Here is a 69,337-nt window from a genome sequence, read left to right as displayed (position 1 = left end):
TTACATTAGATTTGTTCATTTTAAAATTTAGAATTTTTTTCTATCTGGTACATGTTGCATAATTTTAATTGCTATGTCTTCTAGTTTACTAACGGTTTCTTTTGCAGTGTCTCATCTGCTGTTAATCCCATCTAATGTATTTTTCATCTCAAACATTGCATGTATATATGATTCATTAAAAGTTATTATAACTCCATAACATATGTTTAAGAAGGTAGAGGAGAGACTGACCATGGTAAGTAGAGATATGGAAGACTGTTTCTATATCTATATATAGTCTTTGTATCATATATGTAGTCTATATATATACATATAGTCTATATATAATATATATAATCATATATCTAAAGACTCTCTATAGTATATATATAGTATATATATAGTGTGTATATATAGTATACATATATATGTACATATATGTGTGTGTGTGTATATATATAGTCTTGGTCTATTATCTGTGTCACTTCTGGCCAGTTTAGCTGGGTTTAAGAACCATAATCCAGGTGCTGAGTTACTGATTGTTTCCACACTCCTTCTGTGGACAGAGCTGGGAAATATTTTTCTTGTGAAGACAAAATAAATTATTGTTTATACTGATTTTTCCAATTCAAATTTAGGATTACAGAATTTTCTTTACTTTTTTGTTTTTATATTTAAAAAATCTCTTTTATGCTAAAATTTTTAAATTTCCATCTGCCTTAACACATTTCTTTTATATATATTGACACTAACAATGAAACAACTGAAAACACTTTAAGATTTCTTGCAGTTCTCTTTGTTCACAATGTGTATCTAATTAGGATTTACCACCATATTGCCAGTTTTCTATTAATAATGTATATTCAACTAAGGATTGACCATCAAATTACTGTGCTTCAGGTCTTTTAAAAGAAATCTTATTTGTGCAGTTAAGCTACCAAATCAATACGTGGTTAATTTTGTTTGCCTAATTTTGCTTTCACATTTTAGAGATTGCTTTTTAAGTTAATTTTGTTGCATGACTTAATAAAACGTGTATATGGGTCCAGAGAAAGGATTGGCAAACTACAGTTGATGGGTCTTATCTGGCCTGTGACCTGTTTTTATATGGTCTTTGAGCTAAGAATGGTTTTTACATTTTGAACCAGCTCCAACGAACACACAGACACACACATAGACACACATAGACACACACACACACACGAGAGAGAGAGAGAGAGAGGGAATTATATATAACAGTGACTATATATGGCCTACAAAACCTAAAATATTTACTGACTGGCTCTTTACAGAAAAACTTTGTAACCCCTGTTCTAGAGTCAAATCTGCAAAACAAGGTACATTTCGAGAAATCATCCACGTTCCACCTCTAACCCTGTCTCCCCCATTCTGCTCCCCTCCCTACCTCTTAAGGCAGTCTTATTTATTTACTTATTTTAGTTTCTAGTTTGTCTTCTTATTGCTTCTTAGTGGAAGCAAACACAGACACATGTTCATATCACCTCTTCTTACTTTATACGCTTTTTTTCTCCCACTTTGGATTTTTTTTCACTGAACAATGTGTCCTGGAGATCACTCCATAGCAGGATAGGTTCCTCATTCTTTTTTACAACTGCATAGTGGTCCAGAGTATTAATGTACTAGAGTTTATCCAGCCAGTCCTTTCTCGATGAACACTGGGTTGTTTCCTGTTTTTTTATTTTTACAAATAGTGCTGCTTTCAGTGGCATCGTGCTTATATCTCTTTGGGATTTCGCCAGAGTAAGTTTAGGATTAGTTCTTAGAAGTGGGGTTGCTGGGTCATGCATATTGCCGAGTAACGATGCATATGTTATTTTGCTCAAAGTTGTCTAAATCCTTTCTGCACAGGGCTTGTACCATTTGCATTTCTGGCAGTCATATGTAGATACCTAACACCCCCAGAGCCACCTAACAACGGTGTTGCAAAACTTTGGGATTTTGTTAAATTGTTAGGCAAGTAATGGTATCTCTATGTGATTTGAATTTGCATTGCTTTTGTTATGAGCAAAGTGGAAGGACCATTTCCTTTTTTTCTGAGCTCTGTTTACTTGTCCATTTTTCTGTAGAGCTATTGGTCTTTTTCATCTATTTTTAGGGACCATCTATATATTACAGATAGTGACCTTTGCCTGTAATAGAAGTTGTAAATATTTCTCCTACTTGTCTTTTTTACTTTATTTATTTACTTGCTTGCTTTCTGCCATCCCAAAGTATTTTTTTAAATTATTATTGTTTTTATATAGTCCAGTTTATTCAACTTTTCTCTTACTGCTTCTGGGTTTGGAGTCATAGCTGGGAAAGTTTTCCCTAGTCCCAGGTTGTAGAGAAATTCAATCATGTTTTTTCTCATAGTTATGGTTTACTTTGTTTAATGTAAATGTCAATTGCTTTTGATAGCCACCATCCTATGTGATTGGTGACTTCTGCTTTTGTGAGTTTAAACCAAAGCAGTGGGCCCTGTGCTACCTTTCCACTTTGCCTTGCATCTTGGCACTGGAAGAAGACAATGCATTTATTATTGAGAGTTGCCCAAGAACTCACAGCTCCATCCTAGGGACTCTAGCTCTGGCTGGCTGGGGAGGAGAAGGTTTACAAGCATCGGGCTCATATCTGTCAGGCATTTAGCTGGGCACACCACCCTTACTTCCTCAGCTGGAGGTCCTGTTGTTACCCCTACTTTACAGGTATGGAAACTGAAGAACAGACGGAAGTTACTTGCCCAAAATTATGCAGCCAGTAATAGGCTGCCAGGCTCAGGTCCCCAGGGTGTCTGCCTAAGTGCTTGGGCCCTCCCACTTGGCATCTAACCCCTGCTCATCCAAGGACCAGGAGAGGCCCCACCCACCTCTGGGCTCTTGTGAGGCTGCAGCATGGAGCACAGTCCTGCTGTGCTCCCACCTCCCACCAAGGTCTTGGAGCAGCTTTCCTGTGTCTCCATGTCTGAGGGGCAGGGCAGGGGCTGGCTCAATCAGGGCCATGGGAAGGACCTGTGAGTGAATGTCATCTCACCCCGGGATCCTGGGAGAGCCAGTGGCAAAGGCTTTTGTGTGTTGCCTCAGCCCTGTGTGCCAGGATGTTGCTGGGAGCCAGAGGACCCTGGATTGCTACTTTAAAGTAGTCGACCTTTTGTTCATTCACGCATTCATTTATGCATTCACTCACTTATCCAGTGTCAATTTGACACACCTTACTGATGCCTGCAGGGGGCAGACCCAGTGCTAGCCAAGGGTGACCCAGAAATGTGGGCAGCAGGGCATCTGTGCCAGGAGCTCACAGTTCTGTGGCGTAGGCAGGTGGCTGAGGTGGGCAGCTAAGGGAGCACAGGGTTGTGTGTGAGCCCAGAGCAGTGTCTCCCCACCTCCTGTCCTTCAGGTCTGGGTGTAGAGGACTGGCAGCGGGGTGAGGGATAGCTGCGTGCATCCGCCGGTCCTTCTTCTTTCTGAGGACCAGGAGTACTTAGAGGCTCAGAGGTGTGGTTGGGCCCCTCGTGTTGATGACTCAAAAACTAGACCCAGGGAGGGAACGAACCTTCCCCAGGCACATAATAAATCTGTAGTGGGCCAAGATTGGAGCCCAGTGACCACCCCCAACTCTGTGCACTCTGGGAGTGGCAGGAACCCAAGGCTGCTCTGGACGAGTTGGCAGCAGCCCAGCGTCCCCCAGGTTTGCTGGCGGGCCGAGTGGTGGGCAGATTGTAGGGACATAACCCCTGCATGTGTCATGATCGATCTTCTGCTTTCCCCAAGACCATGTCCCTGCTTCTCTACCAGGGGCCCGCAGTTGCCAGAAGAGTCTGAGTGAGGCTCCCTTTTGGATCCAGCTCGTTAGGCTCGGGTAGCACTGTCCCATGCCAGCTGTTGGTGTAATTAAGGTTGCCATAAAACCCACCAGCTAGACACACAAATGGCTCCTTTGCTCTTTCCTGGGGCATGAGCAGTTGTGAAGGCGAGTAAATCATGTTCGGCGGCGATCACTTCAAAGGCCAGCCTTCCACTTGCAGCCACATTATTGGCAGGGATCACCCATAACACGGCTTGTTTCCCAGCCATTCACTTTTATGACACCCTAATGAATTGGGCCATTTCCATCCATTCTCAGAAAATGTACAGAACAACTGTTTTGGTTCTCCTCAAAAAGTTTGTCTTGGGAGGCAGGTGGTGTGTTGGCAGGGGCACGCAGGTAGTTCTTGGCTCCTGGGCAAGTTGCCTGTCTCTGAGACTTCATGCCCACCGAGAGAAGCTACCTATGGGGCTCTTGTCATGAGATAGCTTATGTGAACCCCCCAGCCAGGGGCCGGCACCTAACGGGCACTCAGCGAGTGGCAGGGAGGGCCGTCATCTTCCTCATCCTTTCCCTGGGTCAGCCTCTTGGGGATTGAAGTGTTGAGGCTGGCGGGGGCTGTGATATCAAGGCCACGTGGGAGGATAGAGCAGGCACGGGCATGCAGAATCCAGTGCGTGGAGGAAGGCAGGCAGCTGTGCCGTGAGAGGCAGCTTGTCTCCCTGTTCTGCATTCAGAAGACTGTTTTTTCCACCCCTGGATCATTCTTTAGGCTTCAGGGGGCCCACTCTGAAATCTCCCTAGTTGAGGGTTGCTTTGGAAGAGGCTCAGAGAAGAACGGTCATCTGTTGCCCACCCTCCCCCAGGAATTACAGAGACAGGAATTGGCCAGCAGGAGAATGAACTGTGGGTCCCAGGGAAGCCGCGAGGGTTGGAAGAGGCTTCACCATGCCCTGGCCATGTGACCTTGAGCCAGAGAAGAACAGTCATCTGTTGCCCACCCTCCCCCAGGAATTAAGAGGCAGGGAATTGGCCAACAGGAGGATGAACTGTGGGTCCCAGGGAAGCCACGGGGGTCAGAAGAGGCTCCACCATGCCCTGGCCATGTGACCTTGAGCAAATCCCTACCTCTTCCTGGGCCTCAGTGAACCTCATCCAGAGAATGGGTCTCAACCTCCTCCTCCTCTAACCTAAACTGAAATTATGGAGTGCCATATTTAATGTGAATTTGACGTATATATTTTAAGGAGGAAGACAGAAAATATGTTTGCAAAATTTGAAAGGTATGAACTCCAATTAAAAAGTCAAGATGGCTCATTTTGAGCTGGCGGGGGCCCAGGGACTGAACTGTTTATGCTGCAGCCACATGGTGGCGCCCCAGGAACTGGTAAATGGACCGGCCGGCCCCTGCGACCAACTTGAGACCTTGCTGCGCTTCCATGGCTGCGAGTGGGTGCCCAGCATGTTATTTCCATGTTGTAATTAAAGTCCTGTCCTCTGTGAGTTTGTTAAGTGGAGCTACTTGCTAGTCCTGGTACTGGGACCCTTCTCCATCCCCCCACCAGAGCTGGATATTTGAGAGCAGAAGCTGAATGTGATAAAATCCTCTAAGAAAGCAAAACAACTGCTTGATACTTAATAAAGTCAGTTTATGAGACAGGAGACTGTGAAGTATCGGTGATGATGCTAAAACAATACAAAGTGTCATTAAAGCTAAAATACGTCCTGTGATTCTGGCTTTATGGTCTGTCCCCAAGCACATTTGCTCCTGCATTACTGTGGCTCCTCCAGGGACAACAATCTGGGACTTCGCAAGCTGTGAATTATGTGACGTCTTCAGAAGCAAGACCCACTCAAAACATGACCCCACTGTTGATGGATGTCAATATGCTCTCAAGGTGCCCTTGGCGAGTCAAGGGCCCTTCCCTTAGCGCTTTCCCTGGGATCCTGCTGCTCTCAAGGGGTGACAGGAATGCCTCTCTGGACCCATGTGGCAATAGAGCAGGGGGGCTGAGAAGTTGACAGACACTGGACTGGGTGTGGGGCGGGAGGGTCCATGATTCCATATATGGCTTGGGGGTGCTGCTCAGCCTGTGTGTGTGTGGCCCAGCATAGACTTCACTAAACCTGCCTGTCCCCCTGGGTCCTTGGCCTTCCCTGCGTAGGCGCCTGTCCGTGCTCCCAGGCCTGCCAGCATGACCAGTGTCCACTCTTGCAGGTGATGAGAAGCTACAAGGCGACCATCCAGCAGACCTTGGACATCCTGTTCCTCCGGGACGGCTCCGAGTTCCTGAGCAGCACAGATGCTTCCACCCGGGACTCGGCTGACCGCACCATTATTGCCTGGGATTTCCGGACCTCTGCCAAAATCTCCAACCAGATTTTTCACGTAAGAAATCCCATTTAGCATTGCTGTCAGTTTCAGCCACAGAGTGTATCCATGTAGTTCAGGTCTGTCTCCATGTAGTTCAGGTCTGTCTGAGGTTCCAGGTCCCTTCTGTGGGAGGAGGCTCACTGGACTGAAATCTCCAGGATGGGGGTAGGCAGGTCTCGGCCTGCCGCACACATGGAGAGCTTGTGTGGGCTTCCAGATGCAACCTCCTTCTGCTCTTCTTGTGCCAGCACAGCCACCCCACAGGGTAAGGTTCTGGGGGGGAAGTTCAGTCCAGATCAATGGGGAACGTGGCAGTGCAACCTGAGAAACCCCACTCTCCCACTGCCACCACAACCAGCTACTCAGAAGGGGTTTCTGACCCTCAGTGGCATTGGCAGTTGATGTAGCCTAGGAGTTCAGAGCAGGGGCCCCACAGTTAGAACACCTGCATTAAGGCTCTGGATTCACTATGACCTTATAAGGTGGAGAGCCTTGGGCCTGCTATTTAGCCTCTTTGATTCTCACTTTCCTCATTAGAAAATAGTTTTGAGAATTAAGAGAGAGAGAGAGAATGCTTATAAAAGGTCAGGCACAGGGAGTGCTTCTGTGCTTTAACTGTCATTACCACCACCACCATCAACATCACTACCACCACCAGTGTCATCACTGCCACCATCATCATCACCACTAGTACCACCATCAGCATCACTGTCTCTATACCCACCACCACCACTGTTGTCACTGTCACTACCACCACTACTATCATCACCACCATCATCACCACCACTACCACCATTATCACCAGCACCAGCACCATCAGCATCACTATCTCTATACCCATCAACACCACCATTATCACCAGCACCACCACCATTGGCATCACTACCACCACCAATGTCATCACCGCCACCATCACCAGTATCACCATCAGCATCACTATCTTTATACCCACCACCTCTACTGTCATCATTGTCACTACCACCACTACTGTCATCATCACCACCACCACCACCACCAGCATCACCATCACCATCACCATCATCTCTATACTCATCATCATCATCATCATTGTCATCATCACACCAGCACCATCAGCATCACTATCTCTGTACCCACCACCACCACTGTCATCATCACCACCACCACCACCATCACCATCACCACCACCATTATCACCAGCACCACTGCCATCAGCATCACCACCACCATCCTTGTACTCATCACCATCATTGTCACCACCGCACCACCACCATCACCGCCACCACTATTATCACTAGCACTACCATCATCAGCATCAGCATCGCCATTTGTGTACTCACCACCATTACCATTATCGTCATCACCGCCACCACCGTCACCACCATCCTCTTCATCTCCAGCACCACCATCATCGTCACTGTCACCATCACCACTCTCGTCCCCACCACCATCACCATCATCACCATCATCACCACTGCCATCTCTGTCACCTTCACTGTCACCAGCATCTCTATTGCTGCACCACCATCATCACCACTCTATCACCACTACCATCTCTGTCACTACCACCAATTGTATCACCACCACCATGATCACTGCCGTCATTACACCACCCCATCTCTGTCACCACTACCATCTCTTATCAGTACCACCACCACCATCAACACTACACTATCTCTATCACCACCACTGTCACCAGCATGTCTAGCACCACCACCACCATTACCACCATCATCACCACCATCATCTCTGTCACACCACCATCACCACTGTGATTGTCACCACCACCATCTCTGTTATATCATTATCATCACCATCACAACCACCGCTACCATCATCATTGTCACCACTACCACCGCCATCATCATCATCATCATCTTTTGAGATTTCAACTAACCCAAGACTAATCTCTGAATTTAAAACTATATGTCATGTGTATATGATATATGTGGGTGTACATGAAATATCTATCCTGCGTACACCTTCTTTTCCTCCCTGCCTTTTCCTTGTTCTCAGTGGGTTCTAAGTGGCTCTGAGCAAACCTGCTTCTAGACCTCCACTGCAGGGTGTCCCAGGGCAACCCACTGGGCAGGACAGGCCCTTGGAGGGAGCTGGAGGGGCACATCTGGCCTCTGAGGGTGTCCTGCCTCCAGGAGCCCAGGGGAAGTGAGGCAGATGAAGGTGCCTTGTGCCTGAACTATAGTTACACTCCACACTGTCTATGCGGAGGGAGCAGGTGCTCAGCCTGGCACATTCACACCAGGAGCTCATTATCTGGCCATGGCAGCCTCTGTGCCTCTGATGGGCACATCAGCCTGCAGTTGTACTTCCTGCTGCTCCCCACTTTGCCCTCTGAGTTTGGGCTCACTTAGAGAGTGTGGCCTAGGGACAATAGTTAGAACAATGTAAAGCCAGCTTGAGGGGGTAGTTTTTAGGGGTGCTTCCTGTCAATGAAGCTTGAGATCTCATGCCCCCTGTGTTTTGAGGTTTGTGCATTTCTTTTCTCATTTGGCCACTTACCTCCTCACTTACTGTGCATTTTGGCTGTGTGGGTCCCTGAGCTGGGCTGGGCTGTCCCTGAGGGCTCACTGTGGAGGTGGGGAGATGGGCATGTAGATTCCTTTTCTATCCTTGTGTGATGTTACACAAACTTGGTGGGTGGAAGAACATAAACTTATTCCCTCACAGTTCTGGAGGCCTGAAGTTTGTAATCAATATTAAGTATGATTGGGCTGAAGTCAAGGTGTTGGCAGGGTGTGCCCTCTGGAGTATCAAGGGGAGAATCCTTCCTGCCCTCTTCTGGCTTTTGGTGACAGCCGGCATTCCTGACTTGTGGCTGCATCTCTCCAGCCCTCCAAGCCAGCATCTTCACACCACCTTCACTGTTTGTCACATCTCTGCACCTTCTCTTTCTCTTTCTTTTCTTTTCCTTTCTTTTCTTTTCTTTTCTTTTTTGTAGAGATGGGGTTTTGCCATGTTGCCCAGGCTGGTCTCGAACTCCTGGGCTCAAGAGATCCACCCGCCTCAGCATCCCAAAGTACTGGGATACACACGTGAGCCACCACACCCAGCCTTGGCTTTCTTTCTATAAGGCTGCACGCAACTGCATTTAGTGTGATATAGGATCATCTGCTTATCTCAGAATCCTTAGTTATGTCTGCAGAGACCCTTGGTTTTGACCCTGTAAGGTAACATTCACAGGTTTCAGGAATTAGAACATGGGTATATTTTGGGGGGCATTTTCCTGCCTGCCACAGGACACAGGCAGGTTGTAGAAGCTGGGAAACGTGGAGGAAACTGGATTCCCCTCCAGCCTCCAGAAAGAAGTGCAGCTCCACCAACATCTTGAGTTCAGCCCAGCGAGGCCTCTTTCAGACTTCTGACTCGCAGGAATGTGTGATGTGAAATGTGTGTGTCTTGAGCCACCAAACTTGTGGTGATTTGTCACAGCAGTGATAGGAAATCAATGGAGACACCCAGCCAGGGTCTGGGAGCAGGCCCCAGGCCCCAGAGCAGAGTGTCAGGTGGGGGGTGTCTTCTCCGACCCATTTGTGGCTCTACTGTTCTCAGGAGAGGTTCACCTGCCCCAGCCTCGCCTTGCACCCGAGAGAGCCCGTGTTCCTGGCACAGACCAATGGCAACTACCTGGCCCTTTTCTCTACTGTGTGGCCCTACCGGATGAGCAGACGGCGGCGCTATGAAGGGCACAAGGTACTTCTGTCCTTGTCCCCCAGGCAAATGCTGAGCCCCAGCCCCAAGCCTCCTGGTAGTCCTGGACATGGGCCCTGGGGTGCATGGAGCCTCTGTCTGGGCAGATCCTGCTTTCTGTTTCCTGGGTGAGCGCATGCCATGTGGCTCGCTGTCTCTTCAAGTCCCTGAGCCACATCTGGTCCTCACCCCAGGCCCCAGGTCCTGGGCAGGAAGCAGTAGTTGGCTCACACAGACAGGTCTCAGAAGTGGGGGGCAGGAACAGGACAGAATGGTCATGGGTGTCATTTCTGCATCCTTCCTGTTCCACGCTGAGGCCAGCCTTGCTGGGGTGGAAGGGGCTGGGGGCTCAGTGACTGTCACTGAGGCCAGACCCCTCAGCTAGGCTGGAGCTGGTCCTGCTGGATCTGCTGAACTGGCCTTGGGATGTGGGCCCACATCAGGGCTCTACAGCCTCATGGGCGGGACTTGGGCTTTGGCCTCAGGGACACAGGGTGCGAAGCCCAGCTCTGCTCCGTCAGCTCGGGGCTTCAGCCTGCTCGTTTGTAGAATGGGCGTACTCACCCTGGCTTGATGGGTGCGGCCTGCTCACCTGCTGTGTCCCTCTCTGCAGGTGGAGGGCTACTCAGTGGGCTGCGAGTGTTCCCCAGGCGGTGACTTGCTGGTGACGGGCAGCGCCGATGGCCGGGTCCTGATGTACAGCTTCCGCACAGCCAGCCGAGCATGCACGCTGCAGGGGCACACGCAGGCCTGTGTCGGCACCACCTACCACCCCGTGCTGCCCTCCGTCCTCGCCACCTGCTCCTGGGGAGGGGACATGAAGATCTGGCACTGAGCTTTTTGTCACTGAACCTTCCTAATGACAGCTGGGCTCTGTGACTCCCTCTTCCTCAAGCGTAGATGAGAGGAATGAGCACAGAGGTTGGCTGTGGATCCTGGGTACCACCCTCTGAGCCTCAGTTTCCTCATCTGTAAAGTGGGGACAAAAGTCTGTTTGCCTCAGGGGTGTGAGGACTACACTAGTGAAAGTGCCTGGCGGGCAGCCGGCGATGCCCAATAAATGTGTGTTTTGCTATTTGTTAAGTGATTTCAGCAACAAATGTGCATTAGCAGCTTCTTCTTGCCTCCCTCCTCCCAGACCTGCTGGACCTCTGGAGACTGAGAGAACTGTGCGAGCTTGAGATGGGGTCAGCCCCGCTCTGCGGGTCCCAGCAAGGGAGTCCTGAAGTGGGGGTGGTCTGGGTCTTTGGTCTGCCCTCAGGGATTCTGTTGGAGCTCAGCGCCCCACCAGCCTCACAGGCCCCAGCCGCTTGCACTCCCCAGGGCTGTGGCCAGCTGGGCCCCTGGTTGGCTCAAGCCCTGGGCCCCTTGGGCAGCCTCTTGCCCCGCCAGAAGCGTGCTGCCCGTGCAGGTGTGCCCGCCTGGTGAGGGAGCCGCATGGAGAAGTGAGGGACCCTTGAGGAGCCTGGAGGAGCTGGGCTGGGAGGAGGCCTGGCTCCTCAGGTGCCTGCACAGGCTGATTAGATGGAACCCCCTCCAGAATTGTAACTGAGGGGCTACTCCAGGAGCCCAGGGATCTGCTGACAGGTGAGGGTGGGGCCCACCAGTACCTTGGAAGGCTTCCTGGAGGAGGCAAACCTCAACTTGGTGAAGACAGTGTCCCTGGCAGGGAGTCAGTGGAGAAGGGCAGAGAACGTGAGGAGGCCGCCCATGGGCCAAAGCAGTGGGGGACACAGGAGGAGATGGGCACTTGGCTCCCCCTGCCCACTATTCTATCCCCGCTCCACTGTCGCCGTAGCTGAGGCAAGGCAAGGCACCACTCCTCTCCCAGGTTCATCTCTGCATCTGTAAAGCCGGGCATTGGAAGAGCCAGCCTGTAGGCTCACAGCTAGGGTCAGAGAAGGTCAAGTCTGTGGGGGTGTCCTGGGAGGGGGCTGGAGCTGGCCTGGGGCTGGTGGGTAAAGACCTGTGTGTCAGTGTGTCCAGGGGGTCCTTGGGATCCCTGGGCTCTGTGGGAGGGGTATCCCAGACAGAGGGAGGGGCTGTGCAAAGGCCCTGAGGTGGGGCTTCTGAGGGCTAAGCCTTCCTGCCCCACAGTCACCGCAGAGCCTGACACATGGCAGGCATCCGGTCTACAGCACCTACTGTGTGCCTGTCTGTGGGTGGGGAAGCTGGAGTTGAGCACTGAGGGTGCTGAGTGCACGGCCCCAGTGTCCCCGTACTGTGACCTGAGGACAGGGTGAGTGGGATCCCCTGGCCCATGTGGGGGCAGCATCCTCATGACCCACAGTGGGAGCACCTTCTATGTATTTCTTTTAGGCTCAAGAATGGCTGTTGGCCGGGCGCGGTGGCTCACGCTTGTAATCCCAGCACTTTGGGAGGCCGAGGTGAGCGGATTACGAGGTCAGGAGATCGAGACCACGGTGAAACCCTGTCTCTACTAAAAATACAAAAAAATTAGCCGGGCGTGGTGGCGGGCGCCTGTAGTCCCAGCTACTAGGAGAGGCTGAGGCAGGAGAATGGCGTGAACCCGGGAGGCGGAGCTTGCAGTGAGCAGAGATTGCGCCACTGTACTCCAGCCTGGGCGACAGTGTGAGACTCCGTCTCAAAAAAAAAAAAAAAAAAATGGCTGTTTTGGTGAAAAGAGTTGCACCCCGTGCCCGGCGAGCTTGGTCACTGGCAAAAGTGAAGATTGCCACTGGCCTGAGCAAGGCGGTTGGGGGTGGTGGTGCTGAGGCTGGCGAGGGAGATGGGCAGTCCCCACCCTCTGCCCCATGTGGCTGCTGGGGCCTCCCTCTTGTCATGCTTCTGGCCTTTGCCCTTCCTCCTCCTGCTCTGAGAGGGGAGCTCCTGTGACCCGTGGGGCCCACCCCATCACCCCCACCCGGCAGGCTGATGGTGCCTCAGGGCCTTTGCGCTCACCACCCCCCTCCCCCAGCCTCCTTCCCTCAGGGCTTGCTTGGATGGTATCTTCGTGGAAGCTCCTCTCACCCTCAGCCCCCTTTCCCCACAGAGCCCCCAGCCCCACCGGTGCCCCACAGCTGCATTTGTGGTGGAGCACATGCCCCAGGCTGGGGTTCCTGCTCCCTGCTGGTGCCTGGCCCCGGCACAGAGTGGGCCTTCCACAAGTGACTGCAGGCATGGCCCGGTGACAGGACGTAGGCCTGTGTCCTTCATTGCTGTGTGACTTTGGGCAAGCTGCCTAGCTCCCAGTGCCTCAGTTTCTCCTTCTGTGAAACGAGAACACAGTGCCCATCTCGTGGAGATCAGGAGGCTGGGGCTATGTGTCTCCCGGTAGGGCCTGTGTGTCACAGGTGCTCAGGAAGTGGTGCTGGGACTTAGTGTCAGGCTGACCACTTGACGCAGGAGCTGAGCCAGTTTAGGGCAGAGTGCGAATGTGGCTCCCTTCTCAGACCTCGCCTCAGTGGGCCATGGGGTGGTGGGCCTTGCTCCTACCCTTGCTGTCCCTGTCACTCTCTGGGCATTGGCCTTTCCCAGGTTCAATCTCACGGCAGAAGCCACCAGCTGGGGCTGCCGCCCTCATTCATTCCCACTGGAGAAGTCCAGGGAAGGACTCAGATTGGCTGGCTTCTGTCACACGCATGCTCCACACCCAGGCTCCTTGGGCAGGTTTGGTGGGAACTGTGATTTGTAGCAGGGAAAGTAATCTCCTCCCCAAGTGCAGGACCCTCCTACAAGTATTTTCATGAGGGTGTGTCTCCCCAGCTCCGACGTGTTTGTGGAATGAATGGATGCTGCGCGAGTGAACCCAGACACACGGGGGAGGGAAAGCTGCAGTGGTCGGGGTGGAGGGCGGCCCGGGCTTCTCAGGCCGTTTCTCATTTGCCTTTCCCATCCCCACACCTCACTGCCAGCCCCAGACCTTGGAGTCCCGTTGCTCTGCTTCCTGACCCAGTACAAACCCCAGCGGTTTTCCACCTTCCTGATGGTGATTTTGTGATGGAGAACTTCATCGCAGCATTTGCTGATTGTTCCCTACTGTGATATGTTTGTGTTACCACTGATTTAACATGTGCATCAGTCACAGATGACACCGTGTCAGGCTTCCGAGGGCTGGGATATAGCTGTTGAAAGGCTTCCTGTCTACCTGGGCTCCTGGCCCCGCACCTGTGCTGGGCACACATCACTGCCTGCCACCTGTGGGACTCGGAGCCAGGAGACCAGCTCACGTCCCAGGGCCATTTCCAGCTGGTCTGAGGCCTTTGCAGGGGTCTGGCTTCTCTGAGCCTTGTTTTCTCATCTGTAAAGTGGGCCTGTGGGGATGAGGAGAGAAGAGGCAAAGGAAAGGACTTTGAAGATTGTCACCCAACTTCACTTGGGACAAACGCCATCCACTTCTGTGCACCTGAAGTCCATTTATTTTCCAAGCTGGTGGCCTTGAACCAACCCAAAGCTCTGACCCTTCTGGGGCGGGGGCGGCGGGGCCACCCAGGGCTCCGCAGAAAACCCGCTGTGGTGGTTTCTTAGCTCCACCCTCTGTGGGTTTGATTTCTCAACACAGGCCCCTGTGGGTGCCAGCTGGCTGCCAGCCCCTTCCCTTTTTAGGTCATTTTATTGGGAAGAATGGCAGGTGTGCACCATGCTTTTATCTATTTCTTTTTCCAAACACTTTCTTCCAAAGAACATTCTTAAAGACTGACTTTGATCCTTGGCAAGGTGTCAGGGAGTTCACCGTTTGCAGTTTTAAAATAAGAAAGCTAAATTTAGAAAATGTGGAGCAGGAATGAAAAAGGAGTATGGTCTCTTCCCTCCACCCACCTTCCTGGGGCTGAGTGTTCACCTTCATCCTCTCCTAGAAAATCTGAGATGCCAGATCCGAAGCCATCGTGGAGAAAAACGGCTTCACCTCCAGATGCCGTGCAGGCTGTGTGTGCTGGCTGCACTGCCGCGTGCCGGGCGTGGCCGTGACTCTTTTCTGAGTGCAGCTGATACGTGCAGCTCCTGACAGGGTGTCCATGATCCCCACTGTCCAGCAGAGGAAACTGCTGCCCTGAGGGCAGGGAGCTGTGCCCAAGGCCTTCTGACCCCAAGCCTGTGCTCTTTTTGCACCTGGGATCCCTTCCCAAATGGCCTCCCGTGGGCACCACCTCCACCTCACTTTGGCTGTCTGTACGGTGGGAGACCCAGCTACCTAGAGGGTCCCTGGAAATTGCATTGATGAATGTCCTCAGGCTCCAGCAAGGGAAGCTGGCCAGGGGGCCTAGGTCTTGCCCAAGGTGACACTGTCAACTGGTGGCAGAGCCCAACCCTGCACTGCCCTGCTGAGAGCTGAGGAGAAACATGCATGGATGTGTGGGCAGGTGGTGGATATGCAGACAGGGCTTCCCTGAAGGCAAGGCAGGATCTCAGTGCAGGGAGAGAGCAGGGGTGGAGAGGGAACCCTGTGCCAAGGCCAGCTGCCTGGGTAGATGGGGACTGTCCGGGACTTCCCGTTCAGCTGTGGGGACAGTCCAAGTGCAGAACGTCGAAGGGCAGATCCAGAGGGAAACTGCCAGCTCCAGAGCTCAGCCCCTTGGGAGCCCCACAGGAGCACTGAACAGTTTCTGGAACTCTCCAGCTGTCACAGATCTGTGCCTTTTCATGGCTCTGTTCCATTTGCCTAAAATACCTGTTGAACGCCTATTCATCCTTCAACACCCAGTGTGATCCTCTCCTCTGACCCCTTTCATTTGTCCTCGTGGGGCAGTGAGGGCCCTCCCCTCTGAGATGCCCACAGGCCCTGTGTTCTGGAAGCCCTGAGCTGAGTGTTACACTGTCTGCCTTCCTCCCCCACCTCTGAGTTCCTTGTGGGCAGGGCCAGGTCCCTGAGGCCAGCATGAGGCTGCCAGCTGACAACAGCACCAGGGAAAGGAGGGGGGCACCGAGACCCAGCGCAAGGGATCCTGCCTATGAGAGGAGAGTCACCAGTCAGAGCCACAGGTGCTCCTGTCTCAGGGCCCTGCTGAGCCAGCTTTGAGCCATGAGAATTGGGGATAGTGAACCAAGGTCCCCCAGCCTCAGTACCACAAGGAGCAGTATCTTGACTGCCGTGCACAGCAGGCAGGCCCCCACCCCGGGAGCGTCAGCCTGACCCTGCCGCTGCGAGCCATGTGGACCCTCTCCTTCCTCTTCTCTCCTGCGCCCGAAGGCTGCCTGGCTCTGCAGCCAAAGTCACCGTCCCTACCCAGTCCTAGGCAGGGACCTAATGGTCCTGGCTGCTCTGGGAACAGGACACCTTGGAGGCCCGGCTGTGGCAGGTGTTGCAGCCCAGGCAGGAGAGCCCTGTGAGGTGTGGAGGCCATCTCGGGGGCTGCAGGCTCTGAGGTGGCAATGTGGGGCCAACACCCTGGGTCTGGTCCCCCAGATCTGGGCCAAGGCTGCCGCCCAGGGCAGGTATGCCTGATTTAGTAGCCCCCAGGAGTGAGACCTGGGCAGGGCCTTTGTCACCTAGAGGTGGGAGAGCCAGGGCGCCCCTCTTTCTGGCCTCAGCTTTTCCACGTCTGGGTGACAGAAATCTCACAGCTGACACTGGGGTGGCTGAAGCTTGGGTTCCCCTCTGGGAATGCCTCTGCCCACCGGGTGCCAGTTGTTTCTCTCTCCCACCCTCAGTGAGCTCAGTGAGGGCTGTAGCCCCTGTTCTGTCCACAGGCCCCAGAGAGGAGAACAGAATCCCAAACCTCTCCAAGCTTCCTCTGGCTCAGGGAGGCTGCTTCCTGGGGCGGCAGCTGTGGCTGGAGAAGACACAGCCTGGCTGGCTCTGGCTTCTTCTGCAGAGGAAGGGGAAGGGCAGGGATGCAGGGAGCCACGGCTGATGCCCACTCTCCTTGGAGTGGTCTGACCAGAGGCAGAGCCACGCTAGAGCTACACACAAAGCCAGGCGTGCCAGGGAACCTCCAGACACGAACCTGGGTGAGGTGCTCCCCACTGGGACATGCCCCCAGGCACCTACAGGGACAGCTATAAAGGCCCTCTTGCGGAGGGGCCTCCATCCTCAGCCTTGAACGCACACATGCACCTCTTCAAGGCCAGGGATGAGCGTGTGTCCAAGATGAGCAGGCATCCAGAGAAACAGAGCCGCCGGAGCGGGAACCACGAGGAGGCCTGCACAGACCACACGGTCCAGTCCCAGACCAGCTTGTGAAATGGTTGTGCCCACTGTGTTGATAGAAATAAGAGACGAGTTGGAAAATCTCTCCAGGGAATGGGAAGCTAAGAAAGTGGCACTGTGGATTTGTAAAACCACCAAGTAGAACCTCCAGAAATGAAAAACATGAATAACTGAAATGAAAACCTCAGTGGCTGTATGTGGCCGCTGAATAGACACAGGAGGGAATTAGTGAGTTGGAAGACAGATGATGCGCAGTGTAGCAGGGAGAGCGCAGCAACCACGGAGGGTGTGGGGAGGGGTGGCAGGGCCCGCTGCAGGCCTGGGTGGCACAGGGTGTGGGGAGGGGCGGCAGGGCCCGCTGCAGGCCTGGGTGGCACAGGGTGTGGGGAGGGGCGGCAGGGCCTGCTGCAGGCCTGTGGTGGCACAGGGTGGGGGAGGAGTGACAGTGCCCGTTGCAGGCCTGGGGTGGCACAGGGTGCGGGGAGGGGTGGTTGGGTCTGTTGCAGGCCTGAGGTGGCACAAGGCATGGTGGGGGGTGACAGGGCCACTGCAGGCCTGAGGTAGCACAGGTCTGAGAAACAAACCCGGAGGGAGAAAACAGAGAGAATGGGCAGAGAAATGTTTTAAAAAAAATAATAGTTGAGAATTTTTCAGAACTGGTGAAGTACACCAATCCACAGATGTGAGATTCCCTGAGGATCCTAAGAAGGATTCCTAAGAAGGAACTCCACACCCAGACACACCTCAGGGAAACCGCAGAAAGCCAAAGTCAAAGAGAAAATCTTAAAGAGCCAGGGAAAAGAAAGCAATTTTTTTTTTCTAACCAATGGAGCGGCTCCTGGACTGACAGCCAGTTCCCAATACCAGCAGGAAGACAGAGCAGAGCGGCAGCATCCCTTGTGCCCGGGAAAAGGCTGCCTGCCAACATTCCATCCACGGCCCCAGTACCTCTCAAGGAGCAGAAGCCAAGTCTGAGACACGAGGATTAGGGGCCAGGAAATCGGTGGGGCAGTGCACAGGAGCATGAGATGAAAGAGCTGTTGTATCCAGTGGGTTGGGAAAAGCAGGAGAATCCACACCCTAGATAGGAACTTGGATGCCAGGGTGGGGACGGGGTGTTATGGGGATGGGGTGTGAAGTGGGGTTAAGGGGCCCAACTTGGCTGCAGAGAGCAAGGCCGGGGAGGGACGGACACCAGGGATCCCAGGTTCCCGAGACCAAAAGGCAGAAGGAGGAGAAACAGTCTAACCCAGATTCTTTCCACCGGTGTCTTTTATTAATGAATGCAAAATACAGTACTAACTGACAGAGCATGCATCAGAGACAAAAGGAATGCAAGCTACAGAAACCAGGAATGGAGGGCCTCATCATGTCTGAGGTAGAGTTAAGACGGTGTCGGGGTGGACCCGGGGGCGGAGATGAGCACCGGCTGCGCTGGGGCATCATCCCGGCCCACCTGGGACTATGGGCCGTGGGAGGGCTCAGGGTGGTGTGGTGGCCACACTGCGATAAATGGATTTTTAAAACACTTCATAGCCCCGAATTTGTTTCAGCTCCCTCTTCGTGGACACAACTTCAGGGTTCCCTTGTCACTGGCTTGCGGGGGTGGTCTCCCCACTTGCAGAGTCTGGTCTCCACAGGACACCGTCCTTCCCTTCCCTTCCAAGGGGCAGGCCCCACGCACCCTCACCCAAAAAATAAAGGAGCTTTGTGTTGAAAACGCCAAGGCAGCCGTCCAGGGAGCTGGAGGCCAAGTGCGTTAAGAAAGACCCTTTTTCTCTATAAAAATAGTTTCGCTTTATAAAAGGGGGGATGCTCCTCTCACATGGGGGAAGGACGTGTGAAAAACGTTCTAAGTGGAGTTCCACGGGGCGGGGCTGGGTGGACACCGTGGTATGGGGGATCCTCCTCTCAGGCCTACAGGGTTGGGGAGGAGAGGAGGTGCGCGGAGAAACAGACTCCTCATTGTTGGCAGGGGCGGGGGAACAGCGAGGGCTGGGGAGAGGTGAGGCCGGCCCCTCTGGGGCACGTGGGCTGGCGGGGAGGGGCCCACGGCCAGGCCTGCACGCAGGCGCTCAGTTGAGCAAGGTTCCGTAGAGCTGGGCCTTGGTGAGGCTGTCCTTGCGGCTCAGCCCCGAGCCACCAGTCCGCGGAAAGGCCTGCTGGGGGCTGAGGCGGGCGGCAGGATGCATTTCCGGGGAGGCCTCCATGGAGCTTGGCTCCAAGGAGTCCCTGGAACCCTGCTCGGGCTCAGGGCTGCTGGCGGCCCCACACAGCTGCACCCCGAGCCTGTCCCCGTCCCCCCCCTCGCTGGGTGCGTAACCGGGCAGTGGGTCAGCCGAGCGGCCGGGACTGAGGCTCAGGTCGCCGCCCGCCCGCAGGAAGCAGGGCTCTGCCAGGTGGCCCTGGGAGAGGTCGTCCCCCTCGGAGAAGCTGTCGGCCTTGTAGCTGGCGTAGAGCGGGCTGGCGCGGCCGTCGGCCTTCTTGCCCGGGCTGCCCCCGGCCCCGCCGTAGTAGCGTTCAGAGAAGCTGCAGGGGGAGGCGCGGCCGGCAGCGCTCACGGGGTAGGAGTAGGCGCCGATGTCCTCCACGCTCAGGGGACGCCACTGGCCCCTCATGTCCTCCCCGGGGAGCCGGGCGGTCCCCGGCTTGGCCCGCAGGCTCCACAGGTTTGGGGGCATCAGGGCCTGCTGGGGACCCGGAGAGGCCGGGAAGCGGAAGGTCTCGGCCGGGTACGGTGACATGGTCCGCCCGAAGCCCGGGGCCACTTCGGCCTCCAGCGGGGCCGCCACCGCGGCAGTGGCCTTGGCAAAGCGAGGGCTGCCCTCGTAGGTGGCGGCAGGTGGCTTGCGGTCGAAGAGCTCGTCGCGGCTGTTCAGGTAGATGGCCTGCTGCGATGCGGTCAGCGTGCTGGCCTGCGCGTGCTCCTTCTCCTCCGAAGTGGCGCTGAAGCTGGAGTAGGAGCTGGACGTGGGCAGTGAGCCCGCGTAGCTGGGGAAGGCCTCGTGCTGGAAGCCCGCCGGGAAGGCCGCCGCCTCGGCCTCCTCCTCCTCCTCTGCCGCGCTGTCAGTGGAGTTCTGGGCCCGCAGGAAGCCCACGTCGGTCACGGGCGCGTCCACGCTAGGCCGCCGGTCTCGCCGCCGCTCCTCTGGGCAGTAGAGGGCTGTGTCACTGCAGTAGATATCTCCCTTGTAGGGGGGCCGCGGGCCTGGTTTCTCCACCCCGTCGCAGAAGGCCAGGTCACGGGCCGAGGCATCGGACAGGCGGGAGGACAGGCTGGCGGGGTCTGGCTTCTCCAGCACCTTGGCAATGACGCAGGTGGGGACACTGTCGGCGTAAGCCGGGTGGCAGAGCGGGGATGGCAGGCTGCAGCCGTGCTTCTCCATGTGCAGGCTCACGCGCTCCTGGAAGTCCGAGGGCAGCTGGAACGGGTGCGAGGAGGGGGACGGCGGGGACAGGGTCACTGTTAGCATGGCCGCCCAGCCCTGGCCCTGAAGCTGAGGACTGATGTTAGCCATGACCGACAGGCAGACAGACGAACGGGGGCCTCCTGGCTTCTCAAATCACACCAAGGGGAGCCTGGATCCAGGATGCTGTACTGAACAAGCTCCCAGGGGTGTGGGTGCTGTGACTGCCTGGGGATCCTGGGTCACCTCTCCCCACCCCACTCTGATTGGGCCCAGGAGAGCCCAGAAGCTGCAGTCGCCTGGAGAAGCCGGAATCCACGTCTGATTCAGGCCCCACTCAAGGCTCCACCCCCCACCCTCACCCCCACCCCATCCATTTTGTGCCCAGCCAGGGGTTGACTTGCTCTCCCAGGCCTGTGGGTTCTATGGGTTCTACTGGGGGCATGACCCACTCCCCAGCCCCCCAGTCATGCTGCTGGAGCGCTCCTGAAGAAGACAGACTCAGAAACAGATGCAACAAAGATTGAGGGCCAGGGCTGAGAGTGCCTGGTGCCATGTGGGGGTGTCCCGCTACTGTTTGATCTATTTTGTGAGTGTCTCAGGCATGGCCCAGGACCAGGGGAAAGGAACACAGGCCCGGCTGGGAGATTGCATGTGAGGGGAGGGTCGGGGGGCGGGGTGCGCAGGGTGCAGCGACCATAGGCGGGCAGGAGTGGGCCGCTGGCCCATCTGCCGTTGGCATCAGACAGGCCTGGTTCTGGGTCCTGGCTCTGCTACCTGCCTGCCATGTGGCCTCAGCCACGCCCTCTTTCCTGAATGTTTTCTTTCTGAAATAGGCACTGTCAGTCATCATGCCCAGCCACAGGCTCCTGTGAAGCTTCACAAAGGTCACTCTGCCGTGTCAGCGCTCAGTGGAAGCCAGGACCTGGAGCAGCCCCCCCAAAGGAAACAGAGGGCAACTGGCAGCCGGGGTGGGCCAAAGGGACTCTGGTGAGGGCCAGGGGCTGCCCGGCTGTGTGAGGTGGGGTGCCTTTGACAGCCCCTCCAATGTCATGACCCCACAGGAGCGAGGGGGACAGAGGAGGCCCTGGCTCAGCCGGCATCTTCCTCCTCAAAGATAGGAAATGGCTTTGGGGTGGCACTGGCACAAAAGGAGCCCGGTGGTCCCGGGGCAGGGCGGGCCTGGCTGCGGGGCCACGTTACCTCAGACACCTTGTGGACCCTGCCGTAGGTCTGGCTGCACTGCAGCAGCTGGGCCGCTAGATTGCAGTCCTTCCTATAGAGCTCCTAAAAGACAAGAGAAGGCGTTCGGCGCCGCTCACCCCAGCCAAGGCCCCGCCGCCCTGACCAGCGCCGAGTGGCCAGCAGGGGCAGGTGGTGTGCACAGGGCCTGCTGTGCGCTCAGCAGGACAGGGACCCACTGCTGGCTCCGCCCTCTCTGGGCTCCACACTCTTGCCTGCAAAATGAGAGCCTCGTTCTGACCTGGAGCTGCCGGAGCATGGAGGGCCCTGCCGCTGCCCTAGGTGGTGCCCTCGGGGCCCTGCCAAGATGGGAACCTCCCACAAGTTGGGGGGCAGTGGTAGAAGAAGGAGCCCCAATGGCCCTGAGCTCCCGGGGGCCCCCCAGGCTCGTAGAGCAGGCCTGGTCTCCCTGTCCCTGTCCCTCGGGCTCCCGGCGTCCTTCCAAAGATGACTGGGTGGGAGTGCCAGGCAGGAATGGGAGGCAGGATGAGCCCCCAACACCTTCCACCCCGCACTTCAGACTTGCTGCTCACAACCCCCTTCCACAGTGTGGCTTGGAAACAGTGTGGCTACAGGGCTGGGCAGGGACCGGGCAGGTGTGTGACCCCAGGCCCAGGCGGGCACTGGCTCAGCCTCCTGAGCTGAAAACAGATGCAAACAGTAGGACTCAAGGGGTGTGGCTTCGCCACTGAAAATCTCTGTTGCATGTGCCTGTGTTTGGGGCTTGCATTCCTGCCCTTCCGGGGTCCCCACTGTGAGGGATCTGACAGCTAGCCCTGGGGCGGCCCAGAGGCCCTGTGACCCACCTGAGCTGCCCTATGGCTGCTCCTGGCGAGGGCTGGCCACAGTCCCAACCCAACCAGCACCAGGCATCCTGCTGTCCAGGGAAGGCTGTCTCTGACACAGGCACCTTTCTGTCCCCGCACCACGGCCCTGGAGCCCCCCGCACTCAAGGCTGGTACCCCCAACTTGGCCTACACAGTGGAGGGAGTCGGAGTCGCCAAGCCCCTCTCCATGCCTCCCTGGGCCTCCTAGGAACAGAACAGCATGGCTGCCTGAGAGCTGAGAACTGACCCCCTGTGTGACCCCAGTCGACCGGCTGCCCCTGGCACCAGAGGGCTGCAGGCACTGCCCAGCCAGCCCAGGTCTGCCACTGAGCCCCACCAGTCACAGCCAGGAGCGGCTGCCACTGGGAAGCCGGTGCCATGCCCATAGCTCCTGGGGCACCTGGCTGTACCCAAGCCCGTGGGCTGTCCATGTCTGAGGTGGCCAGCTCTGGGACAGCTGGGAGCCTTTCCCGAGCAGCTGCAGCTGCTGGCTCGGGGAGGAAATGCTCACGGGACACTCTGGCAGAGTGAACAGGTGGAGGCAAGCACTCTGGCCGCCCAGGGCCCGGGGCTGCTGGAGTCGGAGTCTCGAGGTTGAGTTCTGGCTCTGTCTGCGGGAGACCACCTGGGTCACCTGGGAAACCACTCAAGCCGGCCACGCCTTGGTTTCGTCATGTGCAGCATCCCCGCAGAGAGGCCCCCAGGACTAGTGTCCACTATGTAAGGGGCCTGGCCTTGTCACGTTAAGAAACACCTCCTGTCCCGAGCCCATGTCCTCCTGTCCTCCTGTTAGAGCCACACTCCTTAGAAGGGTGGTCTGTGCCTGGAACCACCACTCCACTCCACCACCGACCTGCAGTTCCCCAAATCCCAGTGCCTCTCCTTGGCCCTCTGACCTGGTCTCTCAGCAGCTGGCAAGCCAGCCGGCCAGGGCATTGACTGCAGCCCCCTTCTCAAGTGGCTGTCGGGCCACCATACTCGCCTGGTGTCCCCCAGCCTACTGGCCACTCCTTCCCAGGCATGCTCGCTGGTCCCTACTCCGTCCTGGGGCCTCCCTGCTTCTCATCTGCATGCTGCCTCGGCAGTCTCTGCCGGCATGCCGGCCTTCACGCTCAACTCCAGACCCAGGCCTCCTGCTGCCCTGGTGACAGCTCCACTCCAAGGGCTCCTGTGCCTCTCCCACCCAGCTCCTGCCCCTTCCCAGCTGTCCTCAGCCAGGAAATGGCAGGCAACTCCTTTTGTTTGGGCTCTGAATCCTGTAGCTGGGTTGGACTCAGCTCTTCTTCTGACAACCCACATTCCTAAATCTTGGTTAGTCCTGTTGATTCTATTTTCAAAACACAACCAGAATCCCAGCCCTCTGCCCAGTTCCACCGTCCCCTGAGCCACCATCATCCTTTGGACTATGGCCCTGGCCTCCTCCTGATCTTCCTGCTCCTGCCGTCGTCCCTACAGCCTGTTCCCAGCACGGCAGCCATGTGAGCCCTGGGAAGCTGCACGTGCAATCACGTTGCTCCTCTGTCTAAGAATCTTCCGTGGCTCCCCACTGCACTCAGAATAAAGCCCAGGTTTCTGAGAGGGGCTTCTACAACATTGCCTCCTATGGTCTTTCTGACCTCAGACCCTGGCTCCCCCTCCCCCGGGCGCTCTTTGGCCCCTTTGGGGGTCCTCCAAGTTAACCAGGTACAGCTACACACCACGGTTGCTTCTGCCTGGAAGCAATGCTTTTCCCACGGATGTCTGCGTGGCTGGCTCCTTCGCTCCCTCAGGTCCTGGCCCAGCAGTCCCTTCCAGAAGCACCCTCTTGAAATCTGCAGGCCCTGCAGCCGGCGACTCCCTGGTACCGTTCTTCGCTTTCTGTTTCTCTACAGCATTTGACACTTCTAACATACCCCAGAGTTTGCCCCACTCAGATGTGAACTCCACGTAGGCAGAGGTGTGTTTTTTTTTTTTTTTTTTTTTGCTTTTGTTGTTCACACCATAATCTTGGAGCCTAGTGGAGTCTGGCAAGGAGTGGACGCTGACTCGGGAATGCAGAGGCAGCTGGCCGGGGTCTGTGGAGGGCAACTGGGCCCATCTCACAGGGTCCCTGAAATTAGGCCCCATGGGCAGCCACACGGCTGTGATGTGACACTGGGACTGGCCAAGGGCAGGAGTCCTGAGTGGCCATGACCCCGCCTTGAGGTCAGGAAGCCTTGCCTTGAATGGGATGATATGGCCCCACATCCCCTAGCTCAAGTCCTTACAACAGAGGGTCTGTTTAAGGACACCCTTGGCGTCTTCAGTGAGGCAGCCCCATCCTTCCCCAACTGCACCAAGTCCTTCTCAAAGCCCTGACCGGCCTGTCCATCCACCTGTACCCTGCACCAGCCCCTTGAGCCTGGGGTGGAAGCAGCTGAGCTCAGGCCCCTTCAGAGTCAGAATAGGACTCCCTGTGCATCCTGGGAAGCCCTCGCCTGGGCCCTTCCATGGGCCAAGTGTGCGCGGCACTCACGTTGTCCTCCGACAGCTTGTCGATGGTCACCTTGGCTTCTAGCAGGTGGCTGTTGAGGGCAACAATCTCGTGGCTCAGCGCACGCTTCTCCTCCTCATAGTGCTGGCCCTGGGGGTGGGACAGTGGGAGGAGGAGACCCGTGGTTGGCTCCTGGCGGGCCAACCCAGTCGCTCGATTGCACCCCGTTTTGTCTCTTGTAGCCATGAATGACAAGACACTTAGAGGGCCAAGGGTGTGGGGTTTATGAACACAGACAGACCCTGGTTCAATTCCTGGGTCCAACACTGCCAAGCCACACAGCCTTGGGGATGTCACTGCCTCTGGGCCTCAGTTTCTCATGTGCAACACAGAGGTGACAGCGTCCTGCCTCAGGAGCTGGGAGTGGGGACGGAGGACAAATGACTTGTGCCTGGCATAGAGCCCAGCCCACCTCACTGGACATATTGGGAAACTGAGGCTCAGAAAGGAAAGGGGCTGTGTCCACGGACCCAGGCAGAGCTAGGCCCAGCCCCCAGGCCTGCCACCCCCCGTCTCTGACAGCACCACAAAGGTGGGCAGGTTGTTGCTTTCAAAACCAAAATGAGCTGGTCACCAAAGTAGAAAGAAAGGAAACCTCTTCATCCTAGAGAGGGAGTGGCACCAGAAACCCACACCCTGTCCCTCTTGGACATGTCCCAGCAGTGCATTCACAGAGAAAATGGCGACCCCACTGAGGTCATCTGCAGGTGGTGTGAGGGTCCCCACAGAGGGGTCCCCATGAGAGGTGGAGCTAGGGCTCAAACCTGCCTCTGGCTCACGCAGGGCCTGAATTCGGCCCCTCTATCCTCCTTGTCCCAGGTCCTTGGACTGGCAGGCTGAGCTGGGGGGCCTGTTCCCAGTTTATGTCCTCCGTCCACAGCCCCTCTTACGCATATCCAGGCCGGAGTGCTTGCACCCTTCTGCTGCTCAGGCAGCACAGGGCAGCCCTGGACCCAAGTACTTCCTTAGCCTGAGAGCACCCACCCCGCTCCACAGGTTCCGTGGAGAAAGGGGTGGGACCAGCAAGAGCTGTGTCCCAGCTCCTGAGTGGCCCAGGGGTGTCAGGTGGGTGGCTCCCCCAGGGAAGGAGGTGTGGGGTGGGGGAGTGGGTGCTGCGTGGTGACCTCACCATGCGGTACAGCTTGTCCTCCAGCTCCTGGTTGATCCTCTGCAGTGCCATGTAGTTGCTCTGAATCCTGGCAGGAGGCAATGGGGTCACTGCCGTGCCAGGCCTGGCCCTCCCACGACCCTTATGGCCGCACAGCCTGCTGAGCAGGGTGGGGCTGAATTTGGACCTCCTGAGCTCACCCCACCAGCCTCACCCTGGTGGAATGTGTGCCCCTCTGTACACAGCAGAAAACATCCCATTAAAGCAAACTTTTGTAGAAGCCTTTCCTAGGCCAGGGCCCAGGACTGTATTTCCCCCTCCACCCCGGGACCCCCTGAAGATGAGAAGGGAAGGCTTGTTATTCACAAAAGACTCTGTCCTATCCGCACGCAGAGTCAGTTTACTCACATTCGACCCACAATTCTTACAAACCTGTTACGGGGTTGACAGTTCAAATGCAAATGAGCAGGGAAGAAACTTAACGCTAACTACGTGATGGGCCCCGGGGTGAGGCTGGAGACATCACAGTGAACAAGACTCGGTTCTGCCGGGAAGGAGGAGTGGAGCTGAGTCTCAGGTGGGAATCAGGTGCTTGGAGATTCCATTGCTGGTGGGAGGGGGCTTGGGGATGGTGTCCAGCCTCAGACAACCTATGTGTCGTGTTATGGCCCCTGTCTTGCCAATAGGGAAACTGAGGTGAAACTTTAATTACTTAAAGCAGTAACTGGCAGGGCCCAGAGCTTTTAACTGAGGTCTGACTGCATCGCCCAAGCTTGGTTTCCACATGAATGGAGGGTGACATTCAAAACACCCAGGAGGTGGGGCTGTTCCGAGAGGGACAAACCCTCTCCCTATGGCAAGTCCTCCCTGGGGGCAACACCAGCCGATTCTCTACAAATATCTAAAACAAATCAAGCCAACAGCAAAGGTTGCATGCTTCTTGCATTTTCCGTTTAAGAAGATGGGAAAGTACGTATTACATTTCAGAAAAACATCCATTTTAAATGTGCACAAGAAAACTGCTTTCAGAAAAGTTCGGTGTTTGAGGGAGTCCGGCACACCTTGATCGACACTTCATTAGCCCGCACGCGCTCAAGGGAATGGTCCCTAAACTGCTTCATCTCCGGGCTAGACACAGCTTTTCCCATCAGGACCCAGGGGACCATGGCTGGGCCCCGGGTGGACCAGTCTGGGTCTGGAGATCTGCCGGGTTCAAATCCTGGCTCAGCTGCTCCAAAGTGTGACTTTGGAGGAAGAGCTTCCCCTCCCAGAACCTCTGGACTCCCCATCTGAGTGGGGTCAACAGCCAGGGTGGGAGGGGAGCACCGCGTGCGGCTTCCTGGGCCTCGCGCCCTGCCCCGCCCCGGCCCTCGCCCCGCCCCGGCCCTCGCCCCGCCCAGCCCCGCCCTGGTCCGGCCCTCGCCCCGCCCCTCACCTGCGCAGCTTCTCCGTGACCTTCTCCAGCTCCTCCTGCGCGCGCCGCAGCTCGATCTCCAGGTAGTGGCGCGTGGAGTCGAACTCGGTCTCGAGCTTCTCGAGCTTGTGTGTGGTGTAGGACAGCCGCTTGCGCAGCTCGCCCTTCTGCTCCTGCAGCGCGCTGCAACGACATGGCGGCGGCGGGCCGGGCCGCGGCGCTGAGCGGGGGAAACTGAGGCCCGCAGGCCAGCCGGGGCGTGCCGCACTAACACGCGAGTACCGGCGCGCTCGCGCGCGCCCACACACACACACACACACACAGCCTCCCGGGCGTCACTGAAGACCACGGCGCCCCAGAGTCAGGGACTCTGACCCTGAGCCAGTCTGGCCTAGGCGGTTCTTCAGACTCCACCAGTGCGCCTCTCACAGGTAAATCCCAGGTGGTGGCTGGAGGAGTCCTTGACCCCAGAACCTGGCCAGTGTGTTGGGGGCGGTTTAAAGGACCCAGGTATAAAGAGCGCCCATCAGCACCCAGGCTGTCTATCACAGAGCTGGCCCTGGGTGGCACAGGTGACTGGGGCCCTCACTCCTGCTCCTCCACAGTGCTAGGGTGGGATCGCAGAGGCCCAGAGTCAGCAGTGCCACGCCCAAGACCAGACCTGCTTTCCCCAAAATGGCTGTGTGGCCCCGGTACTCTGGGTCACTTCTCTGGGCCAGAGAGAGGTTTGGTGGCAATGGCGCATGCCCAGGCAGTGTCCACCACCGTGGCCAGTGAGGCTGCATGCAGCACGGGAAACCTGGCGAAGTCCTGGCCTGCTCAAGTTCCCCTTCCTCCAGGAAGCCTTCCAGAAGCCCAGACAGTTCTTGAGGCTCTATCTTCTTCCCCCAGAATGGGGTCTCCTGGAGGGTAGGACCCAGGATGCAGAGCCCCACATGCTCAGGAAACAGAGACGCACCATGACCCACTCTTCTGAACCGTCTGCCCACAATTCACCTGAACTAAAGCTGTGCAAAGGCAGGAGGACTGTGTGGGGGCCTCCAACAAGGACGGCTCGGAGTTCCCTAAGGCAGGGGCTACACTTCCTGTTGGCTGGGTCAGAGCGGGGTCGCAGCCAGCAGTTCTTTCCTTGCAATGGCTGCACAGCCCAGGGGCTATCTGGGACCAACATCTTTTGGATTGTGTTGCTGTGAGATGGGGGCGGGACAGGACAGAAGTCCCGGGTGTCATGCAGGAAACTTGAGGTGTAGGAGAGGGCCTGGAACCCTGACTCTGCCCAGATGTGCTGTGGGACCTTGGGCAAGAGCCCACGTTCTTGTGACATTCCCGACCCAAACCCAAGTGAGGGGAGTAGAGGGCAGGCAGGAGGCTCCCAGTCCCCCTGGGGCCACCACTGTCCCCCAGCTCCGAGCAGAGGCATCTTCTGCCTGGGCCCCGTGAGTAAACCACATGTGGCGCCACGGGCACACACCCAGCAAGCCTCCAGGAAGCACTCCTGGATTCCTGCCCAGGGCTATATTTTTAAGAACAAATAAAAATAAAGCGTTGCTTACGTTTCTGAGAACCTTAGAGAAGGGCAGGGCGGGTCTTCCCAAGAATCAGTCCCCACAAGAGGATATAGAGTAACAAGCAAAGAGGGAAGCCCTGAGGCAAAGTGCCACAGCTGCCCACGCGGGTCTGCCTCCGGGAGTGCTCTCTGGGACAGTGCTCAGGCCTCCTTCCACCTCCTCCAGGCAGCCTTCCGTGGCCGCCCCACTTCTAGCACTCCATAGCTACAGGTCCCAGGCTGCTTCCGAGCACAGACCTGTCCTCCCCAGGGAGGTGGTGAGCTTCCCGGGGACTCCTATGCCATCCTGGGCTCCCGGGGCAGGCACAAGGGGCTGCGCAGCAGCCCCTGAAGTTGACTGTTCCCGCAGGGGCTCCTGGTGTACCCACAGCCCTCGGGAAGAGGTGAGGGCGTCGTCCCTGAGACCTGCACCCCCAGCTCACTGTGCCCCCTCACCCAGCCCTGCCCCTCCTGGGCACCCTGAGGTCCCTACCCTCGACTCTCAGAGCCAGCAAGTCTGAGACCTCACAGCCAGGAGTAAGACAAAGCCTGCCCCTGCCCCGGGAGCCTGCGGCCCAGAGGGGAGGCAGACAATGAGCTAGGCAGGGATTCTACACGGGGCAAGTGTGGGAGGGGAGGACGAAGGGGCTGTGGGGTGGGCTCGGGGCAGACATCTCACAAGTCAGGCAGCTTCATAGAGCCTCAGTTTACCCCTGGCCTTTGGATGGCCTTCCAGATACAGCAGTCGACTCCCTGTTCCACCAGCCCTTAAATACTGCTCCCCCTCCCCAAGTCCCTCACACCCAACCACCTGCTACACCCAACCAATCTTTGGGCCAGCAGTGCCCCCAGCCCCTGACTCTCGCACCCCTCTCTGCCTCAGTGTCTGCTTGCTGCTGGCACTGGGCCATGGACACGCACCCCGTCCCCAGGTATAGCTGATGCCCCGCACTTGGCCGCCCCAGGGTTCCTGCCACGTCTTTCCCCACCTCTGCTGGTCCGGCGCTCACATCACAGGCCCCTCCCGACCTCGCCCGGGCTGTTTCCTGGGGCCCCAGTTTGCACCTGCACCCCTGCCCTGCATGCTCAGGCCGAATCCACTCCAAGCCAGCTGCACAAGGACCCCTCCCAGGCTTCCATCCGACTCCAGCAGGGTGTGTGTCAGGCTCCATACCCTCACCACGTCCAGCCACCCACCTATGGCCCTCAGGCATCTCCACACCCAACCCGTCCAATGCAGCCACATCCACCACACCCTCACTGCCCTCCATGTTCCCCACCCTGGGGGTGGGCCTGGTGACCCCTCTTTACCCCTCACAGCCCTGTCACTAAGTCCTGGGGGTTCAGCTTCTCACACCTCTGAACGTGTCCCCTCTGCCCGGTCCAGGCTGTGTACCTAGGGTCTGTGGTCGCCCAGACAGTACCTCCTTCCCTGTCCAGTGTCCCCCACACCAGGCAATAACCCGAGCCCTGCCACAGCAGCCTCAGTCTCCACATCTGCAGAACGGGGTGGTGCACCCAAACACGGGGGCAGGGCTGTTGCTGGTCCACATTCTACATAGTAGCACCCTCCACACAGTGGACAGTGTCAGAGGTGGCACTGTGTGGGGTGGGGCCACCAGGCCACTGGGAATCTGGGGGAAACTTCTGGAGGCCTGTGGCTCAGAGGCCTCTGCCCCCTGCCCTGGGTGAAAAGGTGTCCTGGCAAGGGCTGAGATGGGTCAGGGAGTCCCCAGTGTGTGGAAACAGCTCCTTAGCAGACCCACAGGGAGGGGTGTGGTGCCCAGAGCAGCCAGGGCCACGCCCTCCAGGCTGGGGCCACCCTTCCAGGTCTGGGAGCCTGGGGGGGTCCTGCTGGGCTTGCTGCCTCGTGAGTTACACCAGGATCTGGGGCTAACCAGCAGTGCGTGTGTGTGTGCGTGTGTGTGTGCGCCTGCGCACGTGCTTCTTGGCTCCCTCCTTGCCTGTGGGAATTCCCTGGACTGGGGTGAGTGCCCAGCTCCCCTGGCACATGGTGGGGCCTCGAGGGATCTCCCTTCTGCCTTCCACCGAGAGCCCCTTCTGGCCACTTGCAGGGGGTCCAAGCCCAAGGAAGGAGCCCTTGGCTGGGCTGAGGGCTGAGGGCTGTTAGGCTGTGCTGCCGGCCCATGCCTTCACTTTCACCTTCTGGGCCTCTGCATCTGTCTCGGGCAGTTGGACACAGACACGGGACAGATGTCTGGGGACAGACGCAGAGACACCAGGGAGCCAGGGGAGACAACAGGTATGTTACCTGTCCCAGATCGAGGGCGAGGACCTGGCCAGCCGGCCCTGCAGTACTCGGGGCTGCCCGAGGCACAAGGGCACCCAGGGGCTGCGCAGCCTGTGGGCAAAGAGGACAGAGCTGCTCAGAACAGGTCGGGGTGGGCAGGGCTAGGGGCCATGCATGGCCTACCATCAGGGGCACAGCCACAGTCCCTTGGCTGAGACCGAGAGAGATGGGGAGTTGGTCCCCACCCCCTGCCAGGAAAACTTGTCATCTGCAAAATAGCAGGGGTTGGGGATGTGGGTACCAGAGAAGGGGGCCCAGCCTTGCACCTGCCAGCCCTCACTACTCACTCTGAAGGGTCCCAGCTCAGCAGTGGCACCGAGTCCCACCATGGCGGGGTCACTGGTCACTTGCTCGGTGCCTCTTTTGAACATCCTGTCCCATCACTGGGCGGGGGGCGCAGTAGCAGCCCCTGAAGTCAGTTGTCCCCTGCAGGGCGGCAGGTCTACCCTCAGCCCTGCCTCACAGGACACAGGTGGGGTCTGGTCCGTTGTCTCAGCCTCAGAGGGGAGTGGTGGGTGCAAGCTCCCCCTCCCTACTAGCTCTGCATCTGTCGGGTGCCTGCCTGTTGCAGGGCTGGGTTCCTGGCGTGCGGGATTGGTGGGTCAGGAGGAGGCCCTGATGGCTGATGTATGGAGTGTCCTGTAGGCTGTGGGACCTGGCAGATGTTAGGGATCCGGGGTCCACTTCACCTTGCCCTGGGGCCCCTGCTCCCCTGCTCCTGCCTGTGGCCTATGTGGGCTGGACGGATGCGTGTGAGGAAGGACACGGGCCCGCCCCAGCCCTGCTAGGGTGCTGGCCTGCTGGAGGACACAGTGCCCAGATGAGCGCCTGCTTGGTTGTCCCCCTCCTGGGTTCTCTCTGGGGATCAGCTGGAGGGCTCGCAGAGACGCCTGGGCAGCCCTGCTGACCCTGCGCCAAAGCGGGAGATCCAACCTCTGCCTAAAGGGGCTGGTTCCATCAATAAGGCTCTGATGCTGCCCCAGAAATCAGGCTTTCAAAGAGTGCTTCAAGATTCGGGCAGATGGGCACGCTCAGAAAAAGAGCTGTATAATCCCATTGAAAAAATAACTGCATACGGACAGCCACGGACAATAATGCAAGCAAAGAAATGTTAATATAGTTATACCTGGGTGGTGAAATGCTGGATAATTTAACATTTTTCTTTTATACTTTTCTGAATTTGTCATTTTCTACAGTGAGGATGAAAAATCAGAGAAAAAAATTGCTAAAGATCAAATTTTCGTACCCCACCCCAAAAGTCACCATTAGCACCCATGGGTCAGGCCGAGGGGGCAGCAGAGGTCAGGGAAAGCTCTTGGCACTGGCCACGAGCTGCACATTGATCACCGGATTCCCGAGCTGCTCTGCAGAAGTGGGCAGAGGTCTGATGCCCCAGCGCATGGTGGGGAAGGGGAAGTGGGTCGGGGCGGTGGGCTTGGCCTCTGGCTGGACTGGACTTTGGAATTCTGGTCCCAGGTCCACCCTCAGCAAATGACCCCAGTGCTGCTGAGTGAACAGAAAACAGGATGGGATGAGTGCGTTTGCTCGAGGCTGCCAGAAACAACTGCCCTCCCTCCATGGCCCGACCAAGGCCAGCGATTCCCATGAGCGTCCTCCTCCCAGCCCTTGCCAAGGAGACCCCACCCCAACAGGGCCCATCTGCAGGGGGCCTTATGGTAGGCGGGATTACTGGAGAATGAAGGCGCTCAGAGTAGAAAGGCTAGGACCCAGGGGAAACTGAGGCCCAGGGAAGGGGCGGGGCTTGCCTGCAGGTGCAGTGAGTAGGGGGCATGGTTGTGACTTGACCCGGGCTGTGACTCTGGTCTCTCACAGGACATTTACTAAGCACCACTGGTGACCCGCTCTGGTTCTGAGCCAGGTAACAACACTTGGATGGAAATTCTCATTCCCAGCCTGCGGCGTGGGGGACATCCCACCCTAGAGATGAGAAAACTGGGACCCAGAGAAGTTAAGCAACAGGCCCAAGATCACAAAGCAAGCCTCGGTGAGGACGAGGCAAGAACCAGGGCTGTTGGGCCCTGCCGGGGCTGCCGCCCTCCCCTTCCTTGGACTCCCCTTCGAAGGAAAGGTGGGCAGGGGCATGTTGCTGAGAGCCTGGCACAGGAGGGCTGCCCTGCTGAGAGGCCTGCCGAAGTGTTTTGAGAGCAGGGGAGCCATGACCTATGGGACCGCGGAAGGGGGAATGAGCCGCCTCCCACTGGTTTCCTGGCCCGGCTGTCAGCAGAGCCAGCGATGGCCCCAGCGGGAGCCAGTAGAGCACGTGGTCCCTAGGGACAACCTGTCTCAGTGTCACTTCCAGCTGGGTGCACGGAACCACGTTCCTGCTCCTACCAGCAGAAGGACCTGGTGACTGCTGGGCAGACAGATGGACTAGGGGTTGGCCTGGGCTACCGAGGCTGACCTGCCAAGAGTCCTTGCCATGGTGCTCCTCGGCAACCTTTGTGGACATGGGTGTAGTCACGTGGGGAGCAGCTGCCACCTGGGCCCTGTGTGTCTCAGGATGAGATGACCCCAGGAAGCCTGGAGCCCTACAGGAGACTGGGCAGGTTCTGTCTGCGCCTCCAGGGCACACCTCCTCTCAGGACTTGGACCCTGGGGGTGGCACTGTCAACAGACGCCTGTCTTCCTCCCCCAGGGAAGGGCTTGAAGGGGCTGCACAACCAGCTGCAGGTCCTTGACAGGTGGGGAAGGAGAACCGGACGCTCAGGATGCACCAGGCGTGGACCACAAGGTGCACCTGTGTCCCGTTCTCACTGGGAGATGCCCCTCCCGCCGCCTCTCAGCCCTGAGAGGGAGGCCACAATTGCCGCCATCCTACAGACACAGAAAAGCCTGTGGCCACCTGTGGGACCCCGTGATGGCCCCCACCCCATTCCAGGGCAGAAAGAGGAGAGGAAGACGGTGACAGCCAGGTCTGGCCACACCCCAACACCACACTCCTGGCCCCCAGGAAAAATGATGGGACATTTTGCCTCAAGCCAGCCAGGCCTGTTGCTTCTTCTCGCCCCTGCTAAGAGGGACAACTGTCCCCTACAGGCCTTCAGATTTCCCCCAAATGTGGCTGCCCCGACACCCATCCAGACCCTTATCCATGCTGTCCTCTCCCCTGGACATGTCCTCGTCTCCCTTCTGTGTGTCCCCAGGTCCTCTCCTCTCTTGTGAGGCTTTGCTCAGATGCCACCTCTTCCAGGAAGCCTCTCTGGGTTCCCCCTGCTGAAGGTCTCTCTTCCTCTCCAGGTGCCTCCCCTCACCTTGGACTGCCTGTGCTGGACAACCCTCCTGCTGGGATACTGCTTCCCTTCTATGCTGGGCTCTCTGCTGGCCCTGCCTCCAGCAAGGCCACGCCACAAGATAGCCAGAGGGCACTTCCAAACAGGTGGGATGCTCCCTGGCTCCCCACTGCCCTACAAGTCTTGGTGCAGCTGATGGAGTTCAGACAGGGTGACTTCAGTGGAGCAGGTAAGCGTCCACTTAGGGTCAGGGCTGGAGCCCCAGGGCCCTGCCTTTGTCATCCTGCTGTCCTTCCTCCATCACATGAGGCCACCGGGGCATTGCCCTTCTTGCTCCCCTGAAGCCCATGGGGCTCTGCTGGGCTGGGGGAGGACGGTCACATGAGCTCCAGGGCCCCTGGTGTCAGGAGGAAACGCTTTCTAGCTCCATGGTGTGCTGAGGACATGGGAGCCCAGAGCTCAGAGGGCGCTGAGCAGGTTCCTGGAGGCTGCGGGGGAGGCCTGGCTCCCATCCTCCCACTTGACGTCATGACAATGGGGTGGGGCTGGGCTGCGGCTGTCACTGTTGCACAGTCAACCGAGGGCCCGAGAGCCGCTCCCACCCTGTGCCCCTGGCGTGTTGTGGGATCCCGCCACGCCCTGGGCACAGCCTCTGTCTTCCCTCTTCGGTCTTGGTGCTCAGCCTGGCCCCACAGTGTCATGCTCCGGCAACACTAGATTGCTCCTCCTCCCTTCCAGGCTGTAGGCAGCCAGGCTCTCATCTCTGTGACTTTGTCCCCGTGTCCCCTCTGCCAGGATCTCACTCCTCCCTCTGGCTCCAGGTTGACTCCTCTCCACGTAGCACCCGGGGGGGCCTGAAACCCCAGCTCACCCCACCCTGCCCTGGACGAGGCCAATTGCTGCCCCTCACTCCCCACCAGCCCACTCCCCACTAGCCCTGTCCTTGAGTGTTGCAGTGCCAGGTCTCCTGTTCCCACCCTGGCCCCCTAAACTGTAGTTCCCCCCGGATGGCTCATTTCTAGACCCAGCCAGACTATGTTCTACCCTGGCTCAGAGCTCCCCCAACTCCTCTCTGTACCAAGACTAAAAGGCCAGTTCCTCACCCCAAATTCCTGTCCCCAGGGACCCGCCACAGCCCCAGCCTCGCCATTCCTGGCACCCCCCACCTTCCCGCCAGGCACGCTGGCCTTCGGGCTGTGCACATGCCCCTGAGAGCCTGCCTTTGCACCCCTCAGTGCCTAGAGCAGGACCAGGCTGAGCAGGGGGGTCACACACTCACCCTGTCAGCCTCCAGTGAGTTGATATCAGCCCTGGGAGAAGGTCTTTGTCCCCAAAGCTGCTCCGACCTCGCCTGGTCTTTCCCAGCAGAACCTCCAGTTGGCCCCTGGAGGAAGCCCACATCAGACCCTTGGGATGCCTTGGACGGGCCCGGGGCCGAGTCCTCGCAGAGCTGCTTCTGCCCCCCTCCAGGGCCATCTGGGGTCTCCCTGCAGAAGGCCTCGTGCCCCAAGCCTTCCATCAAAGGAGCAGCAACAAGCCCTGTGGGAACCCGGGCTGGGTGGGCAGAATCGCCTCGCCTGGCGGAGCCTCTCCTGTGCCGGTGGCCTGTGTTCCCTGCCCCCATGGCCACCCTCATTCCTCCAGAGCCTCTCTGTCCCCTCCAACTTGCTCCTGCTGCACTGACTGTCCTTTGTGTGGCCTGGAAGCCGACAGCAGACCACTCCCAACAGAAGGTGGGGGGTACCCCAGCCCCTGCCCACCGTGTGCACCCATTCATTTAGTCCTCAGACCCCCGAAAGGGAGGTGCGTATCCCACCCCATTTTCCAGATGAGGAAACTGAGGTTCACAGCGCTCAAGGAACAGGGCCTGTCCGAGGTCACACAGCCCAGCTGGGGTTCCATTCCAGGCCAGCCTCACACTGAGATGCCAGATTTTAATGTGAATAGTAGCGCTTTAGTCATCCTGGTGCGTGTCTCCCGCACAGCAAGACAATTATGACGAGCTGCCGTCTGCCTCCCTGTGTGGCTAGAGGGTCAACCACGGTGGCCCCGGAGTCCAATAGGACAGTCCGTCACTGCTGGCACTGCTCTGGGCTTAGCCGTGCCCGCCCAGGCCTGGGCAATCCCGTGGCTGACCTCTGCAGTGATACTGGGACCCCACCTGCACAGAGAGGACTCTGAATGTCATCACCATGGCCGCTGGCTGTTGTGCAACTGCCCCCGGGGGAAAGACACACGCATGCATGTGCGTGTGTGTGTACGCGGTGTGTAGGCCTATGTGTATGTAGTGAGGGGGGAGACTGTCACGGTGCTGAGCTAGGTCCCTCAGCCAGGAGGGGTGGCCTGGAGAGGAGTGAGCTTCGGTCATCACCAGCTCAATTGGGGCCACCCTGACGGTGTGGACTTGGGCTCAAGGCCTCCCGTCTTGCTCCCCTGCCCTCCCCTGCCCCCTCCTTCACTGGCCACACCTCTCCCTTTGGCTCCTCGACTCCGGGATGACCTGGCTGGCTGCGCCACTGCTCCCTCCTGCCTGGAGACTGGAGTCAGGATGCAGCAGGAAATGTTTCATCTCACCTCATCTTATCAGGCAGCCCGCAGCCCTGCCCCGCTGCCCCCCTCTCTCTGCAGAACCACGTGCTGGGAGCTGGTACACCATGTCCTGGGGAGCCCTCAGAGGGTGGGCAGACCCAGCGCGTGCCCAGGGCCAGGGCAAAGCAGGCCAACCCAGGCAGGGAGATGGGGCGGCTGCAGTCACCCCGGACCTTGGCACAGGCTGACCCCCTGCTCAGAGCATGCCCTCTCTGAACTTTGGTTCACTGTTTACTTCCTCCAGGAAGGGCTCCCTGACCTCCCCCCTGGGTCAGGAGCCCTCTTCTCCATCCTCACCCCAGCACTACAGTGCAAGGGCACGAGGGCTGTCTCCTCCTCATCAGGGCACGAGGGCTGTCTCCTCCTCATCAGGGCACAGGGGCTGTCTCTTCCCGGTCAGGGACCCAGTGCCTGCTGCAGGACTGGAGGTGCCTGGGGAGAGTGCAGCTAGCTCTGAGCTCCCAGCTGCGATTTCAGGAAAGGCCTGCAGGGTGAAGGCCTGGGGACTCTGTCCCCTAGTGAGGGGACAGCTGGGTGTCCAAGGAGGGTGGGTGGGGCAGAGCTGCTTGGGGCAGCAGGCTATGTCCCTGGGCATCCTTCCATGCCTCCTCTCAGCAGGTCACAGTCCACTGCTGTCCCCACTGATCTCCATCCAACCTGGATTTTAGAGGAAGAGCCCAGGCCCTGGGTAGCTGCATGGCTGAAAGCACCACACCCGAGTCAGGGCAGGCCAAAGCCAGGCCCCCAATCCCAGCGTGGGCTCTGCAGGCCTCTTCCAGCCACACCTGAGTCAGGGTGGGCCAAACCCAGGCCCCCAATCCCAGCGTGGGCTCTGCCCGACTCTTCCCAGCCACAGAACCTACAGAGAAGAGATGGTCAGGGAGTGCATTGGCCTCCGGAGCCCAGGACTGGAAGGAGGGATCGGGGCAGGGAATGTGAGACCCTGGCTCTGAGCCTAGTGGGCAGAAACACACAATACATGCTTGCTGAGAGATGACCACCATGGTGGGGGCTGCCCTGCTAGAGGCGGGAGGGGAGTCAGGCCCAGCTCCCAGACCCTCTGTGATGCCCACTGTGCTCCACCCATGGGGACCCCATGCGGTCCCACTTCTGACACCCACTCTCTTTCCAGCTCAGTCCTGAGGATGCCCCTCACTCCATCACTGCCACCAGGGGTTCTCATAGCCCCTCACCGGCCTTGCCCTCACTTGGCAGCCAATGACAGCATTATGGCCTCCTCCCCATCACTCTCCTCATTGTACTAAGGGTACAATCTCTCCATCCACTGGGCTCCTGCACCCACATGGATGGCAGGAGACAGCGGCGGGCGGATGGCCTCGCTCTCCATTCATCCACAGACCGACTCAGGGATCCTAGGCGTGCCTGTGCCATTCCCCCCGACTTTCCTGGAAAGTGACTTCACGCCTTCCCCTCCTGCCTCCCAACTCCCAACACCTCCTCCCCATCCCCACTGAGGCTGATGATCTCGCTTCCTTTTCTTCCCTTTCTGCTGAGAAGTGAAACCATCCAAAGAGAACTTCCCCAGATGTCACCTCCACGTGCCCCACCTACCAGTATCTGCCCCGACACCCAGTGCCACCCGCTGTTATTTACAGACCAGCCAGGCAGCCCTCAGCTGGGCTGGACCGTGGCCACCGGCCTCCCCCAGATGCAGGTGGGGGTCCAGCTAGTCTCCCTCGCGCCTGAACCATCCGTTTCTCCCTCGCTTCCCGGTCATTCTCTGGCAGGCAAACTCGTGGTTGCTCTTCCCATATTGAGAACAACCCTCTCTTCACCCTCCAGGTACAGTCCCTGTTCCCTGATCAATGGAAGTGTCCGACCTTGCTGCCTCTGCCTACTTACTCCTAGCCTGCTGGGATGGGACCAATGCCCACCAGGATCTTGTCCCCTCCATGTCACTGAACTGGTCCTGTCTCAGCCTTCACCTGATCTGAGCCCTCAGCAGCCAGGGACATTCCGCCTCTCCCTGCTCCCACACCTCCCACTCTCACTGGGCTCTCCGGCTGCCCCTTCTCAGGCTCCTCTGTGGGGTGCTCCTCATCTCCTGGCCTCCTGGCACCAGCACGTCCCAGGGATCTGGCCTCCAGCATCTTCTTCCCTGTGTGCACTCACCAGTGGCAACCCCAGCCAGCAAATACCATCTCTCTGCTGAGGCCCCAACATTGGCTGCTCCCCAACTCCACTGCCTCACCTTTGTCTCATGGGCAGCACAGATCTGCAGGGCGCAGCTGAGCTCCCATCGCCTCTACAAATCCACAGCCTCCCCCCACACCCTGCAGCAAGACAAGTCCTCTCCCGTGCCTCGATGCATCCTTGACTCCTCTCTTTCTCTCCCCATCCTTTCAGGGTATACCAGGAGCCTTGCCTTCTAGGACCACCCACCACACCAGGCCCACTCCTTTCACGTGACTGCCGCACAGCCCTGCGGCAGTCTCATCTGCTCTCATCTGCTCTCAGCCCGAGACCTCCTTGAAACCAACGTCAGAACCATCCGTGGGGAGGTGGGCCATTGTGTGCAGGACACACAGCTGGGAGCATGCCGGTGGGGCCAGGGCGCGTCCTGGAGATTGGTGTGGCCGGAACCTGGGGCCTGGGGGTTGGTGGGGGGTGCAGACAAAAGGTGGGCCTGGGGTCAGCTGGCAGAAGGCCATAAGCCTGTGCTGAAGTATCTGATCCTCTTCCTGGGGGCCGCAGAGATGCTCACACCAAGGAGCTCGGGAAGTTGGCTTGGGCTTGGGGCCGTCGCTCTGGTGGGAGAGCAGTGCTAGAGCAGGGAGCCTCAGGGGGCTGTCTCCGAGAGCCACGGGGAGCTGCACGGTGGGCCCAGGAGGCTCCTTGGCACCCCTGCCTGGGCTCCTCTTTCCCAGCACCAGCCTGTCACCACTGATCACTACTCCCTCCTCTCTCCCTCTGGAGAAGATGGGGTTGACCAGAGGGTGGGGCTGTGCGCACCTTGGCCCTGGAACCCCTGCCTCACCCTTCCACACAGTCAGTGTGCAGGGGCAGGACGGGCAGACAGATGGCCGTGGGCCGGCCCTGTAGCCAGGAGCGAGCTCCTCATGGGACTCTCAAATTAACCTTTCAGCACCTGCTACCCGCCCTGGTGCCCAGGAGAGAAGAGGTCGCGATTGAGCACTTCGATTACTGGCTTCATTACTGGCCACCAAGGAACCCATGCTGGCTTTGCTAATTTGACCACCCCACCAGCCTGCTCCCCACTGCACACAGACGTGGGCAAACTTATTAATTGGATCAGCAGGAGGCCTGTTTCTGGAATTCCAGGGATCACAGAGCGGCGGACACTTATCAGTAATCCTGGACTGCAGGACCTGGGCCCCCTCCACGCCCTGGGTCTCTCTGGGATGTTCTTGGTCCCTGGCTGGTCCCACTCCACGTTCACCTCTGCATAGGTGTGCACACACACACTCACACTCAAGAGGCAAGACCCAGTCTCCAAGAAAAGCCTGCAGCTACGCGGAGGGTTGTCAGCAGCAGCAAGGTTTGGAGGGAGGTGCCGGGGCCGAGGAGAGAGCTGGGGGCGCTGGTGCCATCTGCCCTCCCGAAGCCAGGCCTGGGGCTCCCTAAGCCTCCCTTTGGCGGTGTTAGGATCCCCCAATCCCTGCACCAGCCCCAGGGGGCTGAGAGGGTCATGTGGGCTATTTACCCTGCTGAATGGTGTGGGCGGGAGAGGGTGGGTGGCTGAGCAGGCCCCAACCTCAGCAGTCTCTGCTCTGCCACAGGCCACTGGGGCTACTGAGCTTGGCTCTGAAGCTCTCAGCGCCTCAGTTTCCTCAAGGAGCAATGGGGGCAGAAGCCCCAGCCAGCCCCCAGATGCTCCTGAGATCTGGGGATCATCTCGGCGGCCCCAGCACACTCTGAGCTGACACCCTCAGAGCTGCTCCAGATGAAGGGTGATTCGGGCCCAGCTCTGTGTCGTGGGTCCTCCTGTGTCCCCAGCAGCACCACCTGCCCCTGCCTCTCTTTTCCTTCTCTCTTGCTCGGCAAAGCCCTGCCCAGGGAAGCCCAGCCATGTGCCTCCTCTGGCCCTCACCGGGGATCCCCCAGACATGGCTGGGGCCTGTGGGGTGTCCAACCTCAGCAGCCTGGGGTGGTGTGCGGCCAGGGCAGCCTCCCCTCCCTGGGACGGCCATTCCAAATGCCACCACCGGCCCCTCACACTCCAGCCAGACCCCCAGGACACAGAGACCCAGCAGTGGCTACTTCCCCGGTCCGGCTAGACCCCCAGGACACAGAGACATGGCACTGGCCACTTCCTGGCGGACCCCGGACCATCACCCATGCTAATGGCCACGAGGGGCAGAGGAAGTGAGGCTGAGAAGCCCAGAAGACCTGGTCCCAGGCCCTTCTGCATTCACCTGACAAGCATCCCCTGCCCCATCTCCCGCTTCCCGTCTCATGTCCTGCAACTCCGTCCTGCTGCTGCTCAGGACAGACACCTCGGCTGCCCTCGACATGAGCCCCAGAGCCTCAGTGGGTCCATCAGGGGGTGGAGCATGAGCCCTCTCTCAGGTTGCTCTGCAGACACAGGGGGGACCTTTAAGAGACAGGCAGTCCCCATTGCAGAGCTCAGGCCCAGAGGCCTCCACCCCTCAGAAGGATTTTCGCCTGTGGTAGTTGGGGGTGGGGAGGGGGAGCCCCATGCGGGCCTGACTTGGAGCCCTGAGAAACAGGCACGTGGCATCGCCTCCTCTGAAACACCCAGCCGCTGCCCCAACCATCGACGGCCCCAGCCCCCGGGGAAAAGTGCAGACAGCCTAGGGTGCAGAAGAGCTGGCCCCGCCCCCAGCTCAGAGACCTCAGAGGGCCCCACACCGCCGGGCCCTCTCCTTCACGGGAATGATGTCACCGCCCAAGGGATGGGCAGCAAGGCCCAAGCAGGGCAGAGCCACCCGAGACGGGCAGGCCACAACAGCAAGGCCCGGTCCACAAGCCAAGTGCGTGACTCCAGCGTGCACTGAACCCCCTGAGCCGCCTTCTCAGGTAGGTCCTATTACTACCCCCATTTACAGATATTGCATTGAGAGTCAGAAAGCTTCCGAAATCTGCCCAAGGCCAGGTGTGGTGGCTCATGTCTGTAATCCTAGCACTTCGGGAGGCTAAGGCAGGAGGATCACTGGAGCCCAAGAGTTTGAGACCAGCCTGGGCGACATGGTGACACCCCGTCTCTACCAAAAATACAAAATTAGCCCTGTGTGGTGGCACATGACTGTCTGTAGTCCAGCCTATTTGGGAGGCTGAGGTGGGAGGATTGCTTGAGCCCTGGACTGCACTCCAGCCTGGCGGACAGAGCAAGACTGTCAAAAAAAAAAAAAAAAAAATTTGCCGAAGGCCACACAGCCAGTAAGTGATGACAGACTTGGGATTGAAACCTAGGTGCGTCTACCTTCTTAACCACATACCCCATCAGGGAGGCCTTGCAGAGGAGTGGGAACTCAACTGGGCTGTGGGGACAAAGGCACCCTGGCCCCACCTGTAACCCCAACCCCCCAAGTTGATACCATCAGAGCTGCTGCAGATTAGGAGTGACTCCCAGACTCATACCCCAGCTCTCAGTGTCTTGGTTCCTCACCCCCTGAGCCCCTAGCTGCAAAGGGAGAAATCAAGGTGAGGCAGTCATTCACACCTTAGTGAGAATTAGTCCATAAGACTTCCTCTAGTAGGATCAAGTTTAGAAGTGGGGTAGAGAGCCTTGAAGGATCACACTCTGGGAGGGGTGTGGCCTGCTGGGGTAGTGGGTGGGTTGGAGGAGACAAGAGATGGAGAGCAGGGGGCCTGGGGGAAAGGGACAAGGAAATTCAACAGCCATCCTGAAGGTGGGTGCCGCCAGGTGGCCAGCCCCACCCCCAGGACATCTCTTCCTGAGTTGTCGGGGCCCAGACCACAATGCAATCAGTTCCCCACCCTCAATGAGCACTTACTGCATGCCCAGAGAACCCAACCTGGATGCTGTCTAGGACAGGGGCCTGCCCAAATTAGGTGTGCAGCAGGGGTTTGCTAAATAAAAGGGGACACCTCAAGCCTGTGTGCCCCCAAACCCTCCTCCCCCACAGCTGTCCCCACCTCAGGGGAAGAAAGTCCATCCTTTCAGTTGCTTGTGCCCAATGCCCTGGAGTTGCATTTGACACCCCCTTTTCCCCCACACCCCATGTCACACCCATCAGCAGACCCCGTCGCTCGAGGGTCCAATACATCCGGAACGCAGCGCCTCTGCCCTCCTCCATGGCCGCCAGCCCTTGCTGTTTCCTGCAGGCCACCGGTACACCTGCTGCTCCCTCTGGCTGGACCTCCTGGTGCCTTGACCCAGTGGCACCCGCTCAGGGCCTTCCCTGAGCCACACTGTACAGGTCACCTGCTCCCCGCCCCCCACTCACTGCCTTCCTTTCTTTTTGTCCCCGCAGCACTTGTCATCGTGCTATTTATTTAATTTAAAAAGTTCTCTGTTCCCGTCAACTAGAAGATTCGCCTGTGCGGTCACTGCGGCGTCCTCAGTGCCAATAGCAGCCTCTGGTGCTCAGTGAATGCCTGTGGAATCCATGATCAGTGAACAATGAGAGCAGCAGGGATGGCTTGCGGGGCCCAGGCGGGAGACTCGGGTGGGAGAGGGTGCCCCCTCGGGGGAAGGCGTGGAGGGGCAGGGCGGGACAGGGCTGGGACCTTCGAGGCCACCTGCTCTCCATCTGTCTCCATTCCTGGGACATCAGCCTGGCACTTTCGCAGAGTGTCTCAGCCTGGACAAGTGTCCGACATGGACAGGACCACAAGCACCGGTCATAGGAGTGAAGGAGAGAGTGTGGCCCAGACACCTGGGTGTCCTTGTGCAAAACCAAAACCAAAAAGGAGCTCAACTTTGAGCTCTAACCACATGCAAACCCAAGTTCAAGTGGATGAAAAGCCAGTAGCCTCAATTCTTCAGGAGGGTTCCTTAAACAAGACACAAACGCTTTAATCAGAAAGTGAAAAAACCTGAGACATTCAACAAAATTAAAATTAAGAACTTTTGTTCATCGAAGGACCATGTGAACAGCGAGACGCGGCGTCCCCCAGGAGATGTGTCTGCTGCATGTGTAACTGACAATGTGAAGAGCTCCCACAAATCAATGAGAAAAACACAGACACCTTGGTAGAAAGTGTGCATGGCCTTCGCCGGTGACGAAACCCAGCGGGCAGCAACCCAGGGCAGTGTAATCTGTGCTATGCCCACCCCAACAACGCTGGAGGGACAGTGATGGGGAGAAGTGGTTTCGAGAGTCTGTTCCGATCTTCCAGAGCTGACCCTATGCTCACCCTGTGCCCCGGAGGTTCCACTGAGGGTGCACACCCAGAATCGCAGCCCACATCCCCAGACACCTGCACAGGAGTTTCCTAAGGTGGCCCAGGTTGCACACTGCCCGGCAGTCTGCCAGGGAAAAAACGGATCTCAGGGAGGCCACCAGGAAGGCCATTCACCATGACAACAGCAACTGGTAGCTCCACCTACCACCACAAGGGACCCTCACAAACAGAATAGTTTTGGTGAAAAAAAGCCACCCCCAAAACACAGGCTGAAGGAATCCAGGTATGAGGTCCCAAAGCAGGCAACATACAACTATCTCTGCTGGGGATGCCCTCTCAGGTGGCAGAACCACGAGGACAGCAAGGAAGCACTGAGCACAATGTCGGCGTCCCGGTGACCGCTCGGAGCAGGATGGGGCTGTCTGTGGGGAAGGGTCTCGGGGGATCTCAGATGGGGCTGTCTGTGGGGAAGGGTCTCGGGGGATCTCGGGGGGCTGGCCGGGAGCAGGATGGGGCTGTCTGTGGGGAAGGGTCTTAGGGGATCTCGGGGGGCTGGCCATGTTGAACTCCTTGATACAGGTGGTGGTCGCCAGGTGGTCGTTCTAAACTTAACCGCTGAACTGTGCGGATATTTATTAATGTCTCTGCAGGGCTATCACAGTTCACGACTTTGAAACAAATTCTATTTTGGGGGAAAAACGTGGACACCAAACAGGAGTAGCTCTGGGCACCCCAGGAGCCATGAGAGGCGACTGACCCACTTCTCTGTTTGACAGAGGAGAGAACCGAAGTTCAAATAGAAAAAGGAGCTGCCCAGCAGCAGGCTGCAGGAGGCAGGCAGGAGGGACCCTGTTTGGAGGGAGAGGAGGGGATTAATTTGAGGGATTAGAGGCACAGCGGCTCTGAGCACACAGAGAGCCAGCCGGGACTTGGTAATGTCTATAAATATTTGAGAGTCACAAGAATAGTTTTTCCAAGCAGTCGAAGACAAGATAGCTGAGCGTGGCTGAGCAAGGGTCAAAGGACAAGAGCCAAGGTGGCCAGGCCATCAAGTGGTGTGGCTGCATATCTACTGTGTGCCCCCCCGGCCTGTGGGAGCCCTACTGTGCACCAGCCTCTGCCAGGCACTGGGGCTGTCAGAACACCAGGGGCCAGACCCAGGCTCTATTCTCTGGGGTGCCCATCTGGGGCCCTGGGGAGGACAGAAGACACCCCAGATGTCAGTGGGAGCCCCATTGACCTCCACTCCCCACCCCTTACCTGTCTTCCCTAAACACATCTGCTCCGGGCAGCCCCCAGGCCTTTGCACCTCTTGGAGGGTGGCCTGTCTGTCGTTGGAAACTCCTACTCATCCTTCATGCCTTGGCTCAAGTGTCCCTGCTTCCCGGAAGCTCTTCCCAATACCCCAGGCCAGAGTTCACAACCTGGGACCCCAGAGCATTCTGGGCAAACCCCTTCTGTATTCTGTCCGCTGGCCTAGGAGGATCTGTTGTGCGCCTCTGTCCCCAGCACTGGAGGGCCAACCTGGGTCTTTTCACAGAGCTGATAACCAGAGGGGGCCGGAGTCCACTTGGGAGGGAGGGACAAGAGCGTCATGAAAACCCCAGGGAAAAGGCGACAGGGAAGACACAGAGTTTGTCATGTGGACAAGAAGGCGGGGAAGGGCATTCTCTACAGCAGGGACTGCGTGGGCAAAGGCAGGGGCATGAAGGTGGCAGCTTGTGGGGAACTCGGAAGCAGGGCGACAGCATGGGGGGGCAGCCCGCGGAAGGGACCAGGGAAGAGAGACCCCTCAATGTACACCTGCCCACCAAAGGGAGCCATTGAGGGTCACAGTGCCACCAGGTGACATGGTCCTTTTGCTCTTCGGCAAATATTTACAGGACTGTCCCATGAGTCAGTCCTGGCTCCAGGCCCTATGGGGTCTGGGAGAGGAGGGGGCCAGGACCAGCACTCTCAGAGCTCAATCCAGACCCACAGACCCAGCCTGTGATGTGCAGACTCCACACTCCAGGGGCCAGGAGGCAAGGCCGACCATAGGGTCATCCCTCTGGACACCCCAGGACCCCTTCACTATGACCACCGTGTGGTCTGACGTTCCCCAGAGACCCTCTACCTGGGCCAGGTCCCAGAAGAGATGCTTCCACCACAGGGGCTCATGGCACCCAACACCCCTGCAACCTGGTTGTGGTTAGGACACTCACTTTACAGATGAGAAAACTGAGGCCCAACCAGGGCCAGAACTTTGCCAGTGACTGGGTCTGTGGGACCCCAAACCCTGTGCCCTTCTGTGCAGGAAGGCATGCTGACCACCTTCCCTTCCACTCCCCTGGGCTTTTGGTTCCGAATCCCAGGCACCAAATGCAGGACAGAAACCCACTGGGGCAGCCCCGACACTGGCCAGAAGGGAAGATTCTGGAAAAGCCCTTCAGGCAACTCTGAGAACACTAATTGGGTGAGAGGGAGAGGAGGGCGGGGCCCCTCCCCAGTTCTAGGAGTCCTTGCCCGACGCCACCCCTGGCAACTCCAGAAAGAAGCCACATGGCCCAATGCAGCCCCGGAGCCCGGGGCGCTGGCCGCTGCCTCCAGCCTTTATGGCTTAGCCCAGGGAAGCCTCAGCCTGCCTGGGACAGCAACGCTGACACCATCAGCAGCTCAGGCAGCAGATCCGCCCACCTGGCACACCTGCCTACCTGTGCACCCAGAGGGCGGGGTCATGCCTCTGTCCTTAGTGCCTGGCACACAGGAGTAGGTGCCGGAGAGCCTTGGCCGGGCACAGGGAAGGAGGGAAAGAGAAAGAGAACCACCGCGGGGAACCCCCAGGCTGGCCTCAGGGCACCCCATGAATGCTAAGTTTTTCCTCAAGTCTCAGTTGAGTTAAGCAGTGTTTCCGCCCCCACAGGCGGTACAACCCAGGTGATGAAATGACAGCCGATGTGGGGCGCCAGGGAAGGGCCCCGGCCTGGGCCAGAGCCTGGGTTTGGGCCCGAGGTCATCTGTGTGACCACAGCCAGGGCTGTCGCTCTTTGGGCCTCACTGCCCCCACCTGGACCTTGGCCACGACAAGGTGGGCCTGGCTGATGAGTATCGGGTATTTGGGGTCTGAGATTGAACCACCTCAGAGACTGGACCCCTCCTCCCTGCACAAGACATGTTGGTCCTGTCCCTGTGGGACCCACGGTGGGGGCTGCACATCAGCACCATGGCCCAGGAGATGGCCCTGCTCTGAGAGTCCACCCTGGGTCTCTGTGTGAGCCCACCTGTCCCCAGGCTCCCACCTGGGTATTTCCAAGCCACTCACTCACGGCACTAAGGGTCAGCTGGCAGGGCCCAGGGCCCCTCTGCCCTAGACCTGGGCCCAGCCTGGGCTCTGCTGGGGCTCTGCTCCTTGGGGGAGGGGTGCTCCTCTACCCGGCCTCCTCCCCAGGATGCCAATTCTGGCCTGGGGAGGGAGTGGCAAGAAGACCCTGTAGGCCAGGGGAGATAGTGCTGAAACCCAGCAGCCAGAGCTGGGCCTGCCGCCCACACAACGCCTCGGCTCAGGCTCCGGAAGGAAAACATGGGAGGGGTGTTCCCAAAGTAGGGATCAGGGTGCCAGGGGAAGTCGTGGAGGAAGTGGCAGATATTCAAACGGGCTGATCCCAGGCCTGCCGCGCAGGTGGCCCCGTGAAGTCTACCAAGGCTTAAAGTTTAGCACCGGGAGGGAGGCCGCGGGGGACACTCCCCAGAAGCTGTCGCGGGATTCCCCCAAAATGGCTCCAAGACGCGGCTGCCTGGTCCAGCCGCGAGGACTCCATCCCCCACCCCCGCCCCCCAGAGGCGGACACTTAAAAGCTCAGAGCCAGGCAACTGGCAGCCCGGGGGGTAGGGGGTGGGGTGGGGGGCGAGCCAGCGCCGGGGCAGTGCGGAACGGCACGAACGGAACCCGGAGGGTCCCCGGGGACCAGCGAGAGTCCAGGGCAGGGAGCAGAGGGGCGCTGAGGACCGCACAGGATCGGGCGGCCCTGGGTAGGGGGCAGCCCGGCCCTCAGTGGCGCTAGCCCCAGCCCCCGCGGTAGCGGCCCGGGCCGGCGAAGGAGCCCCCGCGCGGGGCTCCCCAGCGCCTCGCGGCGCGCACACACGCACCACACACACGCACCTGGCCCGCAGCCCCGCCGAGGCCGCCCGCGGGCCCAGGGGGCGCGCTCGGGTACAGCCCCCTTCCCCCGCCTTCCCCAGCGCCCTCACCCGCGACCCGGCCCCCGCGAGCCGCGGCACGGGAGACGCTCCACTCACCTGAGTTTCTCCATGTCTGCGGCAGAGGCCTGCGAGAAACCAAACGAGAGGGTCAGCAGGCAGGAGGCGTGCGCTCCGCGCCCGCGCCGGGCAGAGCCGGGCACAGCGGGCACGGCCGGGCAACCCCGCGGGGCCCCGTCCGTGGGAAGCCCGGCGCCGCGCGTCCCCAGCCCCCAGTCCCGGCCGCGGCCCCCGTGACTCAATGGGCGCTCCGGGCCGCGGCCGAGTAACAGGTGAGCCCGCCCGGGCCGCCGCGCTCCCCGCACCGAGTTACGCCCCCCGGGGCGAAGAAGGGGCCGGTCCGGGATGGCCCGGCCAGGGGCGATCTCGGCCTCGCCCGGAGGAGGGGGACTCGGCCTGTCCCCGTTAACTCTCCGGCGGCCGCGGCCCCGCTGCTCCCCCCGCCCCGCCCGTTAACCCTTCCTGTCCCGCGCTCCCTCCCGGAGGAAGCCGAGCCCCGGAATCGCAGAACCTCCGAGTCGGAGAATGTTGGGGAATTCGGGGCCGTGCAGGATTGCAGAACCTGACACACACAATCCGAGGGCGATGGCATTTGGAGCCTCGACTCCTCAATCAGGGACCCGCTGCCCTCAGATTCTGGGGTTCTGGGCCTGGCTTGCCCCTCCCGGGCCCCAGGGATTAACCCGTGAGCGCCCGGCGGGGCTCCCTGCCTGGCTTGCGCAGACCCACCCGCGCGCGGCTTGGAGACCCTCTCTGCCCAGCCCCGCTCAGCCGGGCAGCCCCTCCGCGCGCCGGGCAGGGGGACCCACCCGCCGCCGTTAACCTTGTGGGCGCGGGCGAGCGACGGGGACAGCGAGCGGCCCGGGCGGGATCGCACTTCCTGCGTGGAGCTGGGGGCGCAGGGCGGGCTCTCCATCACCCGGGAGAGGCCGCTCCCCGGGGCTTTCCCCGTCTTTCTATGCCGTGACTGGCACTCAAGGGGGACGGGGGTCCGAGCTCGGGGACTACGCGACAGACCTGGGAAGACTGATGACTGCCCATCCCGGCCCCTCGCGCCGGGCGCCGCCGCCGCGTCCGCCGGGAGCGCGCTCCGCTCGGGTCCGGGCCCCACGCCGCCTCCCCCACCGCCCCGCCGGGCGAGGGCGCAGCCCGGCCGCAGCGCCAAGCTAGAAGGCCCGGCCCGGGGGCCTCGGCCAGGCTCGGCCACCAACTTCCCGGGTGCTCGGGCCGGCCTTCCGGCGCTCTCCCGGCCTCAGTTTCCTCACCTGAAAGCTGGGGGGAAGGGGGAGGCAGCTGGACGAGGCGCTCCACTGCCCTTCCGCACCCGCGGGCTGCGGAGCGGCTGGGGTGGGGAAAGGAATTTCAGGGGAGGGGATCCCTAAGGCGCCCGGATGGCGGTTCCCCTCCCCAGAAGCTCTAAAAGTTGTCCAAGACCACGAGCCTGGACCCCTCCATAAACCCTCCTCCTGCAAGACAAGGAGTTTGCCGGGAAGACTTTGCCGCCGGCCAACGCGACCCCCACACCGCTCTCTTCCCCAGGCCCACCTTTCCGGGTCCCCATGACAGCGCTTCTCATGCTAGGTCCCAGCATACAGCAGGCGCTCAATAAACACGGACAGTGCGTGCCTGGATCCCACGGCACTGGAGCCTGTCTTTCCTGGCCCTTTCCCCTCCTGGCTGTGAGCTCCCGGGCAGGAGCCCCGTGTTCTCACCAGGACACCCCCAGCACCCAGCAGGCTTGGCCTGCGCTGAGCCAGCGCAAGGTGGGAGGAGCCGTCCACTCAGAGGGTCAGACCTGAACCAGGATCAAACCAAACCCAAGAAATCCAAGTGTTCCTCCATCCACAGACACCCACTCATTCACTAGCTCAGGGGACAGCAGACAAAGCAGAGAGGGCACAGCAGAGGAAGCAAGCTCTGCTCTCCAGGGGCTAATGAGGAAAAACTCCGCTGCCCGCCTCCGGTCCTGGGAGGCCACCCTCAGCAGAATGGCCACAGTAGTCGTAATAATAACGTCCACCGCCCTTTACACATCATAGAGCTTCCCAGGGCTCCTCCCCACAGCTCTACCATGGAAGCCCCGGACCGCCTATGCGGGAGCAAAGCTCCAAGAGAGAAGAGGCTTGCTGGACATCCCGCAGCTGAAGGGGCCCAGCTGCGCCTGGACCCCACTGCTCAGGAGCCTCTCCCACCCAAAGGCTGTCTCTGGTTGCCTCAATCACTCACGGCGAATGACCTGCCAGGGAGTTTGTCTAAAATTAATAAGAACGTATTAAAATTTAATTTAAAAAATCTAGCATTAATTATTTACATTGAATGTTTCAGCCCTTCTAAAAGGCCTGGATAGGAATTCCCCCCACCCCCAGAAGGGAACTGGGGGGAAAGACGGGGGAGGTTGCTGAGCTGCCCTGGCGGAGTGGTGGGGGCTGGGCAGGGCAAGAGATAGGCAGGGAACAGGCAGCCCCTGCCCTTCAAGCCTATTCTAGAGCCTGAAGCCTGGCTTTGATGCTACTGTAGCTCAAATCCTCCTCTGACCCATTGCCTTCGGGGCAACCACTGCCCTCCCCCTTGGCGGCTGTGTCCTCCATGCGGCCCTCTGTGGGAACTCAGTGGAGTCACTGAGTTCACCCCCACACCAGATGGGACAGGACTCTGTGTCCCAGCTCTGTGTCCCTGGACCAGCCCAGCACCTGGCAGGGGCGGGGGGACTAAAAGACGGGTTGTGCCTAATGCTCTCCATGCAGGAGTGACACAGGCATCTTTATCGGTGGCTAGGGAGGAGATCGCAGGGAAGCTTCCCTGGCCGAGGTGCTGTGCCCTCGGGGACAGTCTCCCATGAGGCTCCTGCACGGGGGACCAGCACCCCGGGTGCAAGTTTTGACTCAGCCATTCATTGACCACAGGACTCGATGATTTTCCTGGAGGCCCTTGCTATGGGTGCGGAAACGGAGGCCAGCGAATGAAGTGGCTTGCTCAAGTCCCCTGAGGTTAGCCGAGGCCTGCCTGATGGGCTGGAGAACCGTGGCGCTGCCTGGGTCTTGGGCCAGTGGGTAGGGGCCATGAGGATGAGGAGTCTGTGGGGTGTCCCAGGGTTCCCACTGTGAAGTGAAGCGGCGGGATCTCCCTCAGGGAGGCTGGGAACACAGGGTGCACACTGGGCGCTCTCGGGGGACAGTCCTCAGGGCACAGTCCTTCCCCGCCCCTGGGCGCTGTCCAGCCCCACTCACATCCACTGCCTCTTCCTCCAACACACCTCTCCCCACCGTCTGCCTTAAGTCCCTACCTCTTTCTGGTGGTCCAGCCCAGCAGCCACCTTTATCTCCTGACCCCTCACAGGAGCCCTGCCTGTTGGCCACTGGCCCCTGCTGTCTCCTCACTCCCACCTGTGGCCATTTGGGTCCTCATGATGTGCCCATCCCTGCATGGGCTGAACCCTGTGGAGCTCCCAGCTGCCTCCCTCCCACCTCCTACTTCCTTTTCTTACCAGCGTCGGGAGGCCCGCCCGGGTCAGAAACATGCCCGTCCACCCTCTCCTCCACTGCTCTGTCCCCAGGGTGGCCTTGGGCCCGGTCACAGAAATCAGTTCCATTGAAGTGTCACAGCAGCTTTGCTGGGTGGGTCTCATCAGCTGTGCATTTGCAGTTTATAGGCAGGAGCCTGGGGATTTGGGGCCAGGGCCCTCGCCATCTTCCCTGTGGCATCCGGGCACAGAGACTGGCACACAGTAGGGCCTCCCCAGACAAGGTGGAGGGGGTTACTCTGTGCCACCTGTCAGGCCTCCATGAGGGGTTGGTAAATACTGACCTGGCCCTGCCTAACCATCCGACCCCCATGCCCAGCAGCCTCCCCTCACTGGGCGCACACTGGCCACACTGGCCGCCTTGCTGGCTCCAGGCTCACCTGGCCCATCCCTGTCTTAGGGCCTTTGCACTGGTTCTTTGCATGTGGAATGCTCTGCCCTGACTCTGCACGGCCAGGGCCTCCCTTCCCTGACTACCCATCTAAAGCATCGGTGACACCCCGACAGCAGAGCTCCTCCGTTCTGCCGCTGCATCTCCCTGTGTCCAGGGCCTGGCGTGGAAGCCCTGCAGTGAGCAGGTGGTGTTGGCCTGAACGAATGCCGTGCGTCTTAATCCCCAGCCAGAGGCACCTGCTCCTCAGCCCTGGGCAGCATTCTTCCTGCTCTCACGGCAGAGTCCTCGTCACTCTAACACCATCCGCGTCCCTTCTTCAAGCCTGCCCCTGTGCGGGAGGGCACGGAGCCCCTTGGTACCCGGCATCGTATCTTTGCAGAGCTCTGCCCTGGGAAACCCCTCTGCAGATGTGGGTCAGTCCTGCTGTGGCCCCCATAATGGAGCACATAAATCCTCTGCCGGGCCATCTGGCCCCATTGCACGGCTGCCCACTGCCCCCTAAATCTGGCTGATTTCTGACACCCTGAAGAGGAGAGTGAGCCCACCTCTGCAGGGGGCCTGCCAGGTGGTGAGGGCCATGCCAAGGACAGAGGCCTGGGTTCCTGTCCCAGCTCTGCCTCCCACTCAGGACAGCCCCACCCTCCCTCAGGGCATGAGGCTGGCCTCTCCGACCCCAACCCCGGTGCTTGGCCCCCCAGGACTCCTTACACCCACGCTGGGCTCTAGTTCCCTCAGTTTCCCCTGAATCTTGTTGCCCTTACCCCTCCTTGAGGGGAGGAAATGAGCCTAACATGTGGAGGGCGGAGGTGAGCCCTAGGGGGGGTGGGGCCTCCTCCGCAGCTGTGGGACCCTGGGCAGGGCTCTCAACCTCTCTGACCCTCAGTTACTCGTCTAGGAAGGAAAGATGGAAAATCCTTCACTGGGAGCGACAAGGCGGCTGTGCGTAAGGCACCGTCCTGGGGACAGCGCTGGGAAAGGGGTGTGGCTGTTTTGGAGAGCCAGCCTTCTAACTGATCACTCGGGGTGGGCAGCTTTCTAAGATGTTTTTCATGGTAGCCTGCCTGTGACATTCACTTGGCAAACGCTGACTGTGTGCAGAGCCCTGTTCTGGGGGATTCAGCGTTGCAGACTGGATGAAATTCTCTGCCCTCACTGTGCTGATATTCTCATGCGGGGAGACAGACCCCAAGAGAGGGATCAGTACACCACCCCTCCCATCCTGTATGTCCGACGGGGATACGTGTACAGAGGAGGATGGGAGGCAGGGTGGGGCAGGAAAGGGGTGCAGTGATGAACACAGAGGCCCGGATGAAGTGAGCTGAGCCCAGTAGCAGATGAATCCCAAGGGGCCACCGGAGGAGGGGCGGGTGAGTCCAGGGGGAGGGGCTTCCGGAGGAGGGGGCGGGTGAGTCCGGTGGGGAGGGGCTTCCGGAGGAGGGGCGGGTGAGTCTAGGGGGAGGGGCTTCCGGAGGAGGGGGCGGGTGAGTCCGAGGGGGCCGCCAGAAGAGGGGCGGGTGAGTCCTGGGAGGTCGCTGGAGGAGCAGCCCTGCGGCTGTGCCTGGTGAGTTTGGGAAGCATCCAGTAACCAGTGGGAAGGAGCAGCTGGGGTGAGGGGCCTCGTGCGCCCTCATCAGGACCTTGGCTTCTGCCATGAGGTGGATGGGAGCCCCTGGAGGGACGAATGGAGGCGTCTCCTTCACATCGCTGTGTGGAGAGGGGCAAGTGCAGGACCCCAGGGCATCCAGCCAGGCCCACGGGGCCTGGGGTGGAGGTGGGAGGGATTCTTAGATTCCCAGGCAGTCCAGAAGCAGACATGGAAGGAAGAGAACCCCTGAGGTGACAGAAGCGTTGTGACCCGAGCAGCTAGAGGCAGGCAGGGGAACATGGGGAATTCAGGGCTGGTGGTGCCCCTTGGCCATCCCAGGGGAGACACCGAGGGTTGGGAAATGGGCTTGGAGTTCAGGGGAGGCTCCAGGAGATGTGAACCCGGAAATGGTCAGATCAGAGGTGACACAGCTGCAGCACTGGGGAGGCCACCAGGGCAGCCGTGGTGGAAGGGGACAGGGGCTGGGACGGAGCCAGGGACTCTGCCACTGTTGGTAGTCAGGAGGTGAGCAGGACCGGCCAGGGAGACTGGGAAAGGGTGGGTGGGAGGTGGGAGGAGAATCTGCATTAAGGGTAGAGGTGGTCCTTCAGGGGCTGTCTCAAGGAGGAGTGCGGGATCATCGGTGTCACGGGCTGACCCACAGGTAGGACAAGGACGGAGAGCCGCCTGGGCCTCGTGAACCCCAGGCATCCCCAAGGGCCTCGCCGGTGCTGGGTGCATGGTGGGGGTTCCCCAGAGCCTCCGCTGCAGTCCCAAAGGAGCCGAGGGCTTTCCTGGCCTTATCTGATCAATGGGAGAAGGAAGAGTGCTTGCCCAAGGTTACCCAGCAAGTTGAGGATCTGAACCCAGGCCCTGGCTTGGGGCTGTCCCCAGATGGGGCCAAGAATGTCCTTCCCATGGGGAATCCGGGCACCTGGTCTCGGCTGCAAAGGTGACCCTGTCCCACCTGTGACCTGAGCCCTGGGTCTTGTCTAGGCTCTGTGTGACTTCATACAGGGCCTCCCTTTTCCCAGCTGTGCCCCGGTGCCACCAGGCTAGGCTGGTGACTGCGAGCTGGCCTCCCGGAGGTAAATCTGGCCCACCAGCATGTTGTATTTGGCCTGCACAAAGGGTTTTTTTTTTTTTTTTTTTAAACATTCGAGCCAACATTTAAAAATTGGGAGTTTACATTTTAAAATCCGTATTTTTGGCTTCTACTGAAAATTTTGGAAGATCTGGCAACGTCGGCCCACATTCCCACATGGCAACAGTCAGCGGGGCTGGGAAGCAGCTGCCCCCTCTGCTTGGGGGACCTTGGGGGTCCCCCATTCAGGAAGGGGACCATCCACATCTGAGCTTTCCCTATTATCGGGAGACTGAGGCCAGGAGGGCAGAGTGACTTATTCAAGGTCACTCACAGCCGGAAAGCCTCTCAGACAGGATCCAACTGCAGCCTTGGGGACTTGCATTGGGGGTGTTGTCATGACCCCACCCAGGGCCATGCCCCTGGCCCTGTGCTTCCTGCTCCTTCTTGACTTTTGTTCTCAGATAAACATTGGATCGAGTCGTTCACACTAGTATAAATGAGGCTCAGTCCCAAGTCTGTGATAACCAGAGGTCTAGAGACCTTCTACAGTAGCCTCTTGTTTGCTGACCAGTGAAGAGGAGGACCAGAGACTCACCCATGGGCACTCAGCCAGACAGGACAGCACAGGACAGGACTGAGACCCAGGGCCCTCCGGGGCAGCAGCTTCCTCCCAGAAGTGGTTCATGCTGGAGCCCCAGGCACTGTCTCTCAAGAAATGGTTTGCAGGTTGGTGACTGGAAGCCAGGGATCTGCCTTGCTTCCCCAGAGCTACCCCCTCCAGAAAGCATTCTGGGGACACAGGCTTGTCCAGGCCAGGAAGGTACGAGGCACACAGTGGGCACTCAAATCAACAGACAAGCCCCTGTGAAGGGCTGGCATCACTATCTTTATCACCACTATCATCCCGGCGGCTGAATCCCTACCTTGTGCCAGGGTCCTTCCCCAGTTATCTCTAATGTCCCCATGGAGACACTGGGGGAGTGTGCTCTGCTGGACTCAGCTTTCCGGGCCTCAGTGCCTGGTTTATAGAATGAGCCTGACCCTAGGATCACTTTCACGGGCTTGCCGTATTTGAGTTGAGGCTGGAGCTGGGGAGCTCAGAGTTGGCGCCCATCATGAGATACGATCCTGGGGGGCTGGTGGGGGAAGGTGGGGTGCAGCAGGAGTTAGGCCTGGAGACCGAGGCCTCCAAGGCCAGGTATAGTCCAGCCCCTCCTGCTGGGGCTGATGCCACCTCCCGCTTCAAGGAGTCAAGCTGGGCTCCTGGGTGGGGCCACCCTGGCCAGGCCCCAGGGTGCAGCCTCTCCTCCCGAACACACTGTTGGGCCCCAACAGGTCCTGAGGCCCCGAGAGATATGTGCAAGAAGCCCTGGGATGGAATCCTACAGGCCCTGGGTGGCACCAGGACTCCCCCGGGGCCCAGCAGTCCCCAGAGGGTGGTCTGCGTGGTAAGCAGAGCCAAGAGCAGCAGAGAAGCGGGGCTCCCAGCTCACCACCCCCGGAGGAGCAGGCGGGGACACAGTGCTTATTAGGTGCCTGTGGTCATGACTGACTTTTCACTGCTGGGGAAACTGAGGCACAATGAGGATGGGTGACCTGTCCAGAGTCACATAGAAGGCCACTGACCCTTGAGATGCGCTTCCACCCTGAGCTGCCTGGCCCCAGCTGGCCATGCAGACCTACAGGGAAAGGGCTGGCAGGGGTTCAAATCACCAGAACTTGCCGCCCACCAGCCTGTCCCTGGCCATCCCTGGACAGAGCAGGCCACCTGAGGGCCAGCAGCACACAGGTGGCAGAGGTGCAGAGGTGGAGGGCAAAGTGCCTGGGCCCAACCCGGCTCCTCCACCTCCTTCCTCCTCTGTGCACTGGGGACATAATGATGGCGCCGACCTCCTGGGGTTGCGCCCAAGCTGGTGGTCAGAAGCTGAGAACACTAGTCAATGCTCGGCGAGTATCACCCACCATGCTCACTCAGAACAGACCCCCTCCCAGCAGGAAAGCCTTCCTGGGCGGCTACAGGTTGATATCCCACAAACCCAGCCCACGGCCTCCGTCTCCATGCTGTGTTGGGAGAAGGTGGAACTGGGGCACGAACAACATCCGGGCAGCCCAGGAGGACCCTCCCTGGCCCAGGGAACACAGATGGTGCAGGGCATGGAAGGTCAGCACCAAGGTAGGGGTGCCAGCCCCTGGATGAGGTCCCATCTGCCCGACGCTCTGCACAGCTCCATCCCCAGGACAGCCAAGGAAATCTCACCACATCTTTTGCCCATCCACCTGTCCATCTGAGGCCGGAGTGAGTGTGTGGACGGGGTACGAGGAAAGAGCTCTACAGCCCAAGCCCGGACTCCCTGTGTCACCTGGGGCAAGTGGCAGCCCCTCACAACCTCAGTTTCCAACTCCATATAATGGGGGCAGCTATGAAAGCTCACCTCCCCGCCTGACAGGCCTGTGGGACAGCCTGCCTCATGTGGGGTTGTCTCAGGTTCAAAAATGTAAAAGGATAATCACAGAACAGCCCGAGGTAAACCACCCAGGCTCTGCCGCAGTGGGGAAGGGATTATTACTATTGTTACCATTACTGTTCACGCATGTGCATTCTATACAGAAATAGTCTGCCTGCCCCAAAGCCAGAAATTTCACCTTAGAGATTCATTGCTTTGGCAATTAAGGTCTTTCCCATTACAGATATTATAAAAGGGGTGTGGGGAGGGAAATCGGAGCAGGTCAGCCAGGACCTGTGGGGAAGCGGCCCATGGGAAGGGAAAGACCTCTGGGCTTGAGACTCACCCGACCTGGAGGCCTCCGAGGGGGGGCAGCCCGGCCTCCACGCTGGCCACTGCCCAAGCAAGGCCCACTAGCTCCCACGGCCTGGCCTGGCCCCACTCTGCTTGCAGCCTCAGCGGCTGCCTCCGAAGAAAGCTGGGAGCTCAGGGCTGGGTCCTTCTCCCCTGGGGCTGCAGCTCCTGCAAGGGCCTCCTGGGCTAGGCCTTGGCCTCGATCCACTGCAGAGGGCTCTGGGCTGCGGCCTCTGGGCACCCTGAAGGCCTCCAGGGTCCCAGGGTCCAGAACCCGCACAGTGACCTCATCCAGGAACCTGGAGAAGGGCAGTCTGGCCTCCCGCCGGCGGCCCAGGCGTGCGAGGGAGCCCGTGACGGCCCGGCTGCCTGTGTTCAGGGACTCTGGGGAGGATGGCCGGGCTGGCAACACCCGGGCCATCTCCTGGCTGGACCGAGCTGCCCAGCTGTGGCAAGATGCGTTGCCCTCGGGCTTCCGACCTTGGCTGGGGCTTGGCATGTGGCTTCGAAGGTCCTGTCTGTGCACTTCCGTGATGGGGGCTTCTGTCCTGGGCTCCAGGAGGGAGCCGTAGCCGTCCTGCCTGGGACAGGTAGGGTTAGAGCCCCGTGCCTGGGAGCTGGCCCCTGAGAGCATCCTCCTGAGTCAGTCCCAGGTCCGGGCTCCCCAAGGGCGCCGTCACCCACTCCTCTCCTCCCATGGGGCCGGGATCCCTGTGCCCTCTTGGGGCTGTGCCTCCCGTCCTCACAGGCCAGGGCCACAGCCAGATGGCCGCCTGCCCATTGATCCAGTGGCAGGGCCTCTCGGCCTCCCACCCCCAAATCGATTCTCACTAAATGAGAGCTGAGCTTCAGGGCTTAGAAAGTGCTAGAGAGGAGAAGGTCGTGTCCTGGGCTCTGCCTGGGGAGGCAGCCCGCCCTGAGTGAGCTCCCATGGTGCACAGGGCCCTGGGCTGGGCCTCCCCCTCTCCTGCTCTCACATCTCCTCTGCTAGGTGCGGTGCAGGGTGCAGGGGCACAGAGGACAGGCAGTGGACAGATGGCCACGATGGCCACCATGACGGCGTGAGCACTGGGCCTGAAGCAGGGCAAACTGGAACTGCAGCAAACCAGCAAATGGGAGGGGGTGGCAGAGGCTGCGGGCAGCCCACAGTCCTCCCATGCATCCTTATTACAGAGGCTTCATTTTCTTTTGGGATACAGGGTAGTCAGCCAAAAGACCACCTTTCCCGGGCGCCTATGCAGCCAGGCCAGGAGGTAGCCAATGAACTATAAACAGAAGTTGGGTGTGACTGCTGGCAGAGCTCTGCAAAAAAGATCAGCCAGCCAGCCTGTGTCCTTTTCCCATTCCCCAACCTCCCACTTCTTCTCTAGAACATGGAAGTGATGGCTGGAGCTGTGGCAGCCATTTTGCACCATGAGACAAACTTGTGGCAGAAGCCATATATAAAAGATGGAGAAGCAGAAAGACAAAAGGAATCCGGATCTCTCATGACCACTGAATCATCATCACAACAGCCCTGCATTATCTGCCTCTGGTACTTTTTTTTTTTTTTTTAAGATGGAGTTTCGCTCTTGTTGCCCAGGCTGGATCACAATGGCATGATCTCGGCTCACTGCAACTTCTGCCTCCCAGATTCAAGCAATTCTCCTGCCTCAGCTTCCAAAGTAGCTGCGACTACAGGCGCCTGCTACCATGCCCGGCTAATTTTTGTATTTTTAGTAGACACAGAGTTTCACCATGTTGGTCAGGCTAGTCTTGAACTCCTGACCTCAGGTGATCCACCTGCCTTGGCCTCCCAAAGTCCTGGGATTATAGGCGTGAGCCACTGTGCCTGGCCTGCTTCTGGTACTTCTTTAACTTGAAAGAAAAATAACCCCTTGTCTTTAAGGTATGGTTATTTCATCTCTGTTGGTAGCAGCTATGTGCAATTCTCCAATAATATACAGGATTAGGGTGAGAAAAAGCAGTTGTTAATGCTATGACCAAGAGCCTTTGGCACATGGAGGCCTGGGGTGTAGTTAGGTGGGAGTGGGGTCGGGGAGATAAACTTAGAGAAGGGTTAGAGCCACACCTGGACCCTCCATCCTTTGTGTGAAGGGAGACACGCCTGCCCATTGCACCCCCCACAGAGATCCTTCCTAGGATGCGGCTTTGGGGTGCTAGAGTGAAGGAAGGCTCTCCAGGGGTGGCAGCCCAGGCCCTTGGCCTGGCGGGCATTACCACCATCCCTGGCCTGGCCTGTGGTGTTGCTTGGAGTGAGGCCGAGGCCCTGTGTGGCATGCTCATAGCTGTACATCTGGGCTCTGTCTGGATGCCTCCATCAGGTGCTGGGGACCCCTGCTTTTCTGAGCTCAGCTGGACACCTCTCTGAATGCCCAAGGCACCCCTGACTGAGTCTGCAAAACTCAGTGCATGGCCTCACCATGGCCTCAGCCACCCAAGACAGGAACAGGGGCTGCTTCAACTCTTCTCCCCTCTTCCCTGTCCCCGCCCCTGGCTGCCAGGCCCTGGAGATTCAGCCTTTCTCGGGCCTTGTCACCTCCCTGCATCCTTACCATCACTTTGCTGGTACCAGACACCACCATGTCTCATTTGGACACTTGTGATCATCCCTTCCTGCGGCTCCTGAGTCGATGTGGATCCAGCCTGGCCCATCCCACAAACACGGCGAGTATGACCTTTTAAAATCACAGACCAGGCTGGGCGCAGTGGCTCACGCCTGTAATCCCAGCATTTTGGGAGGCCGAGCAGGCAGATCACCTGAGGTCAGGAGTTCGAGACTAGCCTAACCAACATGGTGAAACCCCATCTCTACTAAAAATACAAAAATTAGCTGGGTGTGGTGGCGCCCGCCTATAGTCCCAGCTGCTTGGGAGGCTGAAGCAGAAGAATCACTTGAACCTGGGAGGCAGAGGTTGCAGTGAGCTGAGATCACACCACTGCACTCCAGCCTGGGTGACAGGGCAAGACTCTATCTAAAAAATAAATACATAAATAAATAAAAAATAAATAAAATCACAAGCCAGGTGACTAGACAACGTCGCACCTTCATATACACTGCAAGGCCCTGACAATTGCTGGTGTCTTCTCTCTCTCTCTGCTATCCTCCTGCCCCGTGCTCCCCCCTGCCAAGGAAAGTCTCTCAGGTTCTGAATGTGCTAAGCTCTATCTGACCTCAGGGCCTTTGCACTTGCTTTCCCTCTGCCAGAAACACTCTCACTCTCTCCCTTCCCCTCCTTCCCATTATCTAATTCCCAGCTGACCTTCAGGGTCCCAGTTTCACAGCCTGTCCCCCTCTGTCCCTCAGATTAGATCAAGTACCCCTGCGGCAGCCCCTTATAGCCCTGGCCCCCAACTGTAATTAATGTTTGCAATTATTTATAATCTGTGTGTGTGTCCCCCCGTAGAATGTAAGTTCCACTGTATCCCAGCTCTTTGCATAGGGCCTGGCACATAGCAGGTGCTCAATACGTAGTTCTTGAATGACTGACTGAATGAATGGCATAGCAGGTTCAGGCTGTCAGTTCACAAACATCCCCAGCCTGGTGTGGGCCTACTCTGACTGGAAACAGGATGAGAATATAGGGGAGGAATTTCAGGATCTTGGAAGGCCACAGTGTCCTCCTCCCACCCCACGGTCCCCGACAGTCACCCCTCTACACCTGGACAGCCCTTCTCTAGCAGCAGCCGTTCAGCTCCTGCCCTATCACCAGTGGGAAAGAGACTTGGAGGCTGGCAGATCCAAGTTCAAATCCCTTCTCTAACACTCCAACAGGCCCGTGGGCAAGCCACATCCCCTCCTCATCTGTCAGGTGGGCATGGGGCAGTACTCAGCCCATGGCAGCGCTGGGAAGTGGCATGAGCAAGGGACTTCAGGACTCATTAGCACTGGGGCTCTGATGTGGCCATTTCACTAGCATGCATGCTTGCAGGAGTGTTCTGGGGGCTGTGGCCAACCAGGCCTCTGAGCTGCTTCCAGAGTTTCAGGCTGCATCAGGCAAGTTTCCGTTGTCATAACAACCTGCTGGCTCTCAGGCGCCTGGGCCTGAGGCTCTGAGGATGCTGCCGGCTGCCGCGGGCTCACGGCCTGGGCCTGCTCACCTACCAGCAGCCTGGACAACCTCTCCTGGAGGGGCTTCCGGCTCCTGGCACTGCAGCCCTTGCCTCTTGACTCATCTGATTCAGTCTTGCTTCCCAAGCCCCTCCTGCGTGCCAAGCTCCGTGCTGGGCATGCGTCATCACCCCAAATCCCCACCTGCCTCTGTGCAGCAGGACAGCCAAAGGCTCTATTTTCTGCTAAAAGAAGCAGGGTCTGAGAAAGGTGCAGTGACCCGTCGGAGGTCACATGGCTTGGGCATGGCAGGCCCAGGACAGAACCCCAACAGTCAGGCACTCACACTCGCTTCCTCTCCAGATGCCCAAGCCCCTCTCCTGCTGCCTGGCACACACTGCCCCTGTGGTTGGAAAGCTGGCCCCTGCCAGCTCTGAGAGAAGGGGCATGAGGCTGCCCACTGTCTGCTGGGACTGGAGCAGGAAGACCAGGCCACAGGATGTCGGGAGGACCCTGCCGAGTGGGCAGGCGTGCCGGGCTTCTGCTAACAGTGCCAAACATCACCTCGCTTCATTCTTACAGCAGGCCTGAAAGCTAGGAACAGCTACCCCGCTTCACGGAGGAGGAAACTGGGCTCTGAGGGGTCTTGGGTAAACCCCCATGGCGCGGGCATGCGCCGGGGCTGCAGCATAGGCCAGCAGGGGTGTGGTCACCTTCACCAACCTTCCCCTCGTCCCAGCACAGAAGTTTATTTTTTTTCCTTTCTTTCTTTTTTCTTTTTCTTTTGTTTGAGACAGGTCTCGCTCTGCTGCCAGGCTAGCGTGCAGCGGTGCGATCTCGGCTCACTGCAACCTCTGACTCCCTAGTTTAAGCGATTCTCCTGCCTCAGCCTCCCAAGTAGCTAGGATTACAGGCACGCACCACCACGGCCGGCTAATTTTTGTATTTTTAGGAGAGATGGGGTTTCTCCATGTTGGCCAGGATGGTCTTGATCTCCTGACCTCGTGATTGGCCTGCCTCAGGCTCCCAAAGTGCTGGGATTACAGGCGTGAGCCACCATGCCCGGTCAGAAGTTTCTATTATTATCCCCCTTTTGCAGTTGAGGACACTGAGGCTCTGGGAATCCGCACACTTGTGCTCCTAATCACCTGCCTCACTGTCCCTGGATTTTCCACGCTGGCCTGAGAATCTCCAAGGGCAGCCATGGTCTCGATGTCTCCGAGTCCCCAGCACCCAACACAGGTTGTGCCGTCAGCACATGAATTCTGCCCCAGTTCTCCTTCCTCAGATAGGACGTGTACACAGCTGTCCAGGTCTTCCAGGGAGACCCCTGGGCAAGGACGCCCCTGTAGGAACCCTGGCTGGCCGCTGACCTTTAGAAGAGGCCTCACTGCTGCTTCCTCATTTCCTGAGTGGGTCTTCCAGGGCAACGCAGGCCTGGAAAGGCCGAATAGCTGTTAGTCAAGGTGGGGTTAAATCTCCGTGTCTGATCAGCCCCCTCCTGACCCTGCGCCTGAGTAGTATATGTCTCTGAAGCAGAGGGACATGGGGGTCTGTGAGCAAAACACTGGCATCTGGGAAATCAAGGCATGAGTGACCTGAAGCTTCACCCATTCAACCAACCATCCTTCACCATCCACCCCTGTGACTGCGCACTCATTTACAGGTGCCATCCGCGCACCAACACATCCCTCTATGTCTGTGTCCCTCACCCGCTGATGGGCACTCATCTATCCACTGGTCCTCTCACTCCCGTCTCCATCCGTCCGCCTGCCCATCCCTCCCATGTGTCTGTCCATTCTTCTGTTACTTGTGTCTCGTATCCATGCATCTATCCATTGCTTTGTATCCATTTGTGCACTGAGCTGCCTTCTCAGACCTCTATCCACACATCCATCAATATACACTCATCCCCTATCCATGCAGTCAGTCTTCCAGTGTCCATTCATTCCTCTATCCATCATTCATGGACATATATTCAAGTATTCGTCCACCCATCCCGGCATCCAGGCACTACCTGTATCCATTTATGTATCCATCCCTTCATCCATCCATCCATCCAAAGATCCTCCCATCCATTCATCTACCAATCTTGCCTTGTGTATCAGAAGTCTCCCTCCCTCCACCCATGTACCATCCATTGATATTTTGTTCTATCAATCCAGTCTTGTATCCATATCAACTTTTCCATCTGTCCACCCATCCATCCCTATCTTGCTACTTACATCCATCAACCTCTTCCTCCCATCCATCTATCCCCCTTTCTTTTTCTTTTTCTTTCTTTCTTTCTTTTCTTTCTTTCTTTCTTTCTCTTTCTTTTCTTTCTCTTTCTTTCTTTTTCTTTCTTTCTCTCTCTCTCTCTTTCTTTCTTTTTTCTTTCTTCTTCTTCTCCTTTTTTTTTTTGATGGAGTCTCACTCTGTTGCCCAGGGGCTGGAGTGTAGTGGCACGATCTCGGCTCACTGCAACCTCACCTCTGCCTCCTGGGTTCAAGCAATTCTCCTGTCTCAGCCTCCCAAATGGCTGGAACTACAGGCGCACACCACCACACCCAGCTCATTTTATTTGTATTTTTAGTAGAGATGGGGTTTCACCATATTGGTCAGGCTGGTCTTGAACTCCTGATCTCAGGTGGTCCACTCACCTTGGCCTCCCAAAGTGCTGGGATTACAGGCGTGAGCCGCTGCACCCAGCCTGTCCCTCTAGGTTTCTACCCATCCATCTGCTGCTCTATCCTGCTAGTGCTTCCCTTCCATACAGTATCATCCACCCATGCGTCCCCTTCAGCATACCTGCGTTGCTTCTCTACCTCATGTACCTCTTAATCCCAGCATGCACACCCACTGTGGGATGACCAGATTTCCATGTCTGGCTTCCCCAGGCAAAACCCAGGCCTGACCCATCTCCATCCCTGACTTGGGTTCCGGGCTTGCTGATTGAACCAATGACTGCAATTCCCCTGCTTGGCTGAGAGCTGGGCCCTGGCTGATCCCCACCCCAGGCAGACCCCAGAGGCTGCTGTACTGTCCTCTAGACTCATGGCCTGATGAGGCAAGGGCCACTTTTGAGTTTGCTTCCTGGCTAGAGAGGAGAGAAGAGCCCCAGCAGCTCCTGACTTCTGCTGTACTGGCCAAGGTCCATGTCTCCCAGCAAACTGTGGACTCGTGGAGGGCAAGGTCTGTGTCAGACTCACCTAAGTGACCCCAATGAGCAGTGCAGAGTGGGTGCTTAGGGACAGCATGTTAGGTGAGTGTAGAATTCACACACTTAATCATTCATCATTCATTCATTCATTCCTATAATGATTAAAGCAATAGAGACACCTCTGGCCAGCTTCTCCCACCACAGGCTACAATCTGATGCCTGCTCTCAGGCCGCAGAAGTCACTCCCTTGACTGTAATGGGTGTTAAGCTTCTGATATGGAGCCCTAGAGAGGAGACAGTCAGCAGCAGAGGAGGAACCAGAACCCAGGGCTGCAGACCTCCGTCCAGGCCTCTCCACCAAGGCTAGCGACCAGCTCTGCGGCAGGAGGGGGAGCCAGAAGAGAACCCTGCGGGGTGATTCTAGACCAACACGGCGAGTCCTAGGGTCATCCACCGATCTGTCCCAGCGATCCTTACCTCCCTTAGGGGGAGGAGCCACACCTCCCCACCGCCATGGCTTCCACACTCCAGCAGGACACAGCCTCTCTAAGTCTTGAGACTTGAACACTCTACACTCTCCCCACCACCTTCAGGCCTTGGGCCAGGCTCCTGTAACATGCCTTGACCCCTTCATCTGTTCAGCAACTACTCGGCCCTTGGGCCCCACCTCCTCGGACCCCGGTTAATGATTTGTGGACTGTGTCCAATAGCCACGGACTCATGGGCTTCAGTCAATCCCTCCCATCCATCCATCCATCCATCCATCCATCCATCCATCCATCCATCCATCCACCCATCCATCCATCCATCCCTCCCATCCATCCATTCTCCATCCCATCCATCCATCCATCCATCCATCCATCCATCCACCCACCCATCCATCCATCCATCCCTCCCATCCATCCATCCATCCATTCTCCATCCCATCCATCCATCCATCCATCCCTCCCATCCCTCCCATCCATCCCTCCCTCCCTTCCATCCATCCCTCCCTCCCTTCCATCCATCCATCCCTCCCATCCATCCATCCCTCCCTGCCTCCCTCCCTCCCATCTATCCCTCCCTCCCTCCCATCCATCCATCCACCCCTCCCTCCCATCCATCCATCCATCCATCCGTTCATCCATCCATCCACTCTTCAACATCAGGAGTGCCTGCAGGAGTAGGGAAGCTCCTTCAAAGTGTTGCCGTGGAGATGATGCGTGGAAATGCTGATCCAGGGCCCAGTACATAGCAGGCTTTCCATAAATGGCAGCTATGTGGGCCAGACCCTGCGCCCAAGTCTTGGGAGAGTGGATGGAAGATCATTCAGATTGCTTAGGGCTCATTTCCTCTTCCCGGCCCTGGGCTCTGACAGGTGTCCCCCTACTCCACCCTAGCCCATGGAAAACTCATCCTCCAGGCTGAGGTTCTAGGCAGCCCTCCCCTCCCCACTCAGTTCCCAGGTGCGAACAGCTCCAGGTTTTGACGACAAACGGAACGCGGAGCCTAGGAATCTATAAATATGAGACAAAAGCTGGGGAGGGCCCTTGGCGGCAGCGCAGCCGCCCATCGCCCAGAGCCCGCGTGCTGAGCCCGGGCAGAGCCGCATCTGCCACGGTGCTTGCTTTTCCAAGCCGCCCTGATTATAGTGAGAGTCGGGAAAATTAAGGGTTTGCAGGATGCTGCTGGGGCCCTCGCTGCCGTCTCCCCGCCCTGCGTGTCACAGATGCCAGGCAGAGCCACCCCCAACGGCCAGTTGCCCCTGCTGGCGAGACCAAGCCCAGCCTGGCAGGGCTGCACACCGCAGTTTGTTAGGGGCTTTTGCCCAGTCCTCGTGGGAGCCTGGCCCTGGGAGTAGTGGGGGTCTCTACTGTTCTTGGCAGGCAGAGGAACTAGCGCCCAGAGAAGGCAAAGAACCTGTCCATGGCCTCCAGAGAGCCAGAGCACTGGGGCCTCCGACGGAGCCTGGCTGTGGAGACCCCGCCCCACCCACAGCCCCAGGTCTGGGCCCCCAGTCTGCACTGGCGGCCGACCTTGGCCATGCGGACTTTGCACTTGCAGTGCTCCCTATCCATCCGGCCCCGCTCCCGGGTGCCTACTCTGCTCCGGTTCTGCCGGCTCAGGAGACTCCAGCGCGTCGCCCACGCTGTTCCTGCCCTGAGGAAACCACATTGGGGATGGGGTGGGGCACAGATGAGGAAGGAAACACCTCTAAACCAAGCAGGAAGCGGAAACGCTGGGGCAGAAATTCCCATCCAACGTGCTGGGGCTCAGGGAGGGTGAGCGCGCCGGCTGTGCCGCTCTGGGCGAGGCCCTGGCCTCCCTGAGCCTCAGTTTCCTCGCCTGTAAAGGGGCAGGAGGATAGTACCTGCCGCGAGGTACTGAATGGGATGGTGGTGTCCGAGGCTCGTGCGCGCCCACGCGCTGCAAACGCTCAATGAGGAGGCCCCGGGTCCAGCCTCCTTCCGGCTCCCGGGCCTTTCTCCGGCCTCCGGAGCAGGGGCTAGCCCTGCCCCCAGACGCAGGCGGGTCCAGGCCTGCCCGCACCCTCGCCACCTGCCCAGGACAGCGGCGGGTCCCCAGTCCTTCGGCCGCGCCCTGGGTCACCAGTCCCTCCCTTCCTCCCGCCGCAGGGGCGCGCGTGTCAGGGCGCAAGGACCCCGCGATCGGACCCGGGCGCTCCCGGCGGCGCGCGGAGGCCGGGCATCCCCGCCCCACCCGAGAGTGCCCAGTTCCCAGGAGACCCGGCCCGGCTCCTCCCGGGCCAGTGAAGCCTCCACGGCGGGGGCGCAGCGCGGAGGGGAGCAGGGCGGGGGGCCGGCCACCTCCCGCGCTGAGCAGGGACCGCCCCAGGCGTGGGTGGCGCCCGCCCCGCCTCCGCGCCCGCTCCCGCGCCCGCGCCCTGCCCTCCCGTGCTCGCAGGTACTCACCGCCCGGCGCAGCCGGCCCGGCCGGCGACCGCCAGTCCACATGGCCCCAGGGCAGCCGCGCCGCTCACCGCCGCCGCCGCGCTCGGGTCCCACCGCCGCCGCCGCTACCGCGGCCCCCTCCCCTCCGAGGCCGAGCGCGCCGGGAGCCGGCGCGGCCGGGGCTCCCCCACCCCGCCCGGCTTCCCGCAGGGAGCGCCCGCCCCCCGCCCCCAGCCCGGCTCCCCGCCAGCCCTAGCCCCGCGCAGCCGCGGCTGAGCCCGCGCGTTCTCCCCGCAGCGCCCGGCCGGGGCGCAAGTGGTGGGCGCAGGGCCGGGCAGGGGCGCGGGGGTGCGGCGTGCGCGGGGGCCAGGCGAGGAATGGCAGAGGGGCAGGGAATGAATGAACCCGCGCGAGCTTGAATGGCTGAGCGCGTGAATGAATGAGTGCGGTAGAGCATGCCGGGGGGCGGGGGGGCGGGGGGAATGAATTAATGAGAGAACTAATGCACGGGCGCGAAGGTGAGTGACAGAGTGAATGGGCCCTTGAAACCCAGAGGCTGTCAGTAACGACCTGCCCAACCTTTTCCTCGGTCCATCCATTCAATCCCTCAACATTTATTAGACACCTACTGTGTACCACCCTGCCCTGCTGTAGGCCCCAGGGGGTACAGTAGCCAGCGAAACCAAGCTCCTGCCCTCGCGGAGTCACATTTTACAGATGAGGAAACCCTGGTTCCCAAGGGTGCCTCCTGGCCAAGCTGCCCCTTTCCCTGCCTTTGCTCTGCCCCAGCCCCCAGTCGGTGGCTTCCAGGGCCTGTCTTCTCCCCAAGGAGCTCTCAGGGAGGGAAGGCGGCTTCAGGAGGACCAGTGTTGCCCCCTGCCTATCCCCCTAGTCTGAAGCATCCCACCGACCTGCCCGGGTAGAGCCCAGGCTGGCCCAGTCCTACCCTGGTAAAGGTGCAGCGTGAAGCCTCCTCTCTCCTCCCAGAGTGGGCAAGGGGCAGCCCTGAGGGTGCCAGCTACATGAGGGTCTTCCATCCCAGCCAGCCCAGCAGCAGCTAGCGTGGGAACCCGGGGAGAAGCACTGGCAGCCAGGGAGGGTCCTGCATGGTGGAAACAGAGCTGGCAAAGCCCATGTGCTTCGCTCATATCCTCCCTCGGGAC

General features: G+C 58.8%; 2 protein-coding genes across 10 annotated transcripts in view; one reads left to right on the top strand and one right to left on the bottom strand.

Moving 5' to 3' along the window:
- Positions 1-10,937, top strand: part of WDR25 (WD repeat domain 25) — a 155,092-nt gene extending 144,155 nt beyond the window's left edge. For both annotated transcript variants that reach the window (XM_032134948.2, XM_032134949.2), the window contains exons 5-7: positions 5,999-6,169; positions 9,704-9,844; positions 10,455-10,937. In XM_032134948.2, the coding sequence (XP_031990839.1) occupies positions 5,999-6,169; positions 9,704-9,844; positions 10,455-10,676 (534 nt within the window). In that variant the 3' untranslated portion in view covers positions 10,677-10,937. The remainder of the gene's footprint in view (positions 1-5,998; positions 6,170-9,703; positions 9,845-10,454) is intronic.
- Positions 10,938-18,203: 7,266 nt separating this feature from the next.
- On the bottom strand, positions 18,204-68,393 carry BEGAIN (brain enriched guanylate kinase associated). Of its 8 annotated transcripts, none has more exons than XM_032179747.2 (7): positions 68,196-68,393; positions 48,746-48,774; positions 27,481-27,642; positions 26,067-26,133; positions 24,920-25,027; positions 21,560-21,643; positions 18,204-20,371 (listed from the first exon to the last, which is right to left on the bottom strand). In XM_032179747.2, the coding sequence occupies exons 1-7, from the start codon at positions 68,235-68,237 to the stop codon at positions 19,025-19,027; spliced, it is 1,839 nt and encodes a 612-aa protein (XP_032035638.1). In that variant the 5' UTR covers positions 68,238-68,393; the 3' UTR covers positions 18,204-19,024. The 8 variants fall into 8 exon arrangements, with proteins under 8 accessions (XP_032035638.1, XP_032035641.1, XP_032035639.1 ...); XM_032179750.2 differs by lacking the exon at positions 68,196-68,393 and adding an exon at positions 50,252-50,372; XM_032179748.2 differs by lacking the exon at positions 68,196-68,393 and adding an exon at positions 49,724-49,803.
- Positions 68,394-69,337: the final 944 nt, after the last annotated feature.

The sequence above is a fragment of the Hylobates moloch genome, unplaced genomic scaffold (genome assembly GCF_009828535.3).
Source record: "Hylobates moloch isolate HMO894 unplaced genomic scaffold, HMol_V3 SCAFFOLD_16, whole genome shotgun sequence".
NCBI lineage: Eukaryota > Metazoa > Chordata > Mammalia > Primates > Hylobatidae > Hylobates > Hylobates moloch.
The sequence above is the reverse complement of the archived record's forward strand: the minus strand, read 5'-3'. Positions and strand labels throughout refer to the sequence as shown.

Bases quoted from the DNA above. Each gene is read 5' to 3' on its own strand.
- BEGAIN (XM_032179747.2), bottom strand. From the start codon at position 68,237: ATGTGGACTGGCGGTCGCCGGCCGGGCCGGCTGCGCCGGGCG. The intron at 48,775-68,195 runs GTGAGTACCTGC...GGTTTCTCGCAG, and splicing joins CGGGCCGGCTGCGCCGGGCG to GCCTCTGCCGCAGACATGGA. The intron at 26,134-27,480 runs GTGAGGGGCGGG...GCCTCCTGCCAG, and splicing joins GTCACGGAGAAGCTGCGCAG to GATTCAGAGCAACTACATGG.